Source organism: Brassica napus, chromosome C8 (assembly GCF_020379485.1).
Source record: "Brassica napus cultivar Da-Ae chromosome C8, Da-Ae, whole genome shotgun sequence".
NCBI lineage: Eukaryota > Viridiplantae > Streptophyta > Magnoliopsida > Brassicales > Brassicaceae > Brassica > Brassica napus.
The window spans coordinates 20,178,099-20,247,770 of record NC_063451.1 but is presented as its reverse complement, the minus strand read 5'-3'; the positions used below and the strand labels follow the sequence as shown (position 1 = coordinate 20,247,770).

At 35.9% G+C, this 69,672-nt stretch overlaps 10 protein-coding genes and 3 non-coding genes across 35 annotated transcripts; 5 read left to right on the top strand and 8 right to left on the bottom strand.

Annotated features, from left to right (window-relative positions):
* Window positions 1-9,987: 9,987 nt before the first annotated feature.
* On the top strand, window positions 9,988-11,572 carry LOC106412003 (putative 57 kDa heat shock protein). Its single transcript, XM_013852879.3, has 5 exons — window positions 9,988-10,203; window positions 10,317-10,652; window positions 10,742-10,771; window positions 10,879-10,941; window positions 11,027-11,572. The coding sequence occupies exons 1-5, from the start codon at window positions 10,167-10,169 to the stop codon at window positions 11,350-11,352; spliced, it is 792 nt and encodes a 263-aa protein (XP_013708333.1). The 5' UTR covers window positions 9,988-10,166; the 3' UTR covers window positions 11,353-11,572.
* On the bottom strand, window positions 10,841-13,806 carry LOC106412004 (anaphase-promoting complex subunit 2). 21 transcript variants are annotated; one of them, XR_007327726.1, is made up of 5 exons: window positions 13,527-13,806; window positions 13,192-13,321; window positions 12,951-13,026; window positions 12,679-12,850; window positions 10,841-12,408 (listed from the first exon to the last, which is right to left on the bottom strand). XR_007327726.1 is itself a non-coding variant. In XM_048766125.1 (4 exons), exons 1-4 carry the CDS (start codon window positions 13,627-13,629, stop codon window positions 11,244-11,246), a joined length of 486 nt encoding a protein of 161 aa, XP_048622082.1. In that variant the 5' UTR covers window positions 13,630-13,802; the 3' UTR covers window positions 10,841-11,243. The 21 variants fall into 21 exon arrangements, 8 of the variants coding, with proteins under 8 accessions (XP_048622082.1, XP_013708335.1, XP_013708336.1 ...); XR_007327720.1 differs by having other exon boundaries at window positions 10,841-11,275; window positions 13,143-13,321; window positions 13,527-13,800; XR_007327717.1 differs by having other exon boundaries at window positions 10,841-11,287; window positions 13,143-13,321; window positions 13,527-13,799.
* Window positions 13,807-16,041: 2,235 nt separating this feature from the next.
* Window positions 16,042-17,612, top strand: LOC106411674 (autophagy-related protein 8f). Of its 3 annotated transcripts, none has more exons than XM_013852483.3 (7): window positions 16,091-16,174; window positions 16,269-16,342; window positions 16,431-16,485; window positions 16,589-16,644; window positions 17,007-17,059; window positions 17,132-17,250; window positions 17,334-17,612. In XM_013852483.3, the coding sequence occupies exons 3-7, from the start codon at window positions 16,449-16,451 to the stop codon at window positions 17,423-17,425; spliced, it is 357 nt and encodes a 118-aa protein (XP_013707937.1). In that variant the 5' UTR covers window positions 16,091-16,174; window positions 16,269-16,342; window positions 16,431-16,448; the 3' UTR covers window positions 17,426-17,612. The 3 variants fall into 3 exon arrangements, with proteins under 3 accessions (XP_013707936.1, XP_013707937.1, XP_048622085.1); XM_048766128.1 differs by having other exon boundaries at window positions 16,133-16,174; window positions 16,285-16,342; XM_013852482.3 differs by lacking the exon at window positions 16,269-16,342 and having other exon boundaries at window positions 16,042-16,174.
* A 251-nt stretch (window positions 17,613-17,863) lies between these two features.
* On the top strand, window positions 17,864-18,978 carry LOC106411778 (protein GOLVEN 1). Its single transcript, XM_013852601.3, has 2 exons — window positions 17,864-18,453; window positions 18,558-18,978. The coding sequence occupies exon 2, from the start codon at window positions 18,592-18,594 to the stop codon at window positions 18,832-18,834; it is 243 nt and encodes an 80-aa protein (XP_013708055.1). The 5' UTR covers window positions 17,864-18,453; window positions 18,558-18,591; the 3' UTR covers window positions 18,835-18,978.
* Window positions 18,979-19,071: 93 nt separating this feature from the next.
* On the bottom strand, window positions 19,072-21,142 carry BNAC08G48000D. Its single transcript, XM_013852600.3, has 5 exons — window positions 20,752-21,142; window positions 20,495-20,572; window positions 20,317-20,401; window positions 20,160-20,248; window positions 19,072-19,377 (listed from the first exon to the last, which is right to left on the bottom strand). The coding sequence occupies exons 1-5, from the start codon at window positions 21,034-21,036 to the stop codon at window positions 19,240-19,242; spliced, it is 675 nt and encodes a 224-aa protein (XP_013708054.1). The 5' UTR covers window positions 21,037-21,142; the 3' UTR covers window positions 19,072-19,239.
* Window positions 21,143-26,534: 5,392 nt separating this feature from the next.
* Window positions 26,535-26,879, top strand: LOC125591893 (cysteine proteinase inhibitor 4-like). Its single transcript, XM_048766806.1, has one exon. It carries the CDS (start codon window positions 26,535-26,537, stop codon window positions 26,877-26,879), a length of 345 nt encoding a protein of 114 aa, XP_048622763.1.
* Window positions 26,880-35,096: 8,217 nt separating this feature from the next.
* Window positions 35,097-42,138, bottom strand: LOC111209101. The gene is made up of 2 exons (XM_048766123.1): window positions 36,097-42,138; window positions 35,097-35,530 (listed from the first exon to the last, which is right to left on the bottom strand). Exon 1 carries the CDS (start codon window positions 37,913-37,915, stop codon window positions 36,647-36,649), a length of 1,269 nt encoding a protein of 422 aa, XP_048622080.1. The 5' UTR covers window positions 37,916-42,138; the 3' UTR covers window positions 35,097-35,530; window positions 36,097-36,646.
* Window positions 35,417-36,104, top strand: LOC106411699 (cysteine proteinase inhibitor 4). Its single transcript, XM_013852507.3, has one exon. The coding sequence runs from the start codon at window positions 35,598-35,600 to the stop codon at window positions 35,931-35,933; it is 336 nt and encodes a 111-aa protein (XP_013707961.1). The 5' UTR covers window positions 35,417-35,597; the 3' UTR covers window positions 35,934-36,104.
* Window positions 39,265-40,029, bottom strand: LOC106412846 (glutathione S-transferase T3-like). Its single transcript, XM_013853731.2, has one exon. The coding sequence runs from the start codon at window positions 40,027-40,029 to the stop codon at window positions 39,265-39,267; it is 765 nt and encodes a 254-aa protein (XP_013709185.2).
* Window positions 42,139-51,701: 9,563 nt separating the features above from the next.
* Window positions 51,702-51,782, bottom strand: TRNAL-CAG. Its single transcript has one exon. It is a non-coding gene; the product is annotated as a tRNA-Leu (tRNA).
* Window positions 51,783-53,135: 1,353 nt separating this feature from the next.
* On the bottom strand, window positions 53,136-53,250 carry LOC125592212. Its single transcript, XR_007328055.1, has one exon. It is a non-coding gene; the product is annotated as a small nucleolar RNA Z107/R87 (small nucleolar RNA).
* A 559-nt stretch (window positions 53,251-53,809) lies between these two features.
* Window positions 53,810-53,883, bottom strand: TRNAT-AGU. The gene has a single exon. It is a non-coding gene; the product is annotated as a tRNA-Thr (tRNA).
* An 8,544-nt stretch (window positions 53,884-62,427) lies between these two features.
* Window positions 62,428-63,353, bottom strand: BNAC08G47810D. Its single transcript, XM_013854728.3, has one exon. The coding sequence runs from the start codon at window positions 63,047-63,049 to the stop codon at window positions 62,666-62,668; it is 384 nt and encodes a 127-aa protein (XP_013710182.1). The 5' UTR covers window positions 63,050-63,353; the 3' UTR covers window positions 62,428-62,665.
* Between the last annotated feature and the right edge of the window lie 6,319 nt (window positions 63,354-69,672).

Sequence of the window (69,672 nt, the reverse complement as noted above, 5' to 3'; positions counted from 1 at the left end):
ATAATGTGAATATTATTCTTATCACGTATATCATTGGGTGTGTTGGAATAACTAGGACAGTGTGGTAAATACTCAAATAATCCAAGAATCAGATCATGGATATTCAAATATCTCCATAATAAGTGAGATATTTAAACCCAAAAACAACTTAGATATTTAATCTCTGAATCAGATATTACATAAATTATTGAAATATCAGTCTACACTCACCTTATGGGTTACTACATTTTACTAGTAACAGCACAATATATTCTCTGTTTCATAATGGCTACAACTCATCAATGATTTTTAGTGCGATAAATTTATTTGAAATGTGTTATTCCCTAGAATTTCATAAAATGTTTACCAGTTACAATAATGATTTTTTTAATAAACAGTTTCACCATTTTCCTTTTTCTAAATGAAATAAAAATAAATCTCTTACAAAATTTAACATTTTGTTCCACATCCTAAACTTATAAAGCTAATCAAATGATTGGAAACTAATATTCCATTAATAATTTTTTATTATGATATCATTCATTATTCTATTTTCATTACATAAATAATTATTCATTTGTTTATCCTATTATTTTTAGAAGTAACCAGTTACAGACAATATAAATTGTTTAGAAAATATATTTTATTTAAAATATAAATTGCTTTCGTATTCTATACAATTTTATATTTATTGAATATTGTATAACTAATTATTATTTTGTAATTTTATAACATGTTTAACTATATTTATTTATGTATTTAGCAATAGTTTTTGAAGAAAAATATTCATTTTTAAACTAAAACAGTTTATAGTATGAAAGGGATAATAATTACTATTTTGTATGGTTATTTACTTACTACTTTTATTGTGGTGTAGTTTGTGTCGCCAGCTGCATCATGTGACTCTGTAGAGAGGTAGTGTTTTATACCACCTATACCGAACCATTAATGTTTCTTTCTTGACAAAGAAACAGAAACACAATACCTTTTTTTATGGGCATCATTTAGTAAGTTCCTCATTTATTACAGAAATATCCCTGATCCATCTTTAAAATCACGTTCATGCATGTTTACACTTACCTGACTTTCAGAGTTAAATAAACCTTTATCCACTGACGAATCGACATCATAATTGTTGGGAAAATTACCCAATATCGATGAGATGAATATGAGATTAGACAACTAAAAAATTTAAGAAGAAGACTCTTTATAATTTTGGAAAGGGTTTACAAAGATTTTGTTTTGAGAACTCTCTCTTACAAATGTTTTTCTCTTTTTGTTTTCTTGATGTGGATGATTACAAATGGTGCTAAACACCCCTATTTATACAAGTGGAGGAGCACACTCCAACAAGCTCTAGATTTCTCTAAATTATTATTTATTTCAAAATATCTAACTCCATAACTTTCTCTCTTCTTCTACACAATTCTTCTTCTACACACTTCTTCATCCTTCTCCATTTTTCTCTACATATCTCTTCTTCTTGGGCTCTTGGGTTATAACTTGATTAGTTATTATTCTTGGGCTAATGAGGGAAAACCCAACAAATCTCCCCCTTCCCGATTTAGCCCGAAACCATTGTCATCTCCGTGCCTTTGCAGCAATCTTCAAACTTCTTGATCGGTAATACCTTGGTCATAAAGTCTGACCAGTTTTCATCGGTGTGTACCTTGTTGAGATGTAGAAGCTTCTCTTCAAGAACTTCTCGAATCCAATGATGCCGAATGTCGATGTGCTTCGAGCGAGAGTGAAATGTTGGATTCTTTGCTAGGTGAATAGCACTTTGGTTGTCACATAGCATGTTGTACTTTTCTTGTTTTACTCCTAACTCAAGCAAGAAATTCTTCATCCATAGCATCTCCTTGCATGCTTCCGTTGCTGCGATGTATTCTGCTTCCGTGGTGGATAAGGCAACACACTTTTGTAGTTTCGATTGCCAGGAAACAGCTCCCCCTGCAAAGGTAGTAACAAAGCCTGATATTGATTTCCTTGAATCTTTATCACCAGCCCAATCTGCATCGGTGTAACCGTTCAGCTCTAATTTTTCATTGCCAAAACATAGACACTTCTTCGTTGTGCCTCGTAGATAGCGTAGGATCCACTTAACTGCTTTCCAATGCTCCTTTCCTGGATTCGCTAGAAAGCGACTCACAACTCCTACAGCATAGGCAATGTCGGGTCTGGTGCACACCATAGCATACATGAGACTGCCCACTGCTGATGCATATGGGGTAGTCTTCATTTCCTCTTTCTCCTTCTCACTTGTTGGACTTTGCTTCGAACTTAGCTTGAAATGTCCACCAAGTGGAGTGCTCACCGGCTTTGCTTTATGCATGTTGAATCTCTCCAACACCCTTTCAACATATCGTTCTTGGGACAACCATAAAAGCTTCTTTGGCCTATCCCGAGTATCTTCATTCCAAGAATCTGTCTCGCTTGCCCCAGATCTTTCATCGCAAAACACCTTCCCAAATCTTTCTTTAATGCGGCTATCTTGTTGCGATCTTGACCCACAATTAACATATCATCAACATAGACCAATAATATGAGAAAGTCGCCGCTTTCGTACCTCTTTATGAAAACGAAATGATCATTCTTGGTTTTCTTGAAGTTATGATCCACCATGAAGGAGTCAAACTTCTTGTACCATTGTCTTGGAGCTTGCTTGAGACCGTAAAGACTCTTCTTTAATCGGCACACCAAGTCTTCTTTTCCTGGAACCTTGAATCCTTCAGGTTGCTCCATATAGATCTCCTCCTCGAGTTCACCATGTAGAAAGGCCGTCTTGACATCGAGTTGTTCAATCTCCAAGTCTAGAACCGCTGCTAGACCAAGAACCACTCGGATAGAGGACATCTTCACCACTGGAGAGAATATTTCTTCAAAATCTATGCCTTTCTTTTGGTTGAATCCTTTCACAACCAATCGAGCTTTGTATCTTGGATTTGAGCTTTTCTCTTCATACTTCAACCTGTACACCCATTTGTTCTTCAAGGCTCTCTTTCCTTTTGGTAGCTTCATCAGCTCATAAGTGTGATTATCATGCAAGGATTGCATTTCTTCTTGCATAGCTTCAACCCACTCATCTCTATGAGTGTCTCCTATGGCCTCCTCATAGCTTTGAGGCTCCCCCTCATCTGTAAGATTAACGTACTCATCTCGATAATATCTTACAGATGGTCTTGTCTCTCTTCCAGACCTTCTTGGCTCATGTTCTTCCTCTGGCTCCACTTGAACTTCTTCTTCACCTTCATCACCATTCGGATCCATGATAGGATCCCCTTCGCCCTCATCTCCAATCACTTGTTCATGATCTTGAGGCTTATGAGAATCTTCATTCCTTACAACCCTTAGCTTTGGTTTCTTTGATTTGTTGATGTCTTCGATTGTTTGATCTTCGAAGAAAAACATCTCTCTCTGCTTCGGATAATTTTTCTGTTAACCGGATCCCAAAGCCGATAGCCGAAATCATCTCTTGGTGACCCAAGATAGATGCACTCTTTAGTCTTGGAGTCTAGCTTGGCTCGTTCATCCTTAGGTATATGGACAAATGCTCTGCAACCGAACACCTTCAAATGGTTGTAAGAGACCTTCTTACCCGACCAAACTTCCTCCGGGACATCGCCTTCCAAAGGAACTGATGGTGTAAGATTTATGACGTCCACTGCAGTCTTTATGGCTTCTCCCCAAAATGGCTTGGGTAGTTTAGCGTGAGAGAGCATGCACCGAACTCTTTATGTGATCGTTCGATTCATTCTTTCAGCTAGCCCGTTCAGTTGTGGCGTCTTTGGTGGTGTCTTCTCCATTCTAATTCCATGAGCTTTGCAAAACGCTTCAAAGGGACCTCGATACTCTCCACCATTATCAGATCGAACGCACTTGAGTTTTTGACCCGTACTTCGCTCTGCTTGGGCTACAAATTCCTTGAAAGCATCAAAAACTTGATCTTTTGACTTCAAAAGGTATACCCATACCTTCCTTGAATGGTCATCAATAAAGGTGACGAAATATGATGCCCCTCCATTGGATTTCTCGGACATGGAGCATACGTCAGTATGCACAAGATCAAGAATATGCTTTCTTCTCATAGGCGTAGATGATCTTCGGAAAGCGACCCTATGTTGTTTTCCGGCTAAGCAATCATGACATGGTGAGAGAGGAATACCTTTCATATCAGGAAGAAGTTTCTTGCGAGAAAGTATATTTAAACCTTTCTCACTCATATGCCCGAGTCTTCGGTGCCATATATCGATGTCATCACTTGCGACATTTACTTCTTCCTTGCAAAGCTTGGCTTGAGTAACGTATAATGAGCCTTCTTTTCTTCCTCGAGCCATGATCAAACTTCCTTTGGTTAACTTCCATTTGCCACCACCAAAATGACTGTCCAAGCCGACATCATCGAGCTTTCCGGTTGATATGAGATTGAGTCGCATGTCGGGAACATGTCTCACATCCTTGAGAACTATCTTACATCCAGTGTTTGATGTAAGAATAACATCCCCCTTTCCAATGATCTTGCTTCTTCCTTGATTTCCCATTTGAACATTACCAAAGTCACCACTTTGATAGGTTGTGAAGAAGCTTCCATGAGGGGTGACGTGAAAAGAAGCACCAGAATCAATGATCCATGAGCTATCATCAAAGCTAAGATTACATTCTCCAACGAGATATAATTCTTCGCTCTGGTCTTCCACAATGGTGGTAGTCTTGTCTTCATGCTTCTTTGTAGGATTGAACCGGTCTGGTTTGATATTACCGGCTTGTTTGTCTTTCTTGAGAAACCGACATTCCGACTTCATGTGACCCGGTTTGCTACAGTAATAGCAAGTAACTCTCGGACGTGACTTAGATCTTCCTCGAGATTGGTCTCGTCCTCTGCTTCTGTTTTGGCCACGAGTCTCTTCTCTACCTCGTCTATCAACAATGTTAGCTTCTGAATAAGAACTCGAACCTCGCTCCTTCCTGCGAACTTCTTCGTTTAGAAGGCTATCAGTGACGGTGTCCATGGTAAGCTTTCCCTCTGGTGCTGAATTGCTTAGAGTGACAACTAGTGCGTCCCAACTCTCCGGTAGTGAACTAAGGAGTAAAAGGGCTTGCATTTCGTCTTCAACCTTCATATCAACTTTGTTAAGCTGATTTACAATCCCCTTGAAATTGTTCAAGTGCTCCATCATGCTCTGGCCATCCTTGTACTCCAACTTTACCAACCGTCGAACAAGAAGAGCTTTGTTTCGAGGTGTTTTCTTTTGAATCATGGATTCAAGTTTTGTCCATAATTCAAAAGCTTTTTGTGTAGGTAGAAACATGTTCAAAGAGAGATCGGTCAATGTACTTACGGATTACAGCAACCGCCTTTCGGTTTAGTATTTCCCATGTTTTGTCATCCTTTCCTTCCGGCTTCTCCTTCATGATGATGGGTTCATGAAAATCCTTACAATAAAGATGATCTTCCATCATCGGTTTCCAATAAGAGTAGTTGTCTGTCGTGAGTTTGAACATGTCACCTTCAACGGTAACGGTAGCCTCCATCTTGAATCTCACGGGTCTTGATGTTATGTTTGAGCCTAGCTCTGATACCACTTGTTGGGAAAATTACCCAATATCGATGAGATGAAGATGAGATTAGACAACTAAAAGATTTAAGAAGAAGACTCTTTATAATTTTGGAAAGGGTTTACAAAGATTTTGTTTTGAGAACTCTCTCTTACAAATGTTTTCTCTCTTTGTTTTTCTTGATGTGGATGATTACAAATGGTGCTAAGCACCCCTATTTATACAAGTGGAGGAGCACACTCCAACAAGTTCTAGATTTCTCTAAATTATTATTTATTTCAAAATATCTAACTCCATAACTTTCTCTCTTCTTCTACACAATTCTTCTTCTACACACTTCTTCATCCTTCTCCATTTTTCTCTACATATCTCTTCTTCTTGGGCTCTTGGGTTATAACTTGATTAGTTATTATTTTTGGGCTAATGAGGGAAAACCCAACAATAATAACTGTAATTTTTAAAGAAAAAAATGAAGGGAGAAGAGTTAATTATGTCTGTCTGAACAAAAACATGAGATGAACAAGGGTCTTTCGAGGTTTAATCTACACCACACCGGTGGTTGTTTTCAAGCGGCCTTTTCTCTTTCATCAAAACCAGAAGAAGAAGAAAAACTCCATAGCCACCGATCTCCCTCCGTAGTTGGCCGTGCTTCTCACCGTTGCTACGTGAGGGAGGATCTGCTCCTCCTCTTTAGTTTGAGCTAAATCTTGTTTAATTTCGTCTTGTGTTTTTTAAGTTCTTTTGTGAATCGGATCAGTGATTCGATTGTTTAAGTCTCCGGTGACTCGCCTTCTTCCTCGGTGGTCGTCCGGCTCTGTCTCTGGGAAGCGATGGCTCTTTCAGCATCGGTTTTGCCGGCTTTTGTCTCCGGGAGGGGATGGCTTCTCTAGCATCTCGATCGCCGGCTTTGTGTCTCCGGGAAGGGATGGCTTCTCTAGCATTTCGATCGCCGGCTTTGTGTCTTCGGGAAGGGATGGCTTCTCTAGCATCTCGATCGCCGGCTTTTTCTCAGGTAGATCTACCACCCAGAGCGCTTCAGTTGTTCTTCTTGCCTCTCTTTCTAAGTCTCAGAGGACTTTCTCCTCCACTCGGTTGTATGTGGCGTTTGAAAGTATCTTGAATGATTATGAACGATTGTAGGCGGTTGTTAGCTTTGTGGGTCTCGTAGATCCTTCAGTGTGTTTGGTTCATTGGCTCGAGCTTTGAGTATAATGTTCAGGTGGAACAGAGAGTATCCGGTTAGTCTATGCCGTCGACGTTGATCCGTAGAATCGTCGTGATAGCTCCGGAGGTTTCGATTACGACACGGGTTACTGTCCCGTGTTGGTAATGAGTTTTTTTGTGGGCTTTATGCCCAATTTTAGCTTTGCAAGTGATCGGTTCGTCTTTGTGCTTTTTATTTATGGTTGTTGTAGTCTCGGACTTGATTTTTATCTGGGCTTTCGACCCATTAATAAAATTCTAGACGACAAAAAAAAGAAGAACAAGGGTCTTTCGTTGGTGATGTTCACATAAATGTGGGGTATGTGGTCGCATCACCTTTTGTGCTTTAAGCTTCCGTTGATAGTAAATACGTGGGTCAAGTAACAAACAACAAAATATGAACCTAAATTAATAAGTATAACTAGATTCTGATCCACCTTTAAAAAATGACGGGTATATTTTTTGTTTTGATTTTTTTTTAGAAATTTAATTTTTATATTTATGTTTTACTTTGTAATCATATTTTTGTATTTTTCGTAATCATATTTTTGTATAAACCTTAATTAAAATCTATTTTATAAAATAATAATAATTTAAAAGTTGATCCGGCATATGCTCGTTTCTCGTAATCATATGCCCATATACCCGTTTCTTTGTAATATTTTCTGTAATAATTTCTTATATGTTAAGGAAATTTAATTTATATGTTTGTGTATAATATTTTTAAAATTGTTAGTAAGAGGTTTTGATAATCTTATTGAATTTGTGATATTGCATAACTATACACTTGTGTCGTAGCCATTTCACACATTAATTTTGTACTTTATTTCTAAACTGTGATTTTTTAATAGTAAAGTATAGTTATAATTTTTTTAGTAATTAAATAGATAAAATTATATGTTTTTCATTCAATTTTCATGATTTAATTTCATATATAATGGTTTATATAACTTTATTATTACTAATTTGTCATGCAATTAAAAATGAGTTTTGTAAATTTTGACCCAATGTAAGAGGTGTATAGTTAATAAATTTATTTGATATAAATTTTAATTTTTTGCTTGTGTATCTACATTTAAATGTTACAAAGAAGCGTTATATTTGGGAAAATTACTGTAAACATAATTTTCTAATGGATATAGTTTTTATTATTGAATATGTAATTAGGATTTTGAATGATATGCAATATATATACAATAGAACCTCTATAAATTAATAATGTTGGAACTTTGAAAATTTATTAATTTATAGAGATAGTAATTTACAAAAATTTCTTTATTTACATTTCTTATTTTAAGATATATTTATTCTAAGAAAATAAAAATATTTGATTTTAGTGCATAGAATTAATTGTTATTTTTTGAAATCTGACATTTATATTACTTTTATTATATTATTTGGTGTATATAATATATATTGCACAGAACTTAAATGTGATTTTAGATATAATATCACTAAATCTCATCAAAAATATATTAAGTGTTAAAGAAATATTAAGATAATTCAATTGTGAATATAAAAACAACAGTATAATAATAGGTTCTTACTTATATAAAATAGGTATACATATAAATTATTAATTTATAATTTTAATAGAACCTTATATTTACATAGAATTTTCTAAAAAATTATTACCTTATTATTTTATTGATTTATGTCAAATTTTGAATCGGCCCAAGTTGGGACCGACAACATTTATTAATTTATAGAGATTATTAATTTATCGAGTATTAATTCATAGAGCTTCTACTGCATTTGATAGAAATTTAAAATGTGTAATCAAATTTGAACAAAATCAAGCTATTTCTTGCATTTAATAACATTTTGAGTTATTAATGTAATTAATAAAAAATATTTGTACCCACAAAATGATTCGAAATAGACCCGAAAAACAGGGTTGTGAACCATAAAATGTTCATTCAGACTGATTTGATTTTTTGATGCATAAAACTGCCTCAAATGTTCGTGTTATACAAAGACACGTAGATAATTCAACTGCCTCAAATGTTCGTGTTATACAAAGATACATTGATAATTGATATTTAGATGCAGTTATTGAGTGATGATTTTGATATTGATGATATCCCGATTATTATGCAACTAAAGTAGTGGTTACATCCATAATATATATTTGGATGCAGTTAGTAATTTTTAAAGTATGAATTGTTGAAAAATAATTGTTGGACATAACTTTTATCAATAGGTCATTGTTGCTGTTTTAATAGAATACATCCACAGTTCACACAAATATAGTTTAGGAAAAAAATTGTTCGAAGTCATAGACTCATAATATCTTTTTTCTTGGGTCAAAGTCATAGTATTGTTACATCTGTTGTTGATGTATAACTCATCCGCAGAAGACTGAGTGCAGTGACATTTGAGAAAACCTCACTGCAAAGCAACACGTGTCTGGTGTATCTATCCTCCAAATCTAAGAGCATGAGCAGCAGCAAACTTGCAATTCCCGATTTCCAATATTTTTTTTTTATTATTTTAATTTTTTTTTCGTTTGATTTTAAAAAAAAAAAAAATATATATATATAAACAAATCTATCGCGGGCTGCCACGTGTCGTGAGGCCTGCAGAACAGTAACGAGACGGTATCACTCCAGCGAACCTGCACGAACCGGGTTCACTAAAATCCGATTATTTTAATATTTTTTCTTCTCGAAAAACGTGTGAATTTTTGTCTTGAAACTCAAATGCGGATGGTCTAAAAAATTAGTGGGCCATTTATGGATCTCATTTGGAAATCCTCGCCATTGACGAAGGCCGTTAAGTTAAAATATATTCGGCTCATTTTGGCGTGCTCAATTATGTAATTTTTCAAGATAACAGAAAGTCATCGAAAATAAGAGTTAACTCATTTATTTGAAATCTAGATTTCCATTTATGCAGCAGTTCTTTAGAAACTCAGTGAACAAAAAGCTAGAAAATGTGAGAGATTTATTTTTGATAGGGTAAAAAATGAAAGAAGATAGAGCAACATGTTATCTTTGCTAATCTAAAATATATAAGTAGAAACAATCTATCAGATAATTAAAATATCACTGTATTAATCAAATACAGTTTGCTGAGACCAAAAGTAATTCCGAACTCAACCGACCGCGAAACAAAACAAATTCAATCAAAACCTGACGAGGTAGTCTGCTAACAAACACTATAAAGACACTTCTTTTTTTTATTTTTTTGTAAAAATGTAAAGATACTAGTATAAAGAAACTTGCTTTTCAAAATGAGAGGGTCACGCTCAATGACAAATGGTCAAGGGACACGTTTCTCTTACAGTTTGTCGTTTTCCTTGTCTCCTCATTGCCTCTCTTTCCTCTACATCAAAGATCCAAAACCCAGAGAAGAGATAAAACCCTAGTTAAATAGCTTCTAATTTTTAGAAATCTCACAGAAAACTTCTATCTCGTCGCTTAATCATGGTCGTCCCTCTTAGTGCTATCCCTCCATCTCGCGGTAAGATCTTCTCAAACCATCCTCAGATCTCATATCTCACTCAAATGGGTCGATGAATGTTTACTTATTTGATGTTGTTTAATGTCTGTGTTTGGTGTTAATGGATGGAGAAGATGGGTTTTATGCTATCAACAACCAGTTTCTAGCAAACGGGCCAAAAGGGTTTCAGGAGTTGAAGACGTTGGAGAACGATGACATGTTTATTCGGGTGGACTTCCCCGGCGTTCCAGAAGACGCCATGAAGGTTGTGGTTGATGATACCAAGAAAGCTGTGACTGTCTTCGCCCTCGCACCAAAGGAGCACAAACACGACTCCTCTCCTCGGAACTACATCTACACTACAGGTCTCGTCTGCAAATGCTGCGAGATTTCAGCCGTAGCAGCACACATGTCCGATGGTGTTCTCCGCCTTCTCCTCTCCAAGACTCAAATCGCAACTCAACGCCCACGTAATATCATATCAAACCCCCACATTTTCTTTTAAATTTGTATGAATATTTGTTTTATTTGTCTGATATTAAAGTTTTTATACATACAGCTTTTCTTGTTGTCCCAGATTCCGAACAAGGTATTGTTTTATTCATTCTCTTTTTTTTTTTGAAACAGATTCAATCTTGATTCATCTTTTCTGTTTTTCTTGACTAATTAACTCTATATTGTTTGTTTTATTTCTAGTTGTGGTCAAAGATCACGCTTGGACTGGTTCTCACAAAGTTACTTATGGCACGGATCCACATGGTATCCACATGCTTACGTGGACTTTAATTGGTTGTTGTAAAGGGAATATATAATATTTAATTTGTTGTTTTCTGTGGAAGAGCAGATCCGGTGTTGACGGGTCGGGTACTGCAGCCACACCCATGGGTGAAGCAAGGATCTTTGATGGCTTATGAGTCGAAGCAGCTCCAAAACGGATGCCTCTACGTTCGTGTAGACATGCCAGGCGTTCCCAAAGAGAGGTTCACAGTCTCCGTCAAGAGTGGGATGGTGATGGTGACTGGTGACGCTCCTGCCGTTAGTCACGACTCAGGTGGCCGGTTCTACTCTGGTGAAGTGGCTATGCTCTCCAATCCTATTGACATTCCTATTCGTCAGATCAAAATAATCAGCAAGAATGGTATCATCCGTTTAATCATCCCACCCGCTTGATTTTGGTCATGTTGTTTGTGGGCCCCTTCTTTTAGGATGATGTCGTTTAATGAGTTAGACCATAAGGAATCTTTGGATACGTTGCGGTAAAACAGACAAGATCTTGGGTCAGATCAAATCAAGAAAGTTTAGTGTGCTGTTTCAAGTTCATATGACATAGTGTTTAAGCTACCAAAACAGTTCTCTTAATCCAATGTTGAAACAAGATAATTAACATCAACCACATTAGTTCTAAATTCAGTTTCTAAATATTAATTACCATTAAACTAACGAACAACCCATGCTTCTCTTCTCTATACTTGAAAACTCGATAAAATTTAGGAACTGGTAAATTAGTGATGCCTGGGATCCTCGTATATCTATCACACTAACAATTTATCAAGTACGAAAATTAATATATGATGCAGCGTAGGTTATGACTTCGTAAAAATGTTTTACGTGTTTCCTATTTTATTTATTAGTTGGATTTTCTTTTATTATTCTTTAGGATAATTATTAATCCTTGTACTTAGGACTTAGGAGAATAAGAATATTGATTATATACGATCTTCTATCGTTAGTATAAATATTCACTTTAGGCTGTGTAAAAATCACCTTTCTATTGAATTATATTTACAATTGCGACAAGAGCTTTAAAGCATGATTAACCATACAACCTCATTATGGTTTCTTAGTGATTTTTTTAATAATAAATAATAGTTAAGAACTTTAGTTAAGAAACATATAGTTTTTGTGCTTCAGTGCTAGTCTCTTAATTAAGGGTTCTTAAAAAATTTATTAAGGATAATCATCTGATTCACTCATTAAGGCTTCAATGCTAGATTCAAATACAAGTACAAATCATGTGATCACTCATTATATTTTACTAAGGATAATCAGCCACTGCACTAAAGATTACTATATTCCCAAACCATATAGGATCTTAAACCAAAGTTGCATACTTTAACATGAACAGACTCAAGACTTATCCTTTACGCAACTGAATAATATGCTTGAACTTTCTCAAGAGAATATCCAGAGGAGTGGAAAGCAATCAAGCAATCACAAATAGGCCAACTGAAACAGAAGATTCCCAGCTGAAGTAAATACAAGTGGAAAGCAATCATCATACACATGTACCTTTCTACTGGATCATTCAAGTTGAGAAAGGAAAGAGAAGAAAACACTAAACCTAGATTCATAAATGCAAAACTATAAATACAAGACATAGATGTATACTAGCCCTCGGATTCTAGTGTTAAAATTGTGTACACATCTGCCCATCCCGATTCATACCAAAAAAAAAATCAAATACGTCACCCAAGCAGAAGAATTTGATAAATTTACCTTCCGTATCTGCTGAAAAGACGCTCAAGGTCTCTGGTACGAGTTCTAGATGACAAGCGACCAACGTAAAGGCGAGTGTTTCCATGGACATACACTTGTCATGGTACTGCTTCTCTATAGAAATTTCTTCCAAAGCCTTGCACAACACTTGGTGAATCTCTTCTTCGTAATCCTGTCCGGAAAGCATCTATCTTTAGTCAATAACTTATGAAATGAAAAATGAAAAGTGTCAATCTCAGAATATTTAGCCATCCACCAAGCATTGTATCTACTTATAGTATGGTTCTTATCGCTGCAATCATCAAAATGATGCGAAAAACTCAATGCACCGCTCTTCTCAAAAGCTTGCTGAAACAAAACAAGTGTCCGCGTAAAGATCATCACAAGAGAAGAAACTTTCTACAATTCTACACCACTAAGGACTTAAGACTAGTATAATCAAACAAAGGAATTTTATATAATACCAGGAGTGATATGAGAAAGTGGTCATGAACAAGAGAATCAAGGCCGTACTTGCAGAGAGTAGAAACATGAGACATGAACTCCTTCTCGACTGAGAAGTCTCCGGTGCCGTCAATGAGGGACTCCACGGTGGTGAAAAACCCATCATAGCTTTCTGTAATTTCCCTTGTGTTCATCAATCCTGACAATCACAAATATAGCCATGATGGATGTGAAGGAAATAATCATCTACTCGAAAGCAAAACCAAAACACCAGTGATTAAAAAAAAAAGACTAATAATCAAAAACACCAGCATTCAGAATCCCTAAAAGATATGGATCGTCGATTGTGAGGTAGAGAACCCTAGAAATCAAAAGGAGTGAGAAGTGAGGATCAGAGAAGTTACCGAAGAAGGATCGTTGATCGGCGAAATCATGATAGGCTTGAGACTGAGGGATGCTGGGAGTGATGATCATCAGACGAGGAAGATAACAATCGTTGCTCCACATGAGTAAATCGTCTGCTTCTTCATCGTTCTCTTCCGTCTTCTGAGAGATTCAGAGGTTTGATTCTTCCTGTCTCTCCTTTTCCGGTCTGTCGAGGAGAGCAAGAGATACACATAATGATTCCATCGAGAGAGAGAGAGAGAAAGAGACGCGATGAATGACAGACACGTGTCTCATAAGAAACATATCTTCTGACCCTTGATCAAGACCATCTCCAATATATTTCTCTATTTTTTCCTCTAAAAAGAAATATTCTTAAAAAATTCCTTTTTTTATTTTACATTTTACACCTCTAACTTGTAAATGTTGAAAATTAACCCTTTCATTATACTTTTTGAAATTTTTTCATAATATTGCAAAAATATTTAAATTAAACATTTTATTACAAAAATACATTAGACAAAAAAAAAATAAAACAAAGTACCATTATCTAACAATCATTATTACTAAAATTTTCCCATAAATGATCAATTAATGCATTACGAAGTGAGAAATGAGCTTCTTTATCTTTGATTTTTCTGAATCGACTTAGAAACTCTTGGAATCGGTTATCTTCATTATCTGGTATTTGGACTTCCAGAGGTGGAGCTTCTCTTCCAATTCCAATCGGTGCATCGAGATCACGCTCATCCTCAATAATCATATTATGTAAAATTATACATGTAGTCATTATATCATGTAGTACTTTTTTTTTCCAAAAACGTACCGGTCCTTTCACAATCGCAAAACGTGATTGTAAAACTCCGAATGCACGTTCTACATCTTTTCTACATGCTTCTTGTTGTGCTGCAAAATATTTTTTCTTTGGACCTACTGGCTCATGAATAGTTTGCACTATGGTTGACCATTTCGGATATATACCATCGGCCAAGTAATAACCCATATTAATATGTTGTATTGATTAATATTTAAATAAAAAGTCTTTGACTTTTAAATAAAATAATATTTTTTTATTTTATTTTAATTATAATTGACTTTTAAATAAATAATATTTTTTTATTTTAATTATAACTATAGTTATAAAAATTAATAATTAGTACGTAACCAAAAAGGTGTGATTTTATATGTAAGAATTGTATTTCTTCATACATAAGTATTTTAGTTACAATCATAAAATATTAGAGGACTATTTTGTAAATAAAAAAGTTTGCCTCTATTATAGAGGAATGCTATTTTTTCCCCTAAATATAGAGGAAAAAATAGCAATCTCTATTTTAGGGGAAGAAATAGGGGTGGATTGGAGCTGATTTTACTCTATTATAGCATTTAGAGGCAAATATAGAGAAGGGTTGGAGATGCTTTAAGAAAGGTTTATTCTATTAATGCATAATTTTTTTTTTAAATCCTAAAAACATAAAAAAACCCACCTAAGCAACTGCTAATCGTGCTCTTATAGCACTTAGAACCCTATTATGACTTGTTGAGAGTGTCACTAAAATCAAAAGACCTTCTTGTTTGAGTTGAAAGCATCTTGTTACTAAGATTCAGCTCTCTTTCGGTTGGTATCAGAGACAAAATGGTCTTTTTATCATGTATTCGAGTAAGATTCAGCAGCAAATAAAGAATGAACTAGCGACTTTCGTCCGAGAAACACTTGCGGAATACAAACACGATCTACATGACGAGTTCATAAAGTCCATAGAACATGCTCTAGTCATGTTAACCCAGTCACAACAACAAGAGGTTCTACCTCAACTGGATGACGTCTTCTCTAACGAAGAAGGATTTGATCTTATCAAAGAGATCTGCGGAGCTCCAATCTTTGATGTGTATGAAGATGAATTAAATACTCCAGAACCTATTGACATCCTCGATCTAATCATATATGACATGTATAATGAAGATATGCCTTTTGAAGTAGATCACAAAGACAGACGACATCAAATTCACTAGAATTCAAGAGGTGAAAGACAGGAAAATTGAAACATCAAAAGGTGGTGTTAATACTCTAGAGCCAAAATAACTAATTTTATTTTTAATGTAATTTATTTCTTCAGCTATTTCTAGAAAATAAAATTTTAACAGTCAACTTAAAATTAAAAATTCTAACAGTAAAAGTTTTGAAAATCACAAACAATCGGACCACCCAAGCAAGGCCTGTTAATTACCAAACTGGACCTCAAAAGGTAAAAGAGATTGACTTGTCAATTCCATTGTGACCCTTTCTTACTCTGAATCTAACCAGGAGTTACAAGGGGTAAATATGTCATATCCCATGCAGGAAACGTAACCCCGGTATATGCGGTTCTTCTTTATCCTTCTTTTCGAGGCAGTAGTAATAACGTGCACAGCTCCCTCGTACACCGTCAGTTAGATTAACGGTTATGATTTTGTGTTCCACTATCACAGCTAATATATACCGTCCGATTTTCTTTGATGGTTCTAATAAAAAAGCCACGTCAGCAGAGGACTAGACATTACTGTGTTCCATCTGTATTCAATCGCAGAACTTTCGTAGCTTTGTTTATTTGTCTAATCTACATCGAAAGCATCGAGTTCTTGAGAAGTGCTTCGATCGAAGGAAAGCTTTCGTCTTTGTAATCAACAGGTTCGATTTTTTTTTTTAACTTATCGCGATGATGTCGTAATTCGTTTAGATTACTAAAGGTTGGGGATTTTGTATGTTGATCAATCGATTTAAGTTGGAGTATGTTTCAGCTTTAGGAGAGTCTCTCTATGTGTGAGACGAAAAGGGTTATCTTTGATTGATGGATGGGTATGTTAGATAATAGTCGCTGAACTCTATAAACCACTGGCGTAAGTAAGAGATAATGATCGGTTGTTTTGATGGTTGGCTTCTGTAGGGTGTGGAAGAAGAAGTAATGGCAAAAAGCACGTTCAAGCAAGAGCATGACCTAGGTTTTGATTCGGACCCTTTGTTCTTGTTTTGGTGTTTTGTTTCTCGAATCCCTTTTCTTTTTTTTGATCTAATAATCATGATTTTTTTTTTTTGAACCTTTAGAGAAGAGAAGCGCAGAGGCTGCTCGGATTAGAGAGAAGTATCCAGATAGGATTCCGGTAAGAGCTCACTGTTTTTCTCATACCTTGATCCCTTACACATACCTAGTGATTTAGCATCCATGTTCGGACCAATCCTTTGTGTTTCACTAAGCTGATGCAGCATTAGATGTTGTTCTGTTTCATGGCCCAACACCAACAGTTGGTTATCAAAGTTACTATTTACCTGATTAGCTTCATACTTGTGATATATATATATATGTTTGGCACTGTATCATCTAATACATGGAGCTGCTTGAGTTGTAGTTGTCTATTACAACATTTGGACTTTGAATTGGATTTGCATAATTCATTGCTAAGAGCTAAATGACCACTTGAGAGTGATGATTGTCACACATTTTGTTTGTGTTTGTGGGATCCAGGTGATTGTTGAGAAGGCTGAGAAGAGTGATATACCAACCATCGACAAGAAAAAGTAGGCATACTCAACTGTAATCTCATTAACAGAGCTGACTTGCGTTAACATCTAAGCTTTTTTTATTGGTAGATACCTAGTCCCAGCGGATTTGACAGTGGGGCAATTCGTGTATGTCATTCGCAAAAGAATCAAACTGAGTGCAGAGAAGGCTATCTTTATCTTTGTGGACAATGTTCTTCCTCCAACAGGTAAAAAAACAGTTAGATCTTTTTAACACAATCAACAAGTGTCTACTTATAAACGTCTGATGTTGATAACAACACTTTTCCAGGTGCGTTGATGTCAGCTGTGTACGAAGAGAAAAAGGAGGAAGATGGGTTCCTCTATGTCACTTACAGCGGAGAAAACACATTTGGATATTGATCTCCATAGATCTCTCTCGCTGGATATTTCATTTCTGTATTTCGCTGTATACATCATCGTCATCTTATTAGTTATTTAAGCAAGCAAGCAAGCAGCCTATGTACTTGTCTAAGAACGTTCGGTTGGGCGTTGATGTGTACAGAAAACATGAAATAATAATGTATATAAAACATGCTCTAATAATGTCTTTTAGTTCTTCAAAATAAACTGAAAACATAGTTTCTACGAACCATCATCACAACTTGATCGTGTTTTCTTATGTCTTCCGCTATATAAGCCAACATCACTTGATGCGGTGAGGGCAACATGGTATTGACAAAGGCACAAAAAAGGCCTATAAACCCAACGAAACAGAACAGCAGCACAAGGAATTGTGCCACGTGGCATACACGGTTGAGAATGGCCGGTGATGTTAAGAAAAGGGTCCCCACATTGTCGTCTAAGGAAGGGGAGAGAAGAGGAGACGGTCAGACCATGCTGTCTTGTTCTAACTTCTTACACTTTACTGTTATTGTTTCTTTGTTTGAACTTCTCAAAAGTTTTAGCTAAAATATCATTTAGTTATGAACCATCCTCAAAGATTCTTTAATTTCAAGTTCCCCAACGTTAACGAAATAACGTTGATGCTAAGATAATGTGTAATAGTGTCCTTATAAGATTGATGTGATTGTCAATTTGTCCTGTCCACGTCGACTAGGACTTAGGAGAGTGATCTATGTGAGTTAAACTACCGTTGAAATTGTAATAGTTGGATACAATAGTGATGGGGAAGAATAAGCTTATTAGTAAATGGAAGAAGGAAAAAACGAGATATTGACCCCCCCAAAGTAGACAAAAGGTTTGGCGGATCAAGACACCCACTATACTTGGGATAGATACGTATATAAATACATAAATGAGTGAGAAAACATATTTGAAATAGATAGACAAGAGAGAAGGTAAAAGAACAAGAGAGGAACAAGAGCATGTTGTGATAGTGAAGGACCTTCCCCCCACCTGCATTCAATGCTTGTCTTACTCTCTCTCTAGTATCTTTCTTCTGCCTACAAATACTCTTTATCTCTTCTCTTCTCTTGCACTAAAACAAATTTCAAACTATATTTGTCTTGCTCTCATCTCACACTTTATACAGGCACAGAATATAGTATCTGAACAAGAAGGAGGTCATGTCTTGCTCTGTGAAGCGTGGGCTCAAGATGGTGTTTTGTTTCATTCTTCTGCTTTTGTCATCCAACTTTGGTTGTGCCACTGCTCGGCGTCTAAGGTTTCACAAGCATCATCACAAGTTTGCTTCTTTGGTACAAGACGCCAGGAGGGTGCTAGGTGGAGAGGAGACAGGGGAAGATGTAGTAGTCATGGATTATCCTCAGCCTCATCGCAAGCCTCCCATCCACAACGAGAAGGCTTGATTATATATATCAAACATCATATACTGTCATATGTTAGTGACAAAAAAAAAAAAAAATACTGTCATATGCATTCACCATTTTGGTGGTTGTAATGACTCTTGTGCTAATTTATATTATATTTCATGACCAAAGTATGTTGTTATTCTCTGGAATGTGCTGATTTGGGAACTCTTCACCGCCTTTTTAGCTCTAGGCAAGAATAGTAGAACGTAACCAACATGGTCGTTGTCCAAAAAAAAAAAAAAAAACCAACATGGTCATTCATTACCAAGAATACCAATGTCTGTGAGAGGTACAAAACCTGCCAGCTCAAATCTTAGCCAACGGTAACATTTGACAAAGTAGCGACCATACACTTTAGGATGAATGACATGAAGAAGAATATTGTTAAGTAGATTCTAGCTTTCAGCTACAAGGAACGACAAATGGTTTCACAAAATCAAGGAACTCAGATGTTCTGACGCCAAGCTTCAGATCAATCTCTCCCCCGCCTAGCCAGAAGAAGTCCGGTTTAAGTTTGGCTATGGCCTCATCCAATATCACCTGTCATTTCCCAAACCCCATCCAACTCATCAGTACTGCTCAATCTCAATACAGAAAACTAGATTTCATGTTATACATATCTCCACCAAACGAACTTACAACTCCATGAATACTAACTAGGTCTAAAAAATTATTCTGAAAGAGTAATGTATCACAGTCGCACAAATAGTGTGGTCTGAACGTTAAAGTGGGCCATTTCTGCACAGATCTACACATTCAACAAAATTAACGCCATTTAAGTCTCTCTGCCTGACGCCTATTACTAACTCTTGTACGAATAGTTTCAAAGAAGGTATTGAACTATCTATGGAGAAAGAAACTACTAACGACAATAAGTGGGACAATCAGTTAACACTCAACAGTAGCTGGCTCACAAGAAAAACTCTTAACTAACTTTGTGTCCGTATCAAAATGTAAACAGTGTTAAAATGTACCACACCTCCATTACAGACCTTAAAGATAAACAAGCAAGACAAAGAAGTAGCTGTGTAACCCATTGGGCATTGTACCCTTCAGGGCCTCTTTGACAATTAGGACAAGAAACAAATAGACTGTGATGTCTGGAAAACGCTTGGCAAGCACATGTGTATAAACTGTAACCATTTATGAACACAAAAGACAGTGCAAAACTGGTTTGTCTAGGAGAAGAAAACACAAGTGGGTAGAGGTTACTCTCATGATACACCCCATGTCTTAAACATGTCTAATATCAAATGAGCGAGCACCAACAGATGATCACCAAAAAAAAAGACAAAACCTTGTGCAATGGAAACAAAACTTACCGGTATGCTTGTCTTCATCCCTACACAGGTTACCGCATTGTGCTCAAACCCAGTCAGTTCAATCGACGTCTCCTCGGGAGCAAGTCTCACTACACACAGAGATTAGAGAAAGCATCAGGAGACAGAAGTTAAATAACTAGCTAATGATCACACTTACGATTGAATCTTTTCTTCGGGATCTTGCCCTCGTTTAGTGTATAAAGAAAGTTCTTCACTGCATCCGCATTGAATCTGGCAGTATACTGCCATAAAAAAAAACAGAAAGTGTTCAGATGAATACAGCTAGAAACGAGAACAAAGGTGTGAATGCTGTTCTGTAAGAATCATTAGAGCACCTGAACAACAACCACATAGTATTTGGAGTTGTTGCGATCACTGCAATCCAAAACATTTGATGAGGCTTGAGTATTAACCTGCATTATTTAGTGAGTAAACCCATATGAAAAGAAACAACCTTTATGGCATTGATTCAAGAAGTGTAACAAGAAACTCTATCCGAGGGCAAAAAAAGATATTAACTTTCTGATATTCAACAAAAGCCAAGTTTGCAACATTGTTTCATAACCTCAAAAAGCATTAGACTTTGACGTACCAGGACAATGCTCTTGCCGAGATGGTCGACGGAGGAAGCGCCGAGAACGTCGCGGCGGGATTCAAGAGGCCAGTCGTAGTAATCTGGAGCTACCCTCTTGAAGGAGAAGTCTTTAACGCCGCCGGACCGGAGAATGGCGGAGAGGCGAGACACTGTTTGGCTTTCATCTTCCGGTAGAGAAGGCGACGAACTCTCCGGGAGAATCGAGCTTTCGAGAGCCGAGATTCTACGGAGGATATCGATTTGGAGACTCTCGAGCTCCGCCGCCGCTGCAGCCTCCTCCATGCCTCTATTACGATTTTCCCTTCCTCGCCGTAAGAAACTGTCTCGTACGATGATTTTGTGATCACATGTGTTCGTGTCTATGGTAATTAAGAAAGGTCTAGGATTATCTGAGCCGTGATTGATCACATGTGTTCGTGTCTACGGTAGATTAGAAAGGGTCAGGATAATCTAAGTCGTTAATTAATCTTGTATCCTTCAGATGAGAAATAAAACTCCGAGCTAAGGATGATCATCAGCCTTCCCTTTCCCTTGACACATTAACATCAACATATCTTTTTTTGTACACACACATTTAAGAGAGGGTTAATTTGCCATCTAACCAATTTTGGAAAGGAAATCAAAAATATGTCACTGATTTTGACGTTATTAACTTAATAACATTGAGTGTACAATTATGTCGGTTATGTCTTTCTTCTTTCCAGGTTATAGGTGACAGAGAAAAAATAGATAACGTTGACATAAATAACATGTAGACGAGGATAAAAATTATATCGTTGATGATGAGTATGTGTATTGGATCATTGGTTATATAGTCTTGTGGTATTTATGGTAGAAAACACATGCAAGAAAGTTGAGATGTAATAGCAGTTTACTGAAGAAGAGAAACAACGATTGACACACCATTAATGACATGTTACATGTACAAAATAATGGTATAAGCTCTTTATAAATAGTACAATATAAAATATAATAGTTTTCCAACACAAAATTAAGTATGGTTCTAGCTACTATTCCATTTACAAATCCCACCAACACTCTCCTGACATCTCCGAAACACTGAACCCAATCCTTAATTACTAACCCTAACTTTCAACCCCTAAATACTAAACCCTAAACTCAAATCACTAAACTCAAACTCTATTTTAAACCTTAAACTCTAATCATTAACCCTAAATCCAAATATAAAATATAAAATAAAGTTATAATACATATAAAGAATATGTGAATAGAAAAAATAAGCTATTTCATTTAAAGTAAATGGTATAGAAATACAAGAGCATTGTAGATTATAAAATACCCAAATATAAAATACTATTCCATTTACAGACTCCACCAACCCTCTCCTAATATCCCCAAAACACTAAACGCAACCCCGCCCCTTCTCCAACCCTATTCCTAAATACTAAACCCTAAACCCGAATCACTAAACTCAAACCCTATACTAAACCCTAAACTCTAATCATTAATCCTAAACTCAAATATAAAATACAATATAAAGTTATAATACATATAAAGAATATATGAATAGAAAAAATAAGCTATTCCATTTAACGCAAATGGTATATAAATACCAGAGCGTTGTAGATTATATAGTTTTGTAGTTTGAAAGGTGAAAAAGAATAACATTGCTCAATCATTAAAAAAATAAAACACGATAAACATTATATTACTTATTAATGAATACTACGAAGAAGAGAAATGTTAATATGCCATCATGTTCCATTTCATTGAAATAATATAGAAATACAACGGGAGTTTATATTTTAAATAATATAGTAGTTACACTTATGCAAATAATACTACTATGTTATATACCTTTTTGCACTGAACATTGTATAGTTGCCGAATCATCTTCTACATATCCTCATATTTTACCGACACAACACACATTCATTGGTCCACCACCATTACTTTTTATCACCAGATTTACATAATATCCAAGGTCCATGTTAGAAATTGTGGCGGTTCCAGTCCTGCTTGAGATATTAATAAGCAAAACAGAGTGCGAAAAACAGAAGGTGGAAGGAATTGATCTTTTTGATTCCATAGAGTAATCGCTTATCCGAAAAAAAATTAACAGAGATAAATGGATGATGAAAACATAAAAAAAAATAATAAACAGATGTAGATGATAGTTGCAGATATTTGAGAAAAAAAATGAAGAAGAAAGGAGAAGAGGTTAACCAGTTGTCTTCAAGGGTAGTTTGGTATATATTTTAGAAAATACGTTGAATATTTTGGTCAATTTTGTTTTTAGTTAGTTACCTAATTATAATTTTTTTGTTGGTCATACAGTCCAATTTCCCTTTAAGATAAATATAATATGAAGAAATCTTTGAATTTTTGAGTGGTTCTTAGTTCTCAAAGCTTTAGTAGATTGGAAGCTTACACTGCAGAAATCCCTAATCCTTGAGCTGATTGGAAAGAGCGGAAAAGGTAGCCTAATACCCTAATGGTTATCAAGTCAACTGTTATCACCTCTACGAAGATCTCTGAATCAGGAAATATTGAGGTTTATTATTTTCTCCAATTTGAATGGTGCCTACTGGTATCCATATACTCTACAACAGTGTTTTTTCTTTCTCTTTTTCTTTACTTGTACGGGTGTATCTTTGCAGTACTCGTTTTTGCTTCTATGTAGACCAGTTGGTCATAAGTTTCATATTTGAATGATTAATTCAGCGTTAAAAAAAAAGATAAACATAATAGGAAGAAACACTAGAGTTTGTATGATAATACTTTTTTTTTTTATTGGGTTTCGATGATAAAATTGGTGGTGGTCATAGATACAAATACAACGTTTTCACGAAATAAAAAGGTTTATTTTTGTGTTGTACAAGAAAACATCTTTTTGAGGTTGTTTAGAACATTTTCAATGAAAATTTCATTAAAAAAATATAGAATAACTTTTTTGTAGAGTTGAGTTTACTTCAATTCTATTGTATTTTAGAGGAAAAATAGAGCAAATAACAAAAAAAAAAAAGATTACTCTATTTATAGAATAAATTCATATTTAATTTACTCCACTATGGAGTGGAAAATAGTGAGCAACTACAGCATTTCTTACTTTGTGCACCATTTTGAAATGAATTATGGAATGGGGTTGATGATGATCTTAGATGCAACACTATTACAAAGAGATCTTATGAGGCATAATCAAAGTAATTCCAAAGCAAATATTTAAAGATGAGTACATGGTTTACATGGGTAAATATATCGCCTCAATTCCTATCATTTTCTGTTAGTGAATCTGCACAAACATTTCTGTTTTTGGGGATAAGAATCAAACTCACACTCTTAGAATACTTTGCAAAAGCGAAACACAACTTTCTTTAAATTTAAGGCCGGCCAGTCCATCAGATTGGTATTATATTCACTAAATGTAAACAGTTTGTCTCAAATATGATCGCGAGGACTTGCATATCTCTCATACACGACGCTGTCGAGAGCAATCATTCCATCTCAGCATGTAAGATCGAGAGGCTTATGTTGAAACCATGAAGTCTGAATGATTCAACACCCATTTGATCTTTAAGACTACTTTAAGCCACTATCTGCTTCATTATCAATCCATGAGACATCAATTTGACAAATCAGGATTTGAAATATTCAAGGGGGCTGCTACAATAAGTACGTTGGGAAGATCTTTGGGATCCTCCTCATCTTCCTCTTTAAGGTTCAACTTTCGGTAGCATTCTGCTTCAAGAGAAGTAAGTTGGAGAGTGTTGACTAGAGAGGTGTCTTTCCCATTAAAAATTGTCATCTTTGCCTTCCAAATGTACCAAATGATCTATGCGAGAGTGTTGAATTGTGGTTTTAGAACCACCTCTTTTCTCATCCAAAATAGTATGTTTTGATATACAGATATATTCGGAAAGTAACCCGGAAGGGATCAAATAGTGTATTCATATGTTAAAATAAAATTTATTTGAATGAGAAATAAATGTTCAATGTGGGTGATTTGAGAAACTTGTAAAATTTCAAAATTTGGTTGAATGTACAAAGCAACAAATATACACATTTGAACTTGGATTTGAGTATAGATTTGTTAATTGAACTTCTTATCAATTAATCTGATTCATATAAAACAAATATTTACTGATCTTTTATAATCGATAAAATATATAAAAGAAATTAATTTTAAAGTATATTATTTAGTTTGAAATGATCAAACAATTTTATTTTCTTATGTTGGAAAATAAATTTTGTGCTTTTCATTATTTTTCGATAAACTGGTTTGTTAGCATGATGGAAAAAACATATAAGCAACACATAAACAAAACAACAGTTTCCCATTTGTTTTCTTTTTTAGTTTTTGGTTTTCTAGTTTGAGAGTATAACATTCATATTGGGTTCAATAACTTCTATTTTCGGATTGTGAGATAGTCGATGTGTGATTGTAGCCTATAATTCTGATTGAGTTAAAACAGTGGTGAACAATTAAAAAATTAATGAAAGAGCATCTCGTCTTTATGAAACTATTTTTTATTGATCGCATTTTAGTATTAATATTATAATTTCATTTTTAGTTTTTATCATTATATATCAAATTATTTAGGTAGCCATATCGTAAATATTATGGTTCTGCATTGTGTACATATGTTTCTGGTACTGTTGGTTCTGTTGCTATGTTCTTGTCATACTTCATAGAATGCATCTAACATGCCATATAAGAAGTATATTTTTTCTCCTTTTTGTTCCCATTGCGGGAGCCAAAACATAATAGTCTAATTCTACTTTTAGAAGCAATAAGAATTGAGCTAAAGAACAAGCGAGCATATCAAACCTACTTTTTTTAATGATGGATAATTATGTTATTACAAATTGCGAGAAATATTACAGACGATTCTACAATACAACCGACAATTCTACATACCTTATAAGGATTCACGCCCGACAACATCAGCTGAACCGCCCCATGGGATCCACGCCTGACAGTACTCCTTGTGCTATGCTGCAGATCTTTTTTAAGCATTTTCTCCATTAATTCACATAAATCAGCCTTTTTCTGGGATTCGAAACCCAGACTTCTTGGTGTAGACACATTAATGAATTTTTTAGTCAAACCAGTAGACCAAGAGAGCTTCCACTCTCAAACTTAATTTATACTGTGTTTTAATTTATTTAGATGTTAAAAAGTGATTATTTGAATAGTTAGAGATAAATAATAGTTATTATTATTATTATTATTATTATTATGGTAGTAGGTTGAATGCACCTTATATCACCTTAAATGGTTTCCGTTAACGGGATCGCTAAAATTAGGGTCGACGAGTTATTTCTCCATGAGAATTATCGTATATCATCGGATCTTTCCCGAACCATGCCCATCATATGCCAATTTTGGTGAAATCAGAAGTTAGTATAACAGTATATTGAGCTAGAGTACTGTGAAATATGTCGAATAACTAAAGACAAAAAGCAAATTGTTGGTTTTGGGAAGAGATATAGATGACACTATCAATCGATAAGACTATATAAATCTATCAAATTAGGTTCTTTGCCACATATAGAAAAATCTACGAAATTTGCTATGGATAACAGTTTAACAGATATTGTTATATAAATAGTATTTTTGCATTTGAGGAGAAGAGCAAATGGATTTTGGATTAGTCAAACAAATATAATTATGCTAATTTTATCAAGTTATTAATAATCAATTTCAAATTTCTTATATTTAGTCTTCCTATTTTTAAGAAGTTTCCCAGCTATAAAACTTACAAAACCAACGATACCTTTAAGATCAGAAAAGAAAAAGGTTCAAGAACAAAGAAAAGATGTTGAAAGCTTTGATTTGTCTATGTCTCATCCTCCTCCCTGTCATCTCCGTTGTAGGAGAAAAGGCGCCACCGGGTCGGTGGAAGAGAATTAGGAATCTAGATCGTGATTACTTCGTTAACATCGCCAAGTTTGCGGTCGATGAGCATAACAGGCGTTCAAAAAATAAACTGGTGTTCATTAGAATCCTCGAGGGAAGGGAGCAAATGGATACGGGACAAAGAGACTACTTTAAAATCGGGGTCAGGAATAGTGAAGATTGGTCAGAGATATATGAGGCATCAGTGTTTGACAAGGAACATAAGAATGCTCCGATCCTTGAGTTTTTCAGGAAGATAAGGTAATTTGGAATTTGTAAAATTCAATCTCCATCAGAAATTATATAATATAAGATTTCTGGTGATTTGAGATTTGTATATCATACTGTTTTTTGTAAATACGTATTTTGTTTGGAATAAAATAAATAAGACTATCAAAGTATATATACTTTGGTGTTAATGATATAATGTTTTTTTTTTTGGTAAATGAATATTGGAGACATAGACGGTTTGGAGATAAACCTAGTACAAACTTTAGCAGCGAAGTGTTTGTTAGAGCATGTTTATGTTACTAGGTCTCTTAAGTTTAATGAGGTATTAAACTTTGCTAAGCGCGCTAATCCAACAAAACTTCTATTTTTCATGGAAATTGAGATAAGACATGCACCAACCCCTATATATATATATATACATGGTATTGTTTTTATTGTGACTATCTCCATTTTCATTTCCTTACTGTTGTATTGTGACTATCTCCATTTATTAGACAAATGTATTGCGACTATCTCCATTTCCTTCTTCCTTACCGTTGATTTTGGAGAAATCGAGAGTTAATATAATTGTTTTATGAGCTAGGGTATTCTAAAATATGTCAATAACTAATGAAGAAAAAAAGCAAACGGTTGGTTTTGTAAAAGCCGGAAAACCGGACCGATGTAAACGATATAATAAAAGCGAAGTTAAGGAAATAGATGAATATAGAAAAAAAAAACGAATACGAGGACGATAAGAAACCGTATTCGCAAATAGACATGGAGGCGAGATATGATCTCTTTCCTTAACTCAAAATATTCGCTCCGTTAGTGAGACAGGACTGTACGAATATAGAGTCCCAGGATACAACCATGGCAGACGAATCACGCCTCACTCGTGATCGCCCTATCGAACTATAACCTCTACGAAACACTCTATAGACTTACGTTGAGGGATTTGGTGATTTTTTGTTGCGTAAAAACTTTTTGAGAAATGAAGGAGGAGACGAGTTTATAAAGAAGAGAAGACGAGCCACTTTCCGTAACTGATGCCGCACGTGCGCACGTTGGCGGAAATCTCGCGAGGATCTCGGAGGCGAGGCGTTACGAAACTTCCTCCGCAAGATCTTTTCTTGTTTAAACTTATCGTCAAGAAGAGAGACAGCGTGTTGTTTTTAAACGAACTACGTGTTGTTTAAAATAAAATGCATGTCGTTTTTCGGGAATTAATTGGCAGAACGTTGAGCTTAACTTGGTCCAAAAAGAATAGTTCTTATCGGGCCAAAGGCCCTCCACCCAAGCCCAAGCCCACGCCCACGCCGAGCCGAGCCGGCCGGACGGCGGCAGCGGCGCGCGCGTGGGGAGCTCTCTCTTCCTCTGAGCTGTTTAACCTCTCATGTCATGAAGACATATATATACTCCTCAAAATCAACTCTCCCAACCAATGTGGGATGTTGTTAACTTCATTTCATTAAAGCCAACAAGGCTTTTTATAAGAACCCATAGGCCCATTTCGTTTTCACATTTTGCCATATATTATTTGAGCCATTAGGTTTAATAATTAGGCCCAACAATCCCCCACACGAATAGAAATGACTCTTCTAAAACATATGCAGACTAAATGCAGACTCGATAGACTCTAAAAACTATACTTATTCTAATCTTTACTAGACTAGACAAACTTATCGAGAGTGTTTGCGAAAAATTCACTGTGTTTGAGTTGGTGGCATTTTTAAGCCTTGAACCACTCATAGTTAATATCTGTCGGGTTTACTTTACCAGAAGGTGAACATGATGTCTTGAACCAACCGGTGTTTTATGTAAACCGAGACAACAGGCATAACGCAGCTTCATTTTCTCGTAGAACTTAGTTCTCTATTGTGTTCATTGTGGCCCTGAACTTTCCTGGTTTTCATGAGTGAACTTAGAGAATATAGCCTTGCATTCATTCTCCTAGAAACGGCCCCATTTCACACTCATTAGGTGATTGACCATGAAAAGTATTGAGTAATACTCCGCTTAGAAGCTATGGAATCATTAAAAGCTTATGCTTATCCTTTACACATTTGTTAGCACTTTTCTCATCTTAGGAGCTGGGAAGAGACTACTTTGTCTCAAGTGCTTTGGTTAGATTCTGCTTGATTTTGTTTTCCCTTTGAACCTACGTCTTGGGATCTCCAGTCATGATAGGTAGGGTTGCAATCAAGCATCCTCATTCGTTATAGGCTTTAAACCCATTCCTTTTGATGATTTAGCAACAACATCTCGTGGCAAACCTTTAGTAAATGGATCCGCTAGGTTGTCAGCCGATTTGATGTAGTCTATTGTGATTACACCAGTTGAGATAAGTTGTCTAATGGTTTTATGTCGTCTTCTGATGTGACGAGATTTACCATTGTAGAGATTATTCTGAGCCCGAGCTATTGCTGATTGACTATCACAATGTATGCGTATAGCTGGCACAGGTTTCTCCCACATAGGAATATCTTCCAAAAAATTTCTAAGCCATTCAGCTTCTTCTGCTGCTTTGTCTAAGGCTATGAACTCAGATTCCATGGTAGATCTGGCTAACACTGTTTGTTTGGTAGATTTCCATGATATTGCTGCTCCTCCTAGTGTAAAGACATATCCACTCGTGGATTTTGAGTTTTTAGAATCTGATATCCAGTTAGCATCACTGTATCCTTCTAAAACTGCTGGTTCTTTACCATAGTGAAGCCCAAAATCTTTGGTGTAGCGCAAGTAATTGAGTACCCTCGTTATAGCTTTCCAGTGTGTATGACCTGGATTACTTGTATATCGACTAAGTACGTTTACTGCATGCGCCAGATCCGGTCTAGTACAATTGGTCAAGTACATGAGACTTCCGATCACACGTGCATACTCGTTTTGTGAAACCGCTTCACCTGAATTCTTTGTCAAGTGCATTTGGGGATCTAACGGAGTTTTTGCCGTACTCTTAGAGTAATTTTTAAATCTCTCTAATATTGTTTCAGCATAATGAGATTGGGTTAAGATAATTCCGTTTGAATTTCTTGTGACTTTAACCCCGAGAATTACATCTACTAATCCCAAGTCTTTCATCTCAAATGTCCCTTTGAGCATGTTCTTTGTTTGATTGATAATGTCTTTATTGCTTCCAATAATGAGCATATCATCTACATATAGACATAGCAAAACATACGCATTTTTGGTAGTTTTGTAGTATATGCATTTGTCACATTCATTAATTTTGAAACCATTTGACATCATTGTATTGTCAAATTTTTCGTGCCATTGTTTAGGAGCTTGTTTAAGCCCATAAAGTGACTTTACAAGTCGACATACTTTGTCTTCCTGTCCGGGAATGACAAAACCTTCAGGTTGTTTCATGTAAATTTCTCTTCTAAATCACCATTTAGAAAAGCAGTTTTTACATCCATTTGATGGATTTCTAGGTCTCTTAAGGCTGCGATTGCTATCATCAGTCTTATTGATGTTATTCTCGTCACTGGAGAATATGTATCAAAATAGTCAAGGCCTTCCTTTTGTCGGAATCCTTGAACTACAAGCCTAGACTTGTATTTTCCACCAGGTTTTCGTGTCATTATCCATTTATTCCCTAATGCTTTGCAGCCAGGTGGTAAATCCGTTATGTAATAAGTATAATTTTGCATGATCGAATCAAATTCACTCCTGACCGCTTCGTTCCAGAATGGAGCTTCTGGTGAAGCCATGGCTTCTGCCAAAGTTTTTGGAACATTTTCTACTAAAAATGCCATTAGGAAATCTTCTCCAAAAGATTTTTCTTTCGAGCTCTTTTGCTCCTTCGAGGTTCATCTTTTTCTTCATTTTCTGAAATATCATTTATAGAAATCTCGACGTTTGTCTCAGTTTCTGAGTTTTTGTCATTGTCTCTTTCTTCTCGAGTTCGTTTTGAACCTTGTTTTTCCTTATATGGAAAAATATTTTCAAAGAAAGATGCATTTCTTGATTCCATGACTGTATTTTCATGAATGTCTGATATTTCAGATTTATGTACCAGAAATCGATAAGCATTACTGTTATGTGCATATCCGATGAAGATGCAATCCACTGTTTTAGGTCCAATAGTGACCTTCTTTGGTGGCGGTACTGCAACTTTTGCCAGGCACCCCCACACTTTGAGGTATTTATACGAAGGTAAATTACCTTTCCATAATTCATATGGAGTTTTGCCAGTTACTTTGTGTGAAATTTTGTTGAGGATATAATTAGTGGTAAGCAATGCTTCCCCCCACATGTTCTGGGGTAACCCAGATTCCTGCAACATTGCATTCATCATCTCTTTTAGAGTTCGATTTTTGCGTTCAGCAACTCCATTAGATTCTGGTGAGTAAGGAGCTGTAGTTTGATGGATTATTCCATGTTCTTTACAGAATGCATTGAATGGACCATCATACTCGCCTCCTCTGTCGCTTCTAACTACTTTAATAGTTGTTTTAAGCTGATTTTCGACCTCGAGTTTAAATTCTTTAAATTTTTCTAAGGTTTCGTCTTTGCTATGTAATAAATATACATAACAATATTTTGTGCAGTCATCTATGAAGGTCACAAAGTACTTTTTACCACCTCTAGTTTGTAAGTATTTTAAATCACATAAATCTGTGTGAATTAAATCTAGAGGTTTATTAGTTCTTTCAACACGAGGTGATGGCGTTTTCGTGAGCTTAGCCTGTACGCATACTTCACATTTTTGTTTACTTGTTTTGCATTTAGGAATTAGATTTAAATTCATTAATCTTTGTATAGATTTGTAGTTTACATGGCCTAATCTTTCATGCCATATATTAAAAGACTCAACCAAATAAGCAACTGGCTCTTTCTTATTCATTGAAACTTTTGAAGCTACAACTTTCGGAGGGACTGTCATTACATTCAACTTGACAAGTCCACCCTTAACATACCCTCTTCCCAAATACATCCCATTTTTCCTAATCACGAGCTTGTCCGCCTCAAAATTTGTGGCGAATCCATTCTTGCTGAGCAAGGTTCCCGAGACCAGGTTCTTCCTCATGTCAGGCACATGCTTCACATTCGTCAGAGTGACCTCATGTCCAGATGTCATCTTCAAAATCACATTGCCGCGTCCTTCAATCTTGGAGACTGCAGTGTTTCCCATCTTGAGCTTCTCCTCAGTCATGCTTTTCTGATAGGTGCTGAACATCGCCCTATCGGTGCAAATGTGGGTGGTTGCACCAGTGTCATACCACCATTCCTTGGGGTTGTTGCTTTCAACCATGTTGGCTTCAGTCACCACAGCAACGAGATCCTCCTCTGTGAGATTTGCCTGAGCCTTCTCATCCTTGATCTTTTTGCGACACTCAACAGTCTTGTGCCCCACTTTGTGGCAGTAGTGACATTTCCCCCTGAACTTCTCCACATTCGCATTCGCATTGATTTCAATGCCTTTGTTCTTGAAGTTTTTTCCAGAAGCCTTCAGGGCTGCAGCAGTTTTGGAAGGCTTGGCAGGAGAATGGGCGTGTGCCTTTCCTTTGCCTTTGTGCTCAGCCATGTTGACACTGTGCTCCTTAGCAGTGACCTTGTCAGCAATTCGGTTTCTGGATTCCATCTGAAGCCTCATGATGAGCTCCTCGAGCCCCATCTTCTTCTTCTTGTGCTTCAAGTAGTTCTTGAAATCCGCATAGCTTGGAGGAAGCTTTTCAATGAAGCTGAGAGTTGTGAATGTCTCGCAGATGGACATTCCTTCAGCAGCGATTTCATGGCAAATGAGCTGAAGCGCTTCCACCTGATCCATGATGGGTTTTGAATCCACCATTTTGAAGTCGTGGAACTTTGAGACCACATACTTCTGGCAGCCAGCGTCCTCACCTCTGTACTTCTTGTCCAGTGATCTCCATAGCTCTTTCGCCGTGGGGATCTCACAGTAGACACGGTACAATGGGTCAATGAGACGACCCAAAATGTAACCTTTGCAGATGAAGTCGGAATGCACCCATATGTCAACAGTTGCAAGACTGTGAACATCATCAATCCCGTACGGAATCAGGGGCTTGTCCTCCTGGATGAACTTGTCCAGTTTCATCGTTGTCAGAAAGAACATCATCTTCTTCTGCCACGTTTTGAAGCCTTTGCCATCAAACTTGTCTGGCATCAGTCCTTGAGTGAACAAGCTAGGTACAGCCGGAGGAGTTTGAACTGCCACCGGAGCACTTGCAGTTGCTGATACTGAACCCGTCTGATAAAGACCAGCACCAATAGGCTACGGCGAGTGGTTTCATCAGCAGCATTTCCCGCAGGGGATAGTGCTTGTTGTTGCTGCAGCGGTAGATGCTGTGATGTTTGTCGTAGCGGTTGTCACGCCAGTTGCATCAGTTGCTGCAGCGTTGAGTGGAGTCTGAATGACATCCGTGGTGTCAATGGGGGTGTTGTTATCGTTTGTCATTTTTCTGTAGAGAAAACATGAAAAAACGGATTAGTACTCCATTCAACAAATAACATATTATTTTAAAGAAAATAATAGTCTAAAATCGATGTTCATTTTTGGTATTTGAACCAAATCATATCGATATAAGTCTGGAAAAAACGTTTTGCAAACTCGCTTAAAAGCGTTCGCAGAAACCATTTTTATAGACTTAGAATGTTTCACAAACTCGCTTAAGAAAACGGTTACTGAAACGATTCATGTATATAACGTTTGAAGAATGTATCAACGTTTTGCGAAAAATGCTAGAAAGCAATCCGCAAAGCGTAATGAAATAAACCAGAAACGTTTCGCGGAAGTGCTTTAAGGCAAATCGCAAACACATTTAGGCAGAAACGTTTCGCGGATAAGCGTATAGCAAATCGCAAACATCGTTGTGAGATAAGAACAAAACGTTTCGCGGAAATGCTAGAAAGCAAATCGCAAACACGGTTCCAAAACCCGTTTCTATTAATCGTTTATCAACCCGATTAAAGCTTTAAACATAAAGCGATTTTGAGTTAAGATTGTAAAAGCCGGAAAACCGGACCGATGTAAACGATATAATAAAAGCGAAGTTAAGGAAATAGACGAATATAGAAAAAAAAACGAATACGAGAACGATAAGAAACCGTATTCGCAAATAGACATGGAGGCGAGATATGATCTCTTTCCTTAACTCAAAATATTCGTTCCGTTAGTGAGACGGGACTGTACGAATATAGAGTCCCAGGATACAACCATTGCAGACGAATCACGCCTCACTCGTGATCGCCCTATCGAACTATAACCTCTACGAAACACTCTCTAGACTTACGTTGAGGGATTTGGTGATTTTTTGTTGCGTAAAAACTTTTTGAGAAATGAAGGAGGAGACGAGTTTATAAAGAAGAGAAGACGAGCCACTTTCCGTAACTGATGCCGCACGTGCGCACGTTGGTGGAAATCTCACGAGGATCTCAGAGGCGAGGCGTTACGAAACTTCCTCCGCAAGATCTTTTCTCGTTTAAACTTATCGTCAAGAAGAGAGACAACGTGTTGTTTTTAAACGAACTACGTGTTGTTTAAAATAAAATGCATGTCGTTTTTTGGGAATTAAATGGCAGAACGTTGAGCTTAACGTTGAGCTTAACGTTGAGCTTAACTTGGTCCAAAAAGGCCCTCCACCCGAGCCCGAGCCCGAGCCGAGCCGGACGGCGGCGGCGCGCGCGTGGGGAGCTCTCTCTTCCTCTGAGCTGTTTAACCTCTCATGTCATGAAGACATATATATATACTCCTCAAAATCAACTCTACCAACCAATGTGGGATATTGTTAACTTCATTTCATTAAAGCCAACAAGGCTTTTTATAAGAACCCATATGCCCATTTCGTTTTCACATTTTGCCATATATTATTTGAGCCCTTAGGTTTAATAATTAGGCCCAACACGTTTTGGGATAACAAAGAAGATCAATCGATAAGACTAGATACACCTTTCAAATTAGGTTAAGACTCAACACCATGTACAATGTTATTTTTGTTGTGCATACTGATACATACATTATTAGACAATTACTTGAAGTAATACGGCAAACATATCAAACCTAATTTTATATTGCGTTATTAATTTATTTACATCTTTAATATATTTGGTTGTTGATGAGAATTGATTATTTGAATAATTAGAGATAAATCGTTATAACTATGAGATTAAGCTGAATTCACCTTAGTGATTTGAGTTTGGAATGACAATTGAGTTGATCTTGTTATCCTAGAACTTGAACATTTTAATTTTTAAATCTGCGAAATATGCTAGGCGTATTAGTACACTATAGAGTATAGACAATCACTTGAAGTAATTTATGTTTGTTTATCATTAAACAGTTTTTACGACAGCGATATCGTCGGTCTTGCCACAGAACAAGGCTTTGCTCAAGAGGTTTTGACACATTACTCAAAACGACGTCGTATAAATTCATCACTGTATTGCCGACGCGATTCCACGTCGGCCCAAACCAACAAACATGGGCCCATTTAGTGCTCTACCAATAAACTCCATTACTCCACTATAAATCTTTGGCAAAAAAAAAACACGTGACGGGACAACTTACGTTGACTCTTTAACGTGTCCGTAACTTAAACCACGTGGGACATTATCCAGTTGTCAAAATCTGACGGTGTAAGAACCACAATAGACTCATCACCGCGTAAGATGATAGGGCTGTCCGTAAATTTCTGGAACTATCTGCCCACGTTCCAAAGCAACACCATTTCTTGAAAAAATCTATAAAAACCATCAAACACGAAGACACCGTCGTTAAGATCCAAAAAGAAAAAGAAAAAGAAAAAAAATGATGAAGTCTTTGGTTTGTCTCTCGCTCATCCTCCTCCCTCTCATCGCCGTCGTGGAAGGCAATCTCGGCGGGTGGAAGAAGATCGACAACTTATCGGATCCGAACGTGGTTTCGCTCGCGAAGTATGCGGTTGATGAGCATAACAAGCAATCGAAAGCGAATCTGGTGTTCGTGAAGATAGTCGAGGGGAAGGAGCAAGTGATCAGCGGGAAAAAGTACGATCTGAAGATTGCGGCGAAGGATGGTGGTGGTGTGACGAAGAACTACGAGGCCGTGGTGGTGGAAAGGGTGTGGGCTCATTACAGAAGCCTTGAGTCTTTCAAGGCAGTGTAGATCTGATTTGGAATCTTGATCTGATATCTATCTAGGTTTCTATGATTTTGAGATTTTGACATTATATGTTGTTGTTTTTGTAATAAAAAGTCTTCTTGAGATTCAATAAAAAGATGTATGTTACGAAAACTGTAAATTTACAAAAAAAAAAAAGATGTGTTACCACTTGGAGCTCTGATTCTTGGTTTGGGGTCGATTCATCGACGAGGATGTGCTGCTGTTGCAGACGGCACGTGCGTTGCTCGTGGCTTTTGAGCTTATCTAATCTATATCGCTACATACAAGAGACCGGCACGTGCGTGTTTATGAGGAATGGGAGGGAAACTTTCACGTTCTAAAACGCAATTAAGTGAGAGCTTTCCTGAGAATGGAAGCGTTTAGATTTTTTTACGCACGACTGTATTGATAAATTTTGGAATACCACAAAAGAGTTGTCTAAGAGCATGAGCATTGGTGGGGTTCACATGATTTTATTAATATTTTTTTTGTGGGTTCATGAATAGTTATAAACTTGTATTTGTCTTTTTCTGCATTGGTGAACCTGAAGAAAGAGTTTATAAGACTAAAATAATAATATTTTTTTTTTTTTTAAAATTCAAATTATTCAGAATACATGAATAAAATATTAAAAATATTATTAAATTTGTGAAAACTATTTATTCAATACATTAAAAGAGTAGATTATATAAATTGAATTGAAAAATATACAAAGCTTATTCATCTTCATCACCAAACTTTTGCCAAATATTTTCCATTAAATCAGCTTTCAAACGAGCATGCTTCTCTTGATCTCGAACTTCTCTGCGCATGCCTAACATATCACCAGCTTGAATACTTTCTCTGCTTGTCACCTTTGAACTTCTGCTTGACTCTCTTGATTCGAACTCAGAAGTATTTATTTGAGCGTATCTGTGTCGTTCGTTCTCTACTATCATATTGTGCAATATGACACAAGTTCTCATTATCTTACCTATCTTTTCCTTGTCCCTTTGTAGAGCTGGGTTTTTAACAATTGCAAACCTCGACTGTAATACTCCAAAAGCCCGTTCGACATCTTTTCTTGCGGATTCTTGCTTTTGTGCAAATTTCTCGGCTTTAGGACCTTGAGGAAGTGGGATGGATTGGATAAATGTTGACCAGTTTGGATAAATTCCGTCAGTAAGATAGTAGGCCATACGATAAGTGTGGTTGTTGACCTTGAACTTAACTTTAGGCGCTCGACCATGTAAGATGTCATCAAAAACAGGTGACCGATCAAGAACATTGATATCGTTGAGTGTACCTGGTAAGCTGAAAAATGCGTGCCATATCCAAAGATCTTGTGATGTCACGGCTTCTAAGACAATTATCGGCTTTCCTGAACCCCGTGTGAACTGACCTTTCCAAGCCGTTGGGCAGTTTTTCCACTCCCAATGCATACAGTCGATGCTGCCTATCATTCCCAGAAACCCCCGTACCTCTCCAACATCGAGTAATCGTTGAAGATCCTCGGCTGTAGGGCTTCGTAGATATTCATCTCCAAACAATAGTATTATTGCATCAGTGAAATTTGCCAAACATAAACGTGTTGTACTGTCACCAAGTCGGAGATATTCGTCATATGTATCTCCTGACTGACCATATGCGAGCATACGTATCGCTGCCGTACACTTTTGAAGTGGAGATAGCCCGTTCCTTCCGGCAGCATCTCTTCTTTGCTGAAAGTATGGAACTTCATTACTTATACGTTCCACAATGCGAAGGAACAATGATTTGTTCATTCGAAAACGCCTCCTAAACATTTCCGGTGGGTATGTAAGATTATCATTGAAATAATCGTTCCACAGCTGATTGTGTCCTTGTTCCCAAGCTCTTTCGATATAAGCCCGTCTTTTGGACTTGTTGGGGTGACCATCAATTACTGTGTCGATGAAATTATCAACAACTTCATCGACGAATTCATCAAAAACTTCATCTGCTTCATCACTTGATGATGAAGACATTGTTGATGATATTTTTTGATTTTTTTATTCCTACAAAAAGCAATAGGGAGTGAGTTATAAATCAGTTTTTATTTTCATTAAACTTATAATTTCATTTTTTTTCTCTTCTATATGGTATGTCTATCATTTTTAACCTTACAATTCTTTTTTTCTTAATTTTCTTTAATTTTTCCTTATCAATTTTTTTTCTTCATTAGGGTTTCATATTTGACAAGATTATTTTTGTTCCGTCTAAGATGATATGTATATCATCTTTATAATTTTTAAAATAATTTTAAACTTATTATTCTCTTTTTCTTAAATTTTTTCTAATTTATCCTTATCAATATTTTTTTATGCAGTAGGGTTTCATATTTGACAAGATTATTTTTTTGTTCCGTCTAAGATGATATCTATATCATCTTTATAATTTTTAAAGTATTTTTAAACTTATTATTCTCTTTTTCTTAAGTTTTTTCATCTATTATTAAACATATAATTTTGTTTGTTACTTACCTCTATGGTTGATGAAAAGTATAGGTTGAGATGAATGGAACCAAGTGTGGAGCTCGATGGTAAGATGAATGATTCAAGTGTGGTGATCCTGGTGAGATCAATCAACCAGCTGTGTTGATCGTTGTGGTGATTCTCGTGGTGATTGGTGATTGTCGTGGTGATTCTCGTGGTGATTGGTGATTGTTGTGCTGATTCTCGTGGTGATTGGCGTGGTGATTGGTGATTGTTGTGGTGAATCTCGTGGTGATTCTTGTGATGTGTGGTGATCCTAATAAGATTCTAGTGGTAATAGAAAGAAGATGGATATTGGTAACAGTTTTATCAAATGAAACTGATAAGAAGAATGCTTGAAACAACTTAAAGACATAGTTTTTATATATTGAGAGACATGAAGCAAGTAGCTCGGGTACATACCACCCGTGAGTAGAAAAGACAAGTCTTGGGTACATACACCCGTGACTATCATACATATCCGAAGGGTACATACACCCATAATATCCGAAGGTCCTAAACCGAGTGTAGAAACTGACAAAATACTACACTCTCCCGTGACATAACCTACTAGTACAAGCAACAACATTACCATCATACATAAAGCAAGCGAGACCTACAACCATCCACGTCCACACACATCCTCCTCCAGGAACCCGTGACCTGCAATGAAAAGCATATACACACTTTATCAGTTTACTTTATTAAAACATATACAAAGCAAGACAAAAGAAAGCATATACAAAGCAAGACAAAAGAAAGCAAGGCAAAGTCATTAACTAATTCTAGAAAGACAAACTCATTAACTAATTAAAAAAAGTTTTAAGAAGATTAAACTCATAAAATTAATTCCACTCACCAAGTTAAAGCATTTCAGATATGAGTTTGTTTTTTAGAGCCATTTCTTGATCAGAAAGTGTATCTGAATTCTTTGCTAGTAACCTATCAAGGAGTTTCTGGCGGGAGATGTTCTTTTTCTCCGCTAAAATGCTCTCAATCTGATCAAAGGCGGCTTCATTGACGTGCTTCTTCCGTTTGGCTGCTTTGCTAGCCTTCACACCCGGAGGCCTGACTTCTTCCTCGCCAGCTAACTCCTCTACTGGCTCCTTCCTTTTCTCCTTTGCACCATCACGCGAGGAAGAGTGTGATCTCCATTTTTGATCAAAACGGAGCTCCCTCCAACAATGTTCAAGGGAGAACTTTGCATTGTAGTCATTAGAAAAGATGTCATGGGCCACCTTCATGACATAATTCTCATTTTCACCACTCGCATGCTGCTTCAAAGCAGCTTCATGACAACCCACAAACTTGCAGACTTGTTCGTTTACCCTTCCCCACCTCTGCTTACATTGACTCCACTCCCTAGGGAGGGAGCCAACGAGCAGAGGGCTTGCGTTCACATACTCCTCTATGCGCTTCCAAAAATGGGCCACCTTCTGCTCATTGCTAATGATTGGATCCTTGCTGGTGTTCAACCAAGCACTGATCAACACCAAGTCTTCTTTCGTGCTCCACTTCCGCCTTTCCGGAGCTTTTGGAACCTCAGAACGTCCTAAATCTATTGGGGGACAGCTCTGAGAAGTAAGAAGGTTCACAAACCCGGGAGAGTTTAAGGGAAAAGGATCCATTTTGGTTTTAAGTTTTAAGTTTTAAGTTTTTGGTTTGTGTTTTTCAGATGTCGATTTCCTATGTTTTTAAACTAGTTTTTTGGTTTGAAAGTACAAAGAATTAAACACCTAAAATTGATTACACTTAACTACACAACTACTACTTCACAGAGACTATTCAATAAACATCAAATCAGTTATTAAAATTTATTAATTACTCAACTCAACCATAATAAAACATTCATTACGCAACTGCTACTCTAACCTACTATAGCGACCTAAAACATTCATTACTCAACCTACTTCAGTTCTACTTCAAGTGTGGTTAAGGAGGTTCAGCGTTACCTTTTCTCTCAGTCGAAGCAGAGCTTCTCCAAGTCTGCCACCTGCACAGACAGGTTATAAAAATGCCCATTGAGGCTATCTACCTCCCGAGTGAGGGCTTGAACCTCTCCCTGTACAAGGAAATGACAATCAGATAGTGTTAGTAAGTGTTAAAAATTTTTAGAAAATTATAACTAAATAAAAAGCAAAAGTCCAGAACTCATGTTACCTCGAGTCTCCGAATCTTATAATTCACCTCCGGCACAAACTTGATCAGCACCTCCACCTCCTCCACACGCCTAGTGAGGCGTTCGATATGCTCCTCCACGCCAATGACCCAAGGCTGACGATAATGCAACCCATCAGCCTTGGTAACAACAAAAAAAAACAATCACATTCTCGATTAATACTCGTATCAACAAAGAAACAAAATGACAAAAAATATAAGGAGAACAAGCGGTGTATTACCTCGTAGTTCTTGCAGGTGAAGAACCTCTTCCCAGGAAGAGTGTCGTAGTCGTCCTTCCCACGAACCTCGTGAATTATTCTCCCACCACAGGGACACCTCGTCGGAATCCCTGTTTCTGAATCAGCCACGTTTGCGAGCATATTGATGTACTCCTTTTTTCTCTTAGTCTCTCTTATCTCTGTTGCGGGATCCATCTACAATCAAAAAAAAAATTATTAGAACACAAGACTCGGAATATCAAAAGCAGAATATCGATTTCTAACCCTAACTAGAAATCCCAAAATCAAACTGAAATCGTAGTTAATTGAACCCTAGAACGAACAAGCTTGTCGATTTTAACCAAGAAATCGAATCCCCCTTCTGGATTTGGAACCCTAATACGAAACCCCCAAATCGAATTAAAATCCTAGATAAATGAACCCTAAAACGAACAACCATGTCGATTTTAACCAAGAAATCAAAACCCCCTTTTCGATTTGTAACCCTGACGAAACCCCCAAATCGATTTCCCTTAACCTAGAAAGCTCTCGACCTCTCGACCCCAGATCGAATGAATCAAACCGTCGGAGTGGTGGAGACTCACCTCAGATCTTCTACGAGTGATTCCGACGGTGATTTGATCGACAAAATCGACGGGTATCGAGTCGCATAGAGAATCGCCTCAGAGACGGAGAAACCCTAGGTAACGAAGAGAGAAGGGAAAATGAGATATCCAACGCGAAACCCTTTTTTTCTCACTCAACACGCGAGCTCGCGTAGCCTCTCCCTCGTCGACGGGTGTCATGAATCCGTATCATACGGGCTCACGCGGAAGAGCCGGTTCACGAGTTTAAACCCATTTTCTCTTTTATTTTAATACAACGGGCCTATGATCCCGAGCCCACGAACCGCACAAGATCCGCCGCTGCGGATGGTCTAAGTATTAAAACTTAAAAGCATGGCGTCAATGCGTCGTATCATATGAATGTAGTCTCATCCGTTCTAATTAGTTGAGACGTCCTTTTTATTTCTTTTTTTTACTGAAAAAATCACACAAAAAACAATCTGAACCAGCACATTTCATTTGTGGTTTGATATAAACAGTAAAAAAAATTATGAGTCTAACAATTCTCCTGGATCATTCAAAGATGTGTTAGCTAGTACCCCTGTTCTAAAAATCGGCCGCCTAGCCGTTTAGGCGTCCGCCTAGGCGCTACGTGTCACTCTTCCGCTCCGATTTATGCCAAATCGAATATCCTATTTTTTCCGCCTAGACCGCCTAAATGACCGCCTAGCCGCCTAGGCGGCCGCCTAATTTATTTTTTATTTTTTATTTTTTATTTATTTTATTTTAATTAATATTTTTATTTGTTTATTTGATCTAAAATTTTATAAATATCATTTATATTCATAATTTTGATGAAAATTACACTATATTAAGTTTATATATTCTATTTGTGTGTTTTATACAATCTTAAACATGAAAATGTATTAATGTTATACACAATTAAAGATTAACATGTTTTATAACATAGTAAACCATCTAAAAATTCCGTCCCGCATAATTTCTGATTAATCTCCAATTTTCTCTTTAGGCGCTAGGCCCAACCCAACCGCCCGACTAGCGCCTAGCGCGTTCCCGAACAGGTCTAGTACTGAGAAATTGCTATGGCGATAATGCTTTGACTAGTTTACCTTTTTCATGTTATCTATGTCCATTATTTCTTATTTTCAACCATTACGTACAAACCTAAACATTTATCCAAAACTATAAAAGAGAATTACTCCTAGTCCTACATATCTTCTTATCGTAACCAATGTGTGAAATAGAGGTGGCCCGCTGAGTTTTCTTCTCATCAAACACGGAAACACCACAAGTCAATTCTTATTTGTTTTATTAAACATTAACTAATGGGTCTTGCTAAAGATACCATGATTAAAGTTGTTTTACAATAATTGTTCTTATTAAATAAAATATTGAATCGTGGATATGATTACCATGTAGTATGAACTGAATCCGCTTAATTAGCAAAAGCATTAACCGGAGCTTCACTTCACATGCATAGTGAATGGACCCGTTTTTTCTTACCGCCGATTCAACCAGTGGCGGAGCCAGAGTGAGCTTTTAGGAGGGTCAATTGCATAGTTTGCATAATCATAAGGGTCGACAAGCTAATTTTTGTAATATTTTCCTAATTTTATTTCTTAAATATAAGCAAAAAAATTCTTTTACATAAAATCCACCTGGGTCAAGTGATCCACCTGCCATAAAGCTGGCTCCACCACTGGATTCAACCGTAGGTTACCTAACCAAACGAGGTCATTTCCAGATTATTTCATGTATTTAGGATTTTATGCAATATTCCTCAACTAGGTTTACTTTAGTTTCATTGTTCACCTAGTCTAATCCAGCAACCTAGCGGATTACTACTAAGAATCACAGCATATAAAACATGTACATTACTATCTCAGGATGCTTCGATCTTGCTTTGACTGCTAGTCCTCACATCGACATGCTTCCTTTTCCAGCTAATAGCTCCATCAAATAATTTACTGAATCTTCTTGTTCTTTAGTCACTCAACCAACCATCCTCACATTATCACGTACACAAAGAGAGATGGATTGGTCTCCAATCCAGCCATTCAGTACAGTCAGATTGATATCCAGGTTAACATTCCACAGCCAGATAATGATCATCACATGATTAGTCAGAACAGTAACTCGGCCCAACGACCCTTAGACTCACAGATCCTGCCAATCAGCACTTGACTTGACCCACTGTCTATCATCTCCCTGACCTGTCTCTTACTCGTCTCTGTCATGGCTGATAAACTATCTCATTGATTCATGTCGGTACATGTACATAATGCTCTGACTTAACTGGCTTAGTCCTGCTCAGATCACGATCCTTTGCCATACTCTGCTGACTCACACATCTGTTCAGACAATCAACCACTCATGATCTCCCTCATACCCTATAAATATCAAACATACAGCTTCCCATCTGAATCTATGTCATGATCAATTTCCCAACAGAATACAGCTCACCATGATCCCGACTACACCAAGTCGATGTCGCTATGACTCATAGACCAGATCAGGGATATGGGTTATCATCTTTGTTTGTGGCTAACCGAATTCCGGTGCTGAGGAGTTTCAGTCAGATCTCCTGAAGATTAACCAATTGACCGACAATTGTACTAAGACATGAGCAATGGGAAAAGAGTGCTTCGTATATTCTGAGTATATCGGAGTATGTAATGATGAAATGCGCTTTGGATCATAATGTCGAGTGATATCGAGTGATCCAGTGGGCTATCCATACTCTTCTGAATAGACAATCACAGAAAATAAGATTTAACTTATTAACTTTGATGCTTTGGCTACACAAAACTTGTATGTCTTAAGGATGAACCTTTAGTAAATATCTATTCTATTAAAACGGGAACATGACCAATTGATAAAAGTTAGTCCAACTTATTTTTTAACTGCATTTAAATAATTATCTAAATATATCATGTAACCCATTTTCCATAACCACGTTCTAAACATTTATAGCATCTAAATATTTCAAAAATAACTACCTTCCATAACCAATTGCACTCTTATTTTGAAGGGTTACATATATATGGCAACAAATGTGAATTTTAATCATATTTTTGTATTTTTTCGTTGCTCCTATTTATATTTATAGTTTTAATCGTATTTTTTTCGTTGTTCCTTTTTGAGTTTTGATGGTTTAAAATCGAATGCTTAGTGGTAGATCTGTCATAAATGATTCAAAACTATGTTAATAACAAAAGAAAATGATGATAATCAATGGAAAATGACATTCATGACTGAAAATTAGAACTGAAAGTCGCAAAGAATGAGAGTAGAAGACGGGGGTAAATTTGTAATTTACACCTCATTAAAGAAAATCCTTATTATATATAGCAAAAAAAAACACATATTGGACGATGAACACACATTATGAGAATTAAGAATAATTCAGGACACCATTGGACCAAAGAAGATTTACAATTATTATCCCTTTGTTTAATAAATTTACATATATATAGATAAAAGGATAAAAATTATTCCCGGATTAATTGATTCGGCACTAGGCCCGGATTTACCGCACACGTAACGCCTAGCCCAATTTGGAACATTGGCTAAAACAATCATTTCTGTAAAAGTAAGTTACAAAAAGATAAACTGCTTTGAATTCACGTCATATTTCATTATTATTCTTATTTAAATAATTATATAATATGGTGTAACGAATTTGTGGTCGGAGAATGATAAAACATGGACCTTGGATCTTGATTTGCTCTCTACAAATCTAATAATTTGTTGCAGTTAGGCCTGGGAGAGATCGGATATCCGGACAATTTTAAAGTATCCGGATCCGGATCCTTATCCGGCGGATCCATAATTTTACTATCCTTATCCGGATCCGGAGTTCTCAGATATTAGGATGTCAGATATCGTTCTAAAAATTGTAATATCCGGCGGATATCCGGATCCAGATTTGGATTCTTAAAATAAATAAAAATAATATTAATATATATAAATTATGAACAATAATTTAAAAATAAAAATATATATAATGTTTTTAATTAGTTCTATGTATAATATTACAAACTTTTCATAAATTTATATATACTATTATATAAATGAAAATATATTAAATAAAATTAATTTTTATATATAGATATTACTATTTTTGAAATATTTATTAATAAAACTTACGGATCCGGATATCCGGACTAAAAAATTAAGATATCCGGATCCGGATCCGGCTTTGACGGATCCAACATTTTACTATACGGATCCGGATTCGGTCCCTCCGAATATCCGGATTTTCGGATCGGATCCAGATCGAATCTCGGATCGAATCCGGATCTCGGATAAAAGTTCCAGGCCTAGTTGCAGTGTGTATTTCTATGGGGCTTTTAAATTGCTATTATTTTATAAAATAGATTTTGATTAAGATTTATACACAAATATGATTACAAAGAAAAACACAAATATAATTACAAAAAAAAACACAAATATAAAAATTAAAATTTTCAAAAAAAATTAAAACAGAAATATACCCGTCCTTTGATAATTAGTATTTATAATATTTACTTCTATAGTGTATCAGGTAATGATTTATGTTTTTATGATTGTGATTTTTATGGGTTATTAAAACAAATATACACTACAACAACGTAACTTACATCCCAGTCCAAAAAATTGGAATAAATTTATTCAACCATACATTAATTTATTAAATATTTTACCTAGACAATAAGTTTATCAATTAAAAAAGCACATGATGTTAAAATATAGTTTAACAGGGTTTAAGTGAACTTTTAATAGAAATAAATATTCATATAAACTCATTTAGTTTAACGAGTTTTAAATAGGCTATTTGATTAAAAAATATTTATTAAATGTAATTTTACTTAAAGTTAGTGAAAACCACATTAACCCATTTACATATATATATTAAAATTAGTTTTTTCAAACATTTTTCAAAAACATTATTCGGTTTTTGGTGCAGTTTGAATTTGATATTGTTTTTCAGATATATAACTTTAAGAACCATTGGAGTATATAGGCCAGATCTAATAGAGTATAATACTTTGATTTTCAGATCGATTCCGAATCGGGTTTTCTGAGTACGAATATTATTGACTAATTATGTTAGGTAACTACTAAGAAAATATAATATGTTGCAAACATTAGAAACAAAGTTTAAAAATAATTTATGTTGTCAACAAAAAGTTTAAAAATAATTTTTGAAATGCATACGACACAAGTGTATAGTTATGCAACTTGACATATTTAATATAGTTAACAAAAATTATGTTAAATTTAAATTAATATTAAACACAAATATGATTACAAAAAATAACACAAATATAAAAATTAAATTTCTCAAAACAAAAAAATTAAAACAAAAAATATACCTGTATATAGATTAATTAAACTTCAAAGTGCGGGTGATAATCTAGTTTGAGATTAATTAAGAACATTTCAGTAGAAAATGGTAATGTTTAATTGTTGTGTTTTCTTCCTCAATCTCATAGTCAAATAAAATAACCGTATCTCCTAAAGTTGTGTAGTGTTAGTTAAAAACTGCAATAGTTGGACCTGGCTATTATGGCTATTATTGGTATAATTCATACAAATTTCTTGTTGCAAGAACACAAGTCTTTGCGACGAGATCTAGTATTTTCAAGCCAGGCAAACACGAAATAATGTAAGTAATAAATTGAATTACCTGATATTAGATTTACTCTTCGCTCTTTTTTTGTTCTATCTGATCATCCTCTCTTTTTTACTATTCTTCTTCAATATGTACTTGAAAAGGAAAATAGCTTCCCTTCCATATATATGCATTCTAAGTCTACCTTATTTCCATTCCTTTGGGCATTTTCTTGGTCACAGTATTTGTGAGACAACTATTTTGTTTTTTCAAGTACATTTTGAAGAAGAATAGTAAAAAAAAAAAAAGAGGATGATAAGATAGCATCTTCGAAATTTCACTAATGATGATTTTTTAAATCTCAACCATTAATGATCATGTCTTTTCTCATGTGTCTCCTTTCCTAGGATCAAGTGATTGGAGTACGGTTGCAAGTGCAACACGAACAGCCAAAGAAGCAGAGTAAGGAATTTATAGAGTGCAAAGGAAGGTAAACTTATGAGATAATTTAGCTGCAAAAATGCTTTAACCCAATGTTTACAATTTTTTCATGTTAAACACACATAGCTATGTGTTGCGGATCGGAGCACAATGACATGAAATTTGTTTAAGACCCAATGATGCATTTCAGCTTCACCATCACAATAAAACACACGTTAATCTTCTTGTGAAAGATATGCTCAAGCTGTTTTGTTAGTGCAAAGATGACACCACAATAAGGTAGTGCAGAAGATAAATCAAGAGACAAATACACAAGCAAACACCAATGCTTTTATTAGAATCTCCTTTAAACAATCTTTACAAGACTTGCTTATTCAGCTTTTACACGTCTAGTGTTAACACCCTAACACACGTTACTGAAAGATTCCTAAGGTACCCGCTTATGTCTCTTCTCCGTCAAGTACTTCAGTCACTGCTTCAGCACGACCCAAGAACACCTCCAAGAGCTTCTCTCTCTCTCTTTATAAGATCAGCCTCCGTGTCTCTATCTCTATACAGAAGACCCCATAGCTATCTTATAGTTATTCTCCATGTTCCCGAAACCCTAGTCTCCAAGGCAACATGTATGGACATCTTCCATAACAATAAGTGCAACTTTCCTTTTCTTGGAATGCACTTATTCCTCTTTCTTTAAGTCATAAACTTGCTCCTCAAGTTTATTCCTCTTTCCATATCTCCAAGATACTCCCTTCCTCTCCAAGTCTACACGACTCCAGCTCAGCATCTTGACTCCACATGGTCTTCAACACTTAACCCGATGTCTACTTCAGCAACTACGTCAGCGACTACTTCAGGGCAGACATCTTACATCTTCAATCTCCCCCTTTTAGCTTTGTGTGCCGATCAAGCACAACACTCTTCTGGTTCAGCAACCACGTTGCAACCACGTTCCTCACCTAGAAACTTTCATACCAAATGTGCTTTTCTCCCCCACGAGATGTGCACCACACCATGCTTTTCTCCCCCATGAGATATGCATTCTCTATACCAGAACATCATCATCCTCCCCCTGCTTGATTGCATACTAAGTTAAAACACAGATGCTTAGATGTCAAGCCTTACAGACCCATCAGTCTGTTTTTTCATGTATAATCATGACACAGCCCCTGCTGCAGCGGAATAACAATTACTGCATCACGATCTGACGCACCTGTCGAACTACCCTTCGACCAACTTCTGTTGAGGACCAGGCTTCCGTCATGTGTCTTCTTCTTGACCATGAGACCTTCCCCATCCGCACCGAGTGCCCTCTGCACTCGTTGCTATTGTCTTGGAGTGATTTCACTATCACACCCCTGAAGATCATCTCGCACCACTTCCTGACGCACTTCGATCTCCTTCCCCTTTGTGCCACAAACAACCTCGTGTCCTGGCTCCAGACTTGATGTTTCTTGATCAACCTCAAGATCACTCCTACCAGAGCTGCATCCATCTTCTGATGTCTCATCCTTGATCTCATCAAGTAAGCCACTCTTGGCTAAGGACACCTCTTCAACCCTCATGGGCTTAGTGAACGTCTTGTTCACCTTCTTGGCCATGTTTCTGCTCTTCTCACGAGCAAAACACTCCACCTTCTTGTGTCCAACCTTCCCACAGAACCAACAGCACATCCGATGCTGCTTCTTGCTTGGCCTGACACAGTTGCTAATGCACCGATCAGTCTCCTTCCTTGTACCAGCTGCACAACCATGCTTCAGAACCTCCTGTCTGATCTTCATGTTGTTGCACTGATGTACTACTTTCGGCTTGTTACTCACATCTACGCGCTGTAGAACTTCCTGCCTTACTCCCTGTCGTACGTCCCGACGTACTTCCTGATAAGTTCCTTTGGCTCCACTTTCTGATGTTCTCCCATGCACGAAACGTGGTAACCCCTTCTGCTGGACTTCCCTCAACTTTCTAACCTCTTGCTCCAAAGACTCATTCTTATCTTTTATAGTCGCAAGTTCTTCCAGCACTTCTTCAAGCAACTTGGTTTGCTTCTGAGCCACATTCTCCCATCTCAGATTATGATCCTTGAGATTCAACCACTTGTTGTATAGCACGTGATACTCCTTATCACCTGTACCAACATCTGAATCCGAGGATTCACTAGATTCCTCCTTGCGTGCACCAAATGCAACAAGGTTCTTCATCACCTTTCCATCTTCCTCAGACTCTGAATCATCAGACGACTGCAGTGGAACTCTTTTTTCCTTCTTTGAGTTTGGACATTCACGCTGTGTGTGTCCAACACCTCTACACTCAGAACACTTAAGTTCTCTCCGTTGTGCTACAGGACAGTCAGCCTTTATATGACCAACACCTTCACACTCATAGCATCTAAGACGTTCTCTTCTTCTGCTATTGCCACGATCACCTCCCTGGCGACCATACTGATTCCACCCACCAGAGGAATTCATCATCTTACTCAGATTCCTAGCCAACATCCCCATGGCATCTTCAACATTCGGAGATCTATCTCCATCTTTGTCAGCAGCAAGAGCTATACTCCTGGATGCACCACCTGACGTAGAGACTGAACTACTATCTTTCTCCATCTCTTGTGCCTTTAGCATACCCACAAGTTTGTCAAACTTGAGCTCATCCGTGTTTGTAGTCATCTGCAAGACCACTTTGTGAGCTTCAAACTTTGTTGGAAGACAATGTAGTAACTTCTTTACCAGCTTCTTCTCCTTGTATTTCTTCCCAAGTACAAATGCTTCATGCGCCATACCACTGAGTTTGGCACTAAAGCTCGCCACAGAATCATTATCAGACCACCTGAGATTCTCAAACTGCGACCCAAGATGATCTAGACGTGTCCTCTTGACACTCTCATCTCCTTCAAACGAATTCAGCAGGATCTCCCACGCCTCTTTAGCCGAAGTACTCCCCTGAATCAGCTGAAACTGCTCCAAAAATCACCGACAACGCCTTTGCATTAAATTTTGATGCATTGCGTTCTGCCTCTGACCAATCCTCTTTTGGTTTAGGCTTCTTCTCACCTCCTGTGACTATGGTAGGCTCCTCCCAACCAATCTCCACAGCTGTCCACGCATCTTCATTGATTCCTCGAATCATCTGCTTCATGCGAGCCTTCCAATGACCATACTGGTCCGCATTCAACACGATCGCCTTCTGCACAGAAATAATCGTGTCCATCTTCACCTTCAGGATAACTCCGGTAACTTAGGTGCCCCACTCTGATACCACTTGTTAGTGCAAAGATGACACCACAATAAGGTAGTGCAGAAGATAAATCAAAAGAAAAATACACAAGCAAACATCAATGCTTTTATTAGAATCTCTTTTAAACAATCTTTACAAGACTTGCTTATTCAGCTTTTACACGTCTAGTGTTAACACCCTAACACACGCTACTGAAAGATTCCTAAGCTACCCGCTTATGTCTCTTCTCCGTCAAGTACTTCAGTCAGTGCTTCAACACGACCCAAAAACACCTCTAAGAGCTTCTCTCTCTCTCTCTATAAGATCAGCCTCCGTGTCTCTATCTCTATACAGACGACCCCATAGCTATCTTATAGTTATTCTCCATGTTCCCGAAACCCTAGTCTCCAAGGCAACATGTATGGACATCTTCCATAACAATAAGTGCAACTTTCCTTTTCTTGGACATATTTATTCCTCTTTCTTTAAGTCATAAACTTGCTCCTCAAGTTTATTCCTCTTTCCATATCTCCAAGATACTCCCTTGCTCTCCAAGTCTACACGGCTCCAGCTCAGCATCTTGACTCCACATGGTCTTCACCACTTAACCTGACGTCTGTTTCAGCAACTACGTCAGCGACTACTTCAAGGCAGACATCTTACATCTTCATGTTTTGCATATAATATTATCTCAGATAACATGGAAAAGGTAAAGTAGTCAAATCATTATCGCAATAGCAATTTCTCACTACTAGCTAACACATTCTTTGAATGATCCAGGAGAATTGTTAGATTCATAATTATTTTTACTGTTTTTATCAAACCACAGCCATACTTAGGAAAAAAAAAAAAACGATGTCAAGAGTGGGATTTGAATTTTTCTTTTTTCTCTTTTTTTTAGCAAAAAAAAAAGAGTGGGATTTGAACCCACAACATGGAAAAGGTAAAGTAGTCAAAGCATTATCGCAATAGCAATTTCTCACTACTAGCTAACACATTCTTCGAATGATCCAGGAGAACTGTTAGATTCATAATTTTTTTTTACTGTTTATATCAAACCACAGCCATACTTAGGAAAAAAAAACCAGTGTCAAGAGTGGGATTTGAACCCACGCCCTTTCGGACCCGCACCTGAAGCGGGCGCCTTAGACCAACTCGGCCATCTTGACATTTTGATTGTTAGATTTCAAACGTTATTTTAATAGTGAAATATTGAAAGGGAAACGGATATATGTTCTAATTGTTCTTGAAATTTAAGTTGTTAATACTTTACGCTTTATCAGGTGATCTTGAACAAGAAGGGCTTTTTATGTATTACGATACGAAGCCCCATTGAATAGTTCCAGATCAGTATACCTCCATGCTGTCATGATAAAGAGCTGTATTGAGTTGAATATTATATATAGTCAATAGTTCTCTTGTTGATAAGTACTTCAAATAATGCAGCAGTGTCTCTGATGGGCATAAAGTGTTTGATCAAGTTCCCACCAGTAACGAGGTTATGTGGACCTACCTCTTTGATCTCTAGGTATGGGTATCATGGGCAAGTTTCAGAGGTGTTGAAGTTTTTTGAGAAGATGAAGAAAGTAGGTGGTTGAAGCTTCTAGAGAACTCCTAGCTACGAAATACTTCGAGTTGGATCCAAAGAACGGCGGGAGTTACGTGGTGTTTTGCAACGGATACGCGAATTGTGGATTATTGGAGGCTGCCTCATAGGTTGTGAGGACAATGGAGACAATGTAGATAAGTAAGAATGGATTGATGGTCTTGAGACTCGATTCAGTAAGAGAATATTTGGGTAATGAATGCAATTGGCTGGTATTGATTGATAACTCATTTCTTTGGTGAATGTAAATGGTTCAGAAGGCGACAGCACGTTCGAATAGTGATAGGATGAGGTCAGATGCCACAAGAGACTGCCGAGGGTAAGATAATTTTCAAGTCTTGATTGGATTATTTTTAAAGCGCCTAGCCATCCCTTTGAAGGTGTGAAGTCATAATAAGTTATGATGGCGTGTTGTTCTGATTGTTTACCATTTCGGTAAATGTTGTTCTGATTGTTGTCAACTCAAATCGTACTAATCTGAAGTGAGTGAAATATATCGATCTTTAATTCATAATACAGTTTAGCATTAAAATATAACGAAATTGTGGGACCTTGTAAATCTATTTTCTTCCAGTCACTTTCTTGTTAGCAGGTAGATAAGTGGTCGATAGTTTCAAGAGCTTGGGTCTTGGGTTTGTGCGACCACAACAACTTACAACTAGCTGAAAAAATGTCTTTACAACAGAGAGCAGTCTATATCATACCAAATCCGGCAAAGATAAAAAAAAAAAAAGATTAAATGGACTAAATATTGAGTAAAAACATTTCATTGCTAAGAGTCTCAGGCAAATCCGTCGAGGTTCAGACACAAGTTTAAAGAATAAAAAGTAAGTTGGAACACATAAGATTTCTGGGTTTAATAGGAGAGAACGATTGTTTAAAACTGGATCAGTGTTTTAGGAAACTCAATGCTTGGAAAGGCTCAGTTCAGCGGGGATTATCGACACAGAAACGAATCTCTCAAATTAAAAGAAAGAAAAGCCTAATTCCGGTCTGTTGAGCTTGAATATTTCCGAGTCATCACTGCCTTTCATCTCTACTGAATTGAGAGATCTATTAACAAACTAATTAATAAATCAATGTAGGTGTCATGGCCGGTCCCAAACGGTAAAGGCAGCAACGCCGCTCCGCAAGGCGATGGAATATGAGACCCTTAGTACGATGCTTCTGACGGAGAAGCCCTTTAAGGCTCCTTCTACGTCTTCAGCTACCTTTTTTGTTTCTTTGTGACGTTTACTTTTAGGGTTATGCAACCATGATTGTTTTATGTTGCCCCTTGTCAAGTAATCGATTTCTTGGAGAGAAAATCGCGTCACGTTTAAATAAAGACATTCTAAATAACATCTATAGGTTCCTAACCGAGAGAAAAGAGTTAGAACTTAGAACAGAAGAACGAAGTTAGATTATGACAATTGGCAATGTGCGTAGGCAGTATTTATATGAAATATGGCGAAAACCCTAATTAATTCTGTGATTTGAAGCAAGATAATTAGAACATGGTCAATACTTTGTCAACCCAAACTAAGGAATGGGCCCGTGCAAAATGCGGTCCATAAAAGAGAAGAAAAATATAAAACCCAAAAATTATGAAGCTTTCATTGACAGTTGAACTCAAGACCTCCCGCTTACTAAACGGGTGTTCTAACCAACTGAGCTATGAAAGCTAGCAACCACTTTTGTAACAAGTAGTAATCTTTTATATACGTAGGATATGACGCGGCTTCGTTGCATGCACCACCAACTCATGTTTGTTGATACAAGTTAGTCTGGTTCTCTCATTCCACTCCGTGAAACATGCCATTCTACGTCAGTTCTTCACTATTTGGCATTGGCTCTGCTGTGGAATATTAGGTGCAAAAATAATTCCAGACATGTTTTTTTTCCATCTTTACTCCTCGCTAAGCTATGCACCTTACTTATTTCTTTGATAAAGATATACGCGGACAAAATTTTGAAATAGACCGAAAGGCTTTAAAAAATCTACTACAACCTAAATTAATCTGTATATATGGACCTCTGTCATATGAATTACTTTAACAACCTTAATGAATTAATTTAAAAAAAAAATTATATTCGCGTGCGTAGGTTATCTCCATCGTGTTCTTTCTATCTCCACCATGATTCAAGTTTCTGTCAAGCTGCTTTCTACCAAAATCTGCTGTCTTATCTACACCAAGACCCTGCTTCTACTGCGTCTTTAAACAATTTCGACCACCAATCTAAACTGTTGCAGATCTTCTTCCTAGTGGTCTCAAATGGCATTCAAGCTCGCCGTTTGTCACCGCAATCTTTTTCCACCATAGCAATACACATCGTTTTTTATCAGAACCGCCACGCTCATCGTCGTGGTCGTCATCGATTCGCGACGTCAACCGCGATCTCGAGCTTCTCTACTGGCCAAGTTGTTCATATTTATGTTTAGGTCCTTCAGCTTTTTTTTTTGTTTTTTTCTTGTTTTTGAAATAAACTATTAAATTGTGATTATTTCTCCATGAATCTACCCCAAAAATATCAATTGTATATTTCAGTCATTCTTCACAATTGCATGAATGGTCCATTATCTTTTGGTTGTTTTCATTTTCGTCCCCAAACTTTCAAACTAAATAAAGTTCTCTTTGATTTCTCCCCAAAATTATCGATCGTACGTGCACTACAACACTATTAATGCAATTGCACACATAGATGAATTTTAAATTTGATCTATTTTATTTGAGAATTTTCATATTTTTGTTAAATTATTACATTACACTCTTAATTATACATTATATACATTATACTTTAAGGTTTGTTAGCTATATTAGCTTAAACAAACATCAAACATATTTTTACAAAGTTATGGTGTGAAAATATTGGTAAACCCCTTAAACTAGACATATAAAAAATTGATATATTTTTACTATATATTAGACGACTATTACTGGTACAACTTTTACATTTCAAAAATTGATAAAACCAATTTGGTATTCCACACAAGAAAAACAATCAAATATCCCAATTGGTTTGTACTCAAAAAGTTTCTCTTACTTTATTTGTAGTTTTAGAAAAAATATGAAAATTATTACACAATTCTATAAGTTTAATGATCTAGCTTATTTTTTTGAGGTTTGTTAACTTGATTGTCAATATAATTTTTGGAAAACATGCATGAAGTATATTTTTAGAAAATTGTTGATTTTATTGTAATCGGACAATGACATGTAAACATAAATAAGTGGTACAACTGAGGTAAGTTTAATTTTTTATGTGGTATCACTAGTTTTTTCGAATTCATTGCCAAATTACAACTATGTACAAACCGATACAACTCAAAAACTAGTACAACTATATACAAACTGATACAACTCAAATATTAGTACAACTATGTTATTTCATTTTGTATTGTGCATCACATTTTAAATGTGTATCATATTTTAAACATTATGGTTGAACAACATGTTAGTATGTTGCCTTAGTTGTACTAGTTGTACTAAATGTAGAGTAGTTGAACTAGTACACATGGTACAACTTTGTCATTTTAGAAATTTTATAATCACATTGTATATTTCAAATGATAAAATAATTAAATGACGAAACTAGTACGTGGTTAGAATAATCTTTCCTATTTAAAAAAAAAACATTGACAATTTTTTTGATATAGTTACACTATCACATATGGTTACATGATAATAACTTATACTTTAGGTTTGTTTATTTGGTTGTCCACATTATTTTTGAAAACATACAACAAAAGTAATTTAAAAGGTATGTAACATATTGTAATTTTTATGTGGTACAACTAAAGCAACATAGTAACACATAGTTAAACTAGTTGTATTATTGTTAAACCTATTGTACCAGTGAGACTAATACTACTGTAGATAAACTAGTAATATTATTGTAGTCATACTACTCATTTGTCAAAACATACAATACAACTTAAGTGTAAAAATATACTACACGTCTTTAAACTACAATAAATCTGAAACAAAGAGTAAGTGGTTCAAACACAAGTCAAAATCCAACCATGAATGCTTGTGCATTCTCTTCACCTTCGTGATGGCTTCTTTATCATTTTTTGCAAAATATAATTTTGAATCCTCTTCTACTGCAACCTTTTGGCTCCGCAAATGCCTTCTTCGGTTTCGAGAGCAAAAAATAAAGATGATTTTTTTTCAAAAATAATACAACTAGTACAACTAATACAACTAGTACAACTAATACAACTAATAACTATTAAAACAAATAATTTCATATTAAATTTTATAACTAGTACAACTAATACAACATATTACAGTGTTATACATAATATTATATTTCAAAGAAAAGATAAATATAATATTATAGAAAAATAAACTAATCACAACATATTACAAGTTTAACCACACAATGAATAATAGTTGTGGTGGATGAGGTTTACAAGCACTATTCATAGATTTGGTGGCTAGGGTTCAGAGCTAAACTTTCTCTTTTGAAGTCGAGGTTTTGTGGCAGCGGGATCCATTTGTGGGGGGTCTTGACGAATCAAGAGATGGATCTGTGGTCTGATCTTGGACACATCAGCTTTGATAAAACTACGTTCAGATTTATCCGCCACCGTTATCCATCGAGTGGGAAGTTCTGTTTCTCTTGTCAACTGTACAACTAGTATAGCTAATATAACTAATAAAATTGTATAGTTCAAATGTACAACTAATACAACTGTACAACTGGTATAACTAGTACAATTGGTATAACTGGATAAATAGTACAACTGGTATAACTAATAAAATTAATTCTTAATATTAAAAATTTAAATGAACATGAGCTTGGTTTTGGATATATATGGGTTTGGGTCCGGATGTACACGGTTGGATTGGTAAATAATTTAAAGTTTTCAGGTTTTAAGGACATTATGCTCATTTTTATATTAAATTTAATTCAAAAAGAAATTAAAACTGAAAGAGGTCCAAAATAGATTTTTTGATATCCAAGTGGGTCATTATAGCATTTGTTCCGATATAGGCTCTGTTTTATTATTCTTCGAAAGCTTTACTATGGTTTTTTTCAAGGTAAAGTGGTAAACCTTAACATTGGATACAGCTTAGACTTTGTAAATTTTTTTGTTGAATAATAATTTTTTCTTTCCCAAATAACAAATGAATGATGTCGTGTATTTTCATTTGTGTTTGAAAACAAACAAAAAGATTGAATTTCTATTAAAAAAAATCTAAGATTTATCTTTAAAATAGATTCACTTTTACAAACACTAATTGATGAAGTTCTCATTCAACTTGTGAACTAATAAAGTTGGAATCGGTAAACTAAAAGAAGAAAATTAGTTAGTAGATTATTTGAATGCAGGTTTGTGGAAAGGAATAATGAAATGATATAATTTATAATCCTGTAATTATCAACCTTTCTTAAATCTTTTCAAGTTCTTAATGAACCTTATGTTTGGGAGTGTTGTGACAACATCCTTACTTTGATCAGACTCAGCTAGCGTGGATATATTACTAGTTCCGGGATCAAAATGTGAGGTTAATGTTTCTTGGTTCACTTTGGTGATCGCTTGGATCTGAGAGTCGACGCGATTTATCCCTGCTTTTGCCTTCGGGGCTGGTAGTTTTTGCGGCGCTGATCCAAATGCCTTTCTCTTTCAGATTGGCTCATAAACTGTCTTCTTTCTCTATCTTTAAGACGTCTCCTTTCCCTTTCTTGTTCCTACCTAGATTCTGCTAACTCTTCTTCCATTATCTATCCTAAATTAAATTTTCTCTTATGTTTGTTTTATTAAAAAAATGATTGCATGTTTTTATCTTATGTTAAAACCGGTTCAGAAGATTAGCTGAAACAAATCACAGATTGTTAATGTATTATCGTTCAGTTAAATTAGATGATATGATGTTAATGTTGATCGTGTGTAGTCTAAAAATTTAATTACTACCGGTTTGTTTATATTTAATCAGTTTGTTTCTATTGTGATGTTTAATTGGTTAGAGTAATCAGGATATTATTATTATAACATATGATATAAGTCAGTTTTATTAAGATCATGTAAAACTTAAATGATAATTTTTTTTATCAGTAGATAAAAACGAGACTATAATTTAATAGATTAGATTATCTTATTATATAAAGTAGAGTTATCTCTCTCCAGGACGCGCCACCTCAGCAGATAGCTCAGAAAGTCAAGCTCTGTGAACGTGACACCTGTCCCAACTTACAAAACTCACCGTTTCACTACAGTGCGTTTCTTATTGCATCTACTCTGCTTTCTTATTTGGGCTTCGAAAGATATATGAACGGTATTCTAATATATTACTGGAGCCCACCAGTCTTCGTCTTCAACTCTTTCTCTACTATCCTCTGCCTAGGGTTGCATAACGACTATTTTTCCACAGAGTTTAAAGCTCCGGTTGCCTTACGTGATCGATTATCTCCGAAAAACCTCTGGTTGACAGGTTGGGTCAAGTCTTCAACTGTTGGGTTCCAATGTTGAAACGCTTGAAGTTCTTCTTTACACGCTATGAAAGCGGCACCTTTACGGAACCCCTTCATGCAATCATTGTCATTAAAGCTGTAATTAACTCCCTCACTCCACTACTTCCACGATTTATCATTCAATGAATCACCTACTCTCTTTGGTTCTCTGAATCTACATATATAAATAGGTGAATTTGCCTTCGTCAAATGCATCATTCCATTCCTCCCAATCATACTAATCCAAAACTTCTGCATATTAGAATGATGATTTCCTCTCTCATCCTCGCTGACTTGGGTGTTGTAGCAATTCCGGTGAGCAACCACAAGATCATCTTCCAGTTGCTTGCAGAGTTTAAACTTTCCAAAACTTGAGACAAATTAAATCTATTATGGATGCATCTTAGCAAGGAGAAGCTAACTGGAAGTTCCATACTGTATTTATGGCTGTGGAGGTTCTTTTCACTATCCTAAGCCGCAAGGTTTGGCATATCTAAGCAGAAGTTCAAAGTGAAGAAGCATTTGAATAGGCTGAACAAACCTGTCGTCTAGATCATTCAGGTTAGATAAATCTATCATCTTATTCTTTTTGAGTATTTTTTTTCTGCTTGAGTTGATTTTGGAACATATCATAATCTCACGATTCTTGCTTTCTCTCTCATACTAAACTACACATGATGATTTATTATACCTTTTGTTTTGTTTATTTTGTTATAATTGACCAAGTTCATATTGTGTCTAGATTTTTTTTTTTAAAATGGTTTATAACTTTTGGATGTGATTAACAGCTCCAGATGATGATGGAACTGCATGTGTTCCTATCACAAAACAACCAGCTTCTGATAATCCTTTCCTCAAAAATCACAAGATTCAGGTACATGAATACATCGTTTACTTAGATTTTATTTGGGCTTTTTATTTATGTTCTAAGTGCTGATGTTTAGTTTACTTTACTTGCAGTTTCATCTTTAGATGAAGCCTAACTACTATCCAGAGAGATTCTTTGATGACAACAAAGTGTCTTCTACAAAGTCAGGAAAAGAAGACATATATATCCCTCAGTTATGACATCAGTATGGTAAATGTTTCGAAAGAACCATTCCCATGAGGAGGACAAAGGAAGATGATTTCTTGAGAGCAAGTTCATTCAAAAGATATGGCAAGAAGAAGGAATGAACTCTCTCATTTCCTAAATCTGCTGAACCTGACCTCATTAACCAAAGAGGTCACCAGATGAGCAAAGTTTTTTTTTTTTTGGTTTCTTGATCTCATTTGTATTTTTTATTTCGGTTTCTTGAACTGTAGCATGAGCATGACATAACTTATGTGGACGTGGATAAGAACTATGGAGCTAAAGCAACTACAAATGCGTGGGAGCCAAAGATAAAGATAAATAAGCAGAACGAGTTCATCTTCTCACAAATATGGCTCCTGAGTGACTTATTCGGACAATATCTTATTAGCATAGAAGCTGGTTGGCAGGTATACTCAGATGTGAATATGATTTTGTTTCTTATGTCCTGTATAATGATTTGTGTTTGCTTTACTACAAGTTAGCCGAATCTATATGGTGACAATAACACAAGACTATCACTTACTGGACTGTAAATTCCTGAGATTACCGTCTAATCAAATTCTTATGGTCATGTGCTTCTCTTCACTATAAGCTAACTGAGTGTACCTTCCAACCACCGTTTACTCATCTCTATTAATAAACGGCTCACATGGAATTCTCTCAGTTCTTATTTCTATATTCAAACACATGTTTATTTTTGGATATTGTTTGCTGTCTATTTTTCACATGTGCAACTGCAAAGTACTTCTTAACCTCCTCATTGAAGTGCCTTTAGATGTTATATATGGATTCATTTTTTATAATTTGCTTATGGATCCTCACAACACAGGTCCAAATCTCCATGTCTGTTCCTAGAGTTGTTAAGTCATCCCAAATATTTTACTCCTTTCCGCTATTTTCAAATCCTAGCCATAGTTTAAATTGGTTAGCAGTTAATTCAATTATAAATTGTTACATAAAGTACATAACCTTAATTATATCTATAATAAAACCAGCGTAAAAAATTATACTTTGAAGGCTAAACTATAATATTTGTTTTGAAAAGTCCTAATTATTTTGGTTGATATGGTTTATTTGATAATTTAAAAATGTGTAAATCTTTAAACAATAATGTGTTATGTTTTAAGTTGATTAAAAATGCTAGGTAAAGTTTACTTTTTACATAATTTAAAATAATAGATTTCAAAGAGAAATTAAAAAAAGGAAAAAATATATTAAAACATATAAAAGAGAAAAAACTTATATGATGAATCTCTACCGCAATTCTGAATAATATCAGTATTGAAAAACGTAAAATAATGACATAATAAAATGATTTTTAGTTAGTTAAACATATGTCTTTAAAATAAAATAACAAAATCGAATAATAAATATATTTTAAAATTATTTTCAAATTGAGAATAAATAAAAGAATGTTCTTTACTTCCCGCCCATAGGACGGGTCTATCCTAGTGTATGAATATACATATTTTCCAATTAACGTTTAGCCATGGCCGGCTGAAGTGGTGGGGCCAGCAGGGCGACCGCCCAGGGCCCATGCACAAAAAAGGTCTATAAATTTTTTAATTTTTTGTAGCATTAAATTATTTTAGGTTTTAAAGATAATCATTAGAGTTTAAATCTCCGCATGGTCGATTGAAAATGGGTAACGGGTTTGAATAAAAGTTTTTTAAATTTCTCAATTTTAGGCTTTAAAAATATGTTTTCTTGTTTTGTACATGGTCATAAGAAATAAATTATATATGATGGTTCTAGAGCTAAACCAAAACCATATTGTTATTTGGTCATTCACTTATTTGTTAACACGCTTTCATCAAAAATCATTGTATGCTTGAAGGTGGTCAGGAAGAAAACTCAACAGATTCCTAAATATAGTTCAACTTATATCTATTTTTCTTAATATGTTTTTGTTTCTTAAATACAGTTCAACATATATTTGCTGGTCTTTTCCAGCTTTGTTTTTTTCTTTTGGACGTTCGATTCCTATTCCTAAGTGTTATTTTTCCTTTTATTTGATTTTTTTATTCAATCACACAAAAAGTGCTTCAAGTAGATTTGTGAAAAGCTTAAGTGCTGATTAAAATTCGGGTTTGATCATATGAATAACGTTTCTTAGTCAAATGATTTAGTTTCTGTTGGTTTTAGATTACGACATTAGTTATTTCAGTGAGCATAATAAGATGTTACACATTTGTTTTGCTTGTTTTGATTAACACAATTGTTTTATTTTGTTGCAATAAGCCATATTTTTCTTGCTTTACGGAGACAAAAATAAAATTTCACCCCAGGGCCTAAGAAGAGTTTAAGCCGGCCCTGCGTTTAGCTATGATCGAATGGCCTTTTAGTTTCTATCTATCTATTACTCATTGTTACTGACATATATAAGAGTTAAAGAGTACTGACTCAAATACATGCAAATAAGTTTAGATTGTGACTGACAACTTTTAATGCCATGACTTGTATTATAAATTATTTATTTATTAAAAATTAAAAACCAAAAGAGGGTCTGATCATGCGCAAGCGGAGACCAAAGAAGTCGAGTTTCAAGTAAATGTACGGAGGTTTGGCTGAACATAAGTTATAATTATATATATAAATTACAAAGACGGAACATTTACAGGGATACGTATAAGTAGATCAACTGAAGGAATGATGGTAACCATCCAAAAACATGATACAATCATACAGTAATTAATAACTTAATGAGTACGTAGATCGTTATCGTTGTAATAAGATATATATCACAAGAATTAGCTCTGAAACATGTAACACTATATATGATTGCATTTGAACATACATATCATTACCACCTACAAGACGCCTTTTTCGCTAAGAGCTACAAGACTCCTTATAAGAGCATACCGACCAGAAAAGGTTATACACACATTTGTATAAATTAAAAGCAAAAAGACTTGAGGAGAAACTTTATGAACTTAGAGACGCAGAGACGTATCAACATCGTCGTATCGATCAGTCCCAACCACCTTCTTCTTGTCGTCTTTATTTGGCCAGTGATGATAAAAGCTAGGCTTTTCAGTGGAATCAGAGGTGGAGATAGGGCATAAGGAGAGGGAGAGGAGCTGCTGTGACGAGGATGTTTGAGAGTTTAGAGGTAGAAACTGGAAGAAATCAAAACTCGCGGGTTGGGTGTAATATTGTAAGATATTGTTGTCTTGGTGGTTAGCTTTAGGGTTAAGGAGCTCTCGCTCAGCTCTTAACTCTCGCGTTCTCTGAAGTTGTCTGAATCTTTCTTGAAGCAACACGATTGAAGACTGGATTACCATTTGTTCCTTTCGGTCTCTTGCTACTGAACTCATGACGTACACGGCATAATATGAGTCGTGAAGAGTGTGTTGCTATAGGGTTTGGGGTCATGTTACGTATGTTGTGTTATATATGGAAGAAAAGGGGCGATATATTCTTATTATTTAATCTGCATGAGAATATAATTAAAAATATAGGGTTGTTGAATATTTGGATGAAATTCCGAAAGGAAGAGAATCATGAGTAAAGCAGGAAGAGAACAAGAGGAAGACGGCAAAAAGGACATTTTAAGAGCATCTACAACCCATAACACTATTTTAGTGTCAAAACTATACTATTTTGGTGTAGTTTCAACACTAAAAAAATGTTCTTGTCCAACCACAACACTAAACTTCACACTAAAAGTTATTTTATAATATTATATGTATTTAATTTTTTATTTGTCATTTATTTAATTGTACAATTTATTAATAAAATAAATGAATAGTGTTTTAGTTGAGTGAATAGTGTTATAGTATGGTGAATAGTGTCACACCAAATATGGTATAAAATTATAGTGTGACACTAAAATAGTGTGATTTTTGCAGTTGGGTTGGAGAAAGTTTTAGTGTCAAAATCACACTAAAATAGTGTTTTGGAGTTGTGTTGGAGATTTGCATATTTGAATTTCTTTTTTACGGCAACAAAAGATAAACAGTTGGCCAAAGTAGAAGATTTGCATATTTGAATTTCTTTTTTACGGCAACAAAAGATAAACAGTTGGCCAAAGTAGAAGATGGTTGTGAGAAAAATGACAAGAAGAATGTTTAAAGGGAAGCACATGGATTTTGTTTGGGTGATTATTATTGTTGAGTGATATAAACCCCCTTTATTCATGCGTCCCCCTAAGGGCTCTTTTCTAATGGAAACTTTATTATTTCTCACTAATCTAGACTATATAAAATCGTATTGCTAATAATGCTTGAATTGAATCTAGATTATATATATGTATTGTTAATGCTTGAATCTATCTTATACAGGGTTATTGGTTGTTGTATTTTAATGGATTTGAAAATCTAAACTAAATCTAGTGTTATTGGTTCTATGATTTTCAAATCTGTATTAAAATCATGTGTTATTGGTTTAATGATTCATAAATTCTATATCAAATCAAGTGTTATTCAATCGTACGGATTTACTAATATATTTGATTTAATAATAGATTTGAATGGATTTGTTTGGATTTTTTAGTTAAAAATACAAATACTCAAATCTGAGGGAAAACCTCCGGATTTGCATATTTTACTTGGATTTATAAATACTATATGGATTTCTAAATCAATCAAAATATATAAACCAATAATACCTTCAGTTGTGGATTGTCAAGGTAAAATACCAAAAAACCTTGCATATGTAATGCAAGGAGAATCAATGCTTAACCATTAATAATAAGAAGACTAATTAAAAGGTTATATACTGATATACATATATATATATATTCATATCTTCTGTATTTAAGAAACACATATGAGATTATACTATTCCTGGGCAATGAGTGAATAAGTAACGAGAGTGAGTGACAAAAGGGTTTAGGAGAGATTTTGGTGGCTTGCGAGATGGTGAAATGGAGCCACTTATTTCTCTACATCAAATCTTCACGGTGGAGTTAAAGTTATATTACTGGCATAGAATTTAAATTGAAACACATTTTCAAGAGAAGTGTCCAAAGTTGTTAGTGGTTTCTATAAATTAGTTGATCCACTTTTATATTTTAACTTCTTATGATTTGGCAAGTAGTGTATTGGAAAAAAAAGACAACGAGTTCAAGAGTAGGGAATAATGATATCAGCATATAATAGGACGTGTTTTAAATTAATAAACTAGATTCGACCGGAGTTTAAAAAGGCGAGTATATTTTTTTTACATTTTTTTTAGAAATTTAATTTTTATATTTGTGTTTTTAGTCATATTTGTGTTTTTCTTTGTATGATACTTCTCTTAAATAATTAATAAAAAATTTTAATAATTGTATTAAAATAGTTAAAGTACACCTATATCAATAGGTCATGTTCTTGTTTTAATAGAATAGATTATTGTGAAAAAACTAGTTTTTACTCAAAGAAAGAGACAAAGACTTTCCATCTAGATCTCCTCGTTTTATCTCTCGATCGAAATTAGCTTAAGAGCACCCTCAACGCGGGATGCAAGGAGGGTTTTTAGGGGAAAAGGTGGTGTGTGGCCCACCAAAAAGGGAGAGACGGTTGTCTCCTGTCACGAAATAAGCAACGTATTTTGCATTGTTTCGCGGGTCCCACTGACACGTGACGGCCCGCGATTGGTTCATTTTTAATTTTTTATTTAAAAAAAATAGGAAACCCCAAGTTGAGTATTTGCATTGAAGGTACTCTAACTTCCCTTCCCATGATGAAAAGCATCCTTGCAAATATACTCAGCAGAGCCAATCTTGATATTTTGGAGACTATAAGCTAAAAAAAAAGCCAAGGGTGGATTCAATCCCAACTCATTTTAAATTGATAAGATACCACTAAACCAAATTGATTAAAAACACTTTTATTTTTTGATTGATTAAATATTTATTTTAACTGCGGTTGGAAGTCCATACTTATTTTGCTTTGGGCAAGAGCCGAGACAGACTCAAGGTAAGTAAGAATTGCTATTTTATCATGTCACAATGTAAAATGTAAATTTATAGAGCTGTGGCAAACTTATATATCCACCGCCTAATGATCACCGATAAGTCTTCATTTTGATTAATTAGATTAATCTGGAAAGTTTGATTAGTAGCAATCTCTCACAAAAGAAGCGAGACAGTATAGAGCGGGGGTTGAACAGGGAGAAGTGGACATGGGGATGTAAAGTCTGAAAGGCACTTCAAAAGTGGTGGGAGCAAATGTTTGTCGGGAAGTAATTGGAATGTAATGGCATGCATACACCAAAGCTGAAGATGCTATACGACGTTTAGGGTTTGGATTTACATCGTTTTCTCTCTTTATTGTTTCAGCTTTGGTATCTGCGAACTTATCGATAGTGCTCTGATATGATGATAAACCCAATTAGATAGAGATGACTAACATAATTATAGTTAAGTGGGATCGGATGAGACAAAACATAAAATGTCTTTAGGTTAGTTGAGAGAGATTAGTGACAAGGCGTGCCAATTTCTTTTACTCCCATTACAACTACTCCATGTAAAAATAATTAATCAACGGACGAAACCTCACTGTACTGCAGTTAATAATAAAATGTTTTATATATATAATTATTTATATGTTTTTAATACTATTAAAATCACCCTCATGTTACCATTCAAACCCTTATTTTTATTTTCCCCTATATTTGGTGAAAATGATAGAATCATTACTTAATTTCCAACGAATGAATGATATTCAAGATTGAGAAGATATAGCTCTAGTGAGCACTGTGAATTTTTTCATAGCTTAAGAGTCAAGATTGTATCCGCCTTTAAAACTGTATAATTGTTTGTATAACGATTATAAACTCTCCTTTTGTGCACAAATTTCATTAAATCAAGACTAAGGTGTTCCAATGATTACAATCAGAGGTATGCTCGATAGTAAAATAAACAACAAAGACAATAAAGCAGTAAAACATGGGATAGAAGTGTTACAAGGAGAGACTAGCTCAAAGTAGAGAGATCCGCATATAATCTTCACTTGAATCCTTGAAACCACAGCTCGGAAGAGCTTCAAATAGTCTGAAAAGACGTTGGAATACCCTAGTGAAAGGGATTGAAAGAGGGATGGGAAGAGATAAACAACAAAAACAATAAAGCAGTAAAACATGGGATAGAAGTGCTACAAGGAGAGACTAGCTCAAAGTAGAGAGATCCACAGATAATCTTCACTTGAATCCTTGAAACCACAGCTCGGAAGAGCTTCAAATAGTCTGAAAAGACGCTGAAATGCCCTAGTGAAAGGGATTGAAAGAGGGATGGGAAGCCGATAGAGGCTAAGTAACCCGTCAAACGAAAGAGACTAGCTCTACAACCGTCTATGTTGTCCTGAGAGACTAGGTGAATCCCAAAAGGTCCGGGTAGCAAAAAGATCTGTAAGCGAAATGATAAGGCGGTTGAAACTCTTTTCACCTCAGATTCCATTGGTGAATTTGACGCTGAATCCAGCATAATGGCTGGCAAAGTCAGAGGGTGTTGTCGGAAGAAGCCCTGAAATTGAGGTTTTAGACGCCTACAACTGAAGCCACCAAGAAAACTTTCTGAAGAGACTATGTGAATCTCGAATAAGACGGAAAGCAAGAAAGGCCTGAAACGTCTGAGTTTAGAAATGAAGATCCAGTAAAACCTTAGGGCCGTAGAGCCTCTCAAAATAGAACTGTGTCCCAAGAGATGTAACATAACAAAGCCCATGAATTACGCAAGAGACTGCAGATTAGGTTTTTGTTGAGCAGTATCTCGCCGACGTTGTTCTCTGGAAACGGATCAGCCTCTCCACATTCGATGGGACTCGTAAATCCTGTTGATGGATATCTCTGGTAAACTCTTGGGTAAAGACGTAGGAGAAGAAGACGCAGTGGGCAGAGCCTTGGCTTTGCCGAAGATGTCAATATATTTTCTCTGTTAGGGTTGTCTCTGTAGAGTCTTTAGTGAGCCGGTGATGTAGCGAAGACGGCATACACGATGGGACCAAGACCAGCAAGGCAAAAGATGAAGGTTGGTGAGAGACAGCGGTTGGAGACGGGGATGGTGGATGGATTTAGACTCCAAATTGAAAGAGTTGCAATGCAGTACGGTGAGTCTCGTCATAGGTGAAAGTCGCGAGGAGTGGTGGAGGCGATTCAGATCTACACGAACCCCCAGATCTAGTGAGCCAAAGCTCGGGATAAGTAGATCCGGTGGTTGTGCTTCCATAGAGAGGAGCGGCACCGAGAATTAGAGTAGGAAGGGCGATGGCGGCGTGAGCAGAGGAGGTTACGTCTGAGACCCAAGCGTTGACTTCGCTGGTACAAGGAGGCGAACAGATCTGGTGTGAGAAGCTCCGAGAGGGATCATAGGACACGAGTCATATGATACAGCCAGGAGACAGAACCAGTAACTGAAGACGACGAGCAGACGGGAACAGAGCAGGACAAAACAAAAGATGTGGAGAAGAACCCCACGCCGACGGCCAGGAGCCTTACCGGCGTCTAGAAAAACGGCCCACAGCTCTGCCTCGGAAATCGAGTCTGCGAGAGAAAGGAGATATTGTATTATTATACTCACACAAGATTATATACTATTTTTATCAATAAAAAAACATTGATGGAAAAAAACTCCCTATGTTATACGTTTATCTCTCATATTTACCCCATACTTTCTAACTTTGGATACCAACCTATCTTCTTTTGTCCTTACGATCAGACCCAACATTGTCGCAACTTATATGATTAGTTTCATATCAACATTTGAATTCATTGGACCCTCCCCGTGACTAATAGCAAGACTGCAAGACTAACCCCGTCACATGGATGGGAAAGCAAAAGTGAACACCCCTGTTCTTTTCTCCGATGCTGCGATCAGCGGCTGCGTAAAAAAATGCACTATGATGTTCAGTGCTTTCGACGCCATGACTGCAGATGTAAGACGCAGCAGTGACTTCTTTGCCCATAATCTCAAGAGACCACCGACGCTGCAATTTTCAGCATCTGATTTATTTATTATTCTTGGCCGCAGAGACTGAAAAAAAGAAGTTGTTTTTGTCCCAATCAGCTGTGAATTTGCCATGGGAATAGATGTGGTTTCCAGTCGCTAACACTGATTGCAGCGTCAGACAAAAGAACACGACTAACTAGATTTTTGATCCACGCTTTCAAAGTGCGGGATTTATTTCTTTTTTTTAACAAAAAAATTTGTTTATAAGAAATACATATATGGTGATTATAAGATTATGTGTGTTTAAAATTGTATGACCTAATACATTTATAATTATGTTTACTAGTGTTTTCATACCCAACCCGGAAGTACGATTGAACAGCTAAACCCGATAATCCGTATATAATTTGGTTAGGATTTAACTAAATTCTCGCTATATAAAAACCTGATAAAGATCGGTAAAAATCCAAAAACCCGCCATTAACCACTTACCTTGCACTCGTTGACCTGTATAAAATTAAGATAAATTTAATAACATATTAAACATCTTATATTCTTTTAAATAGTAAATGAAACTGAATGAACTCCTTAATTTTTTATTCTTTATTTTTTAAAGTAATTTACTATATCATATAAGGAAAATAAAGATAATAGTGATAGACAAAACCCAAATTTATTGATAATTTCCATTATTATTTTATTTTCGTTTATTGATAATTTATTATAATTTAATCTTTTAATTTAGATTTAAATTTTAAAATCTTTATAATTGTTGTTATTTTTATTAAATTGTTTAAAAAAAATTGTAAGTATTTAAAAACCGTGATTTGGAATGAATACATTAGGTAGGAACGTTTTATGTGCGATTTTATTTATACTAATAGTTATGTTAAAATATTTAGAACTGCACAAATAATCGAAAAACTAGATTTTGACCTGTGCACCCGCACGAGTGCTTACTTTATATTTTATATATATTGTTGTAACTTGTAAGTAGATAGTGTTATATTATTATTATTTTGTATTAAATGTTATTTTATTTTTCTTATAAGTATAATATATATTCCATAT

What these genes read in the sequence shown, in the direction of transcription:
- BNAC08G47810D (XM_013854728.3), bottom strand. Translation starts at nt 63,049, where the DNA reads ATGAGTTCAGTAGCAAGAGACCGAAAGGAACAAATGGTAATCCAGTCT.
- BNAC08G48000D (XM_013852600.3), bottom strand. Translation starts at nt 21,036, where the DNA reads ATGGAGGAGGCTGCAGCGGCGGCGGAGCTCGAGAGTCTCCAAATCGAT. An exon ending in TCGGCAAGAGCATTGTCCTG is followed by an intron (nt 20,573 to 20,751) that starts GTACGTCAAAGT and finishes TAAATAATGCAG; the next exon opens with GTTAATACTCAAGCCTCATC. An exon ending in CCCGAAGAAAAGATTCAATC is followed by an intron (nt 20,249 to 20,316) that starts GTAAGTGTGATC and finishes CTCTGTGTGTAG; the next exon opens with TGAGACTTGCTCCCGAGGAG.
- LOC125591893 (XM_048766806.1), top strand. Translation starts at nt 26,535, where the DNA reads ATGTTGAAAGCTTTGATTTGTCTATGTCTCATCCTCCTCCCTGTCATC.
- LOC106411778 (XM_013852601.3), top strand. Translation starts at nt 18,592, where the DNA reads ATGTCTTGCTCTGTGAAGCGTGGGCTCAAGATGGTGTTTTGTTTCATT.
- LOC106412004 (XM_013852880.3), bottom strand. Translation starts at nt 13,629, where the DNA reads ATGTGGAGCAACGATTGTTATCTTCCTCGTCTGATGATCATCACTCCC. An exon ending in CGATCAACGATCCTTCTTCG is followed by an intron (nt 13,322 to 13,526) that starts GTAACTTCTCTG and finishes TGTGATTGTCAG; the next exon opens with GATTGATGAACACAAGGGAA. An exon ending in ACTTTCTCATATCACTCCTG is followed by an intron (nt 12,851 to 13,142) that starts GTATTATATAAA and finishes CTTTCCGGACAG; the next exon opens with GATTACGAAGAAGAGATTCA.
- LOC106412846 (XM_013853731.2), bottom strand. Translation starts at nt 40,029, where the DNA reads ATGGATCCTTTTCCCTTAAACTCTCCCGGGTTTGTGAACCTTCTTACT.
- LOC106412003 (XM_013852879.3), top strand. Translation starts at nt 10,167, where the DNA reads ATGGTCGTCCCTCTTAGTGCTATCCCTCCATCTCGCG. An exon ending in AATCGCAACTCAACGCCCAC is followed by an intron (nt 10,653 to 10,741) that starts GTAATATCATAT and finishes TTATACATACAG; the next exon opens with CTTTTCTTGTTGTCCCAGAT. An exon ending in TTATGGCACGGATCCACATG is followed by an intron (nt 10,942 to 11,026) that starts GTATCCACATGC and finishes GTGGAAGAGCAG; the next exon opens with ATCCGGTGTTGACGGGTCGG.
- LOC111209101 (XM_048766123.1), bottom strand. Translation starts at nt 37,915, where the DNA reads ATGTCTTCATCATCAAGTGATGAAGCAGATGAAGTTTTTGATGAATTC.
- LOC106411699 (XM_013852507.3), top strand. Translation starts at nt 35,598, where the DNA reads ATGATGAAGTCTTTGGTTTGTCTCTCGCTCATCCTCCTCCCTCTCATC.
- LOC106411674 (XM_013852482.3), top strand. Translation starts at nt 16,449, where the DNA reads ATGGCAAAAAGCACGTTCAAGCAAGAGCATGACCTAG. An exon ending in CAAGCAAGAGCATGACCTAG is followed by an intron (nt 16,486 to 16,588) that starts GTTTTGATTCGG and finishes TTGAACCTTTAG; the next exon opens with AGAAGAGAAGCGCAGAGGCT. An exon ending in CCAACCATCGACAAGAAAAA is followed by an intron (nt 17,060 to 17,131) that starts GTAGGCATACTC and finishes TTTTATTGGTAG; the next exon opens with ATACCTAGTCCCAGCGGATT.